This window comes from Eutrigla gurnardus (genome assembly GCF_963514095.1).
Source record: "Eutrigla gurnardus genome assembly, chromosome: 1".
NCBI classification, from domain to species: Eukaryota; Metazoa; Chordata; class Actinopteri; order Perciformes; family Triglidae; genus Eutrigla; species Eutrigla gurnardus.
Genome location: NC_139915.1, coordinates 13,689,034 through 13,749,981, shown reverse-complemented (window position 1 = coordinate 13,749,981; position 60,948 = coordinate 13,689,034). Strand labels below are relative to the sequence as shown.

At 43.7% G+C, this 60,948-nt stretch overlaps 2 protein-coding genes across 2 annotated transcripts; one reads left to right on the top strand and one right to left on the bottom strand.

The window, feature by feature from the left end:
* The first annotated feature begins 528 nt into the window (after positions 1-528).
* On the top strand, positions 529-9,391 carry rasl12 (RAS-like, family 12). The gene is made up of 5 exons (XM_084019338.1): positions 529-778; positions 1,329-1,385; positions 3,495-3,568; positions 6,180-6,374; positions 8,126-9,391. The coding sequence occupies exons 1-5, from the start codon at positions 676-678 to the stop codon at positions 8,453-8,455; spliced, it is 759 nt and encodes a 252-aa protein (XP_083875464.1). The 5' UTR covers positions 529-675; the 3' UTR covers positions 8,456-9,391.
* Positions 9,392-17,291: 7,900 nt separating this feature from the next.
* Positions 17,292-23,290, bottom strand: LOC311013825 (uncharacterized protein). Its single transcript, XM_084010058.1, has 6 exons — positions 23,248-23,290; positions 22,490-22,531; positions 22,027-22,410; positions 19,487-19,600; positions 18,577-18,667; positions 17,292-18,478 (listed from the first exon to the last, which is right to left on the bottom strand). Exons 2-6 carry the CDS (start codon positions 22,527-22,529, stop codon positions 18,049-18,051), a joined length of 1,059 nt encoding a protein of 352 aa, XP_083866184.1. The 5' UTR covers positions 22,530-22,531; positions 23,248-23,290; the 3' UTR covers positions 17,292-18,048.
* Positions 23,291-60,948: the final 37,658 nt, after the last annotated feature.

Genomic DNA, 60,948 nt, shown 5'->3' with positions numbered 1-60,948 from the left:
ATTTTGGAAGAATTGTTGTCGGTAGTTTATGGAATAAAGTAAAAAATATTAATTTTACTTGAACACATACCTATAAATACTAAAACCAGATAAAGTGATACTTTTGCAGTGGTCTCTTAATTCTTTCCAGAGCTGTATGTCACATCGGGCCTTCAACCTCATATATGTCACAATAAGAACATTTTACCATGAATCTGATCGAGAAGCCAGTAAAATAGTAGAATCACAGTTGTATGCCCAACCCGACTAGTTGCATTTTACACCCATGTCCGTCCAAAAAAACCCACTTAATTTGATCACATTTGACATTTTTGTGAAATTGTCATAATGAGCATATGAATTCTTGCCTTTGAACTTTGTCTGAAGCAGCCATCCTAGTTGGAGCTTCAGTAATATTTTACAAGCTGGCTTTCCAGTCTTTTCCTAAAATGGAGAGGTCAGTGCACCAGTTGCACCCGCTGGGTTTTCCTCTCACGGGAGAAAAAGACTCTCTCACTGAGCACAGCACAGTATGTCAGTCCAGCCAGATCCGCAGAGGACATTTTCTTTCCCTGATGCCCTTTTTCAAGAAGAATCCCAGCCTGCCTGGACAGGAATGTGTTTTCATCCTTTTCAGCATTTTCAAGTGTGACCAGAGCTTTGTGGAAAGACGTGTGTGAAGCAGTTTGCTGGAAAATGTTTGGGAAAGTAAAGACGTGCAACTCGACAGCAGCTCCTGACAGAAGTCCGGCCGAGTGTAACCTGGTGCTTCTCGGCGTGATGGGCTCCGGGAAATCAGGTCCCACTTTACATTCATGTTCAAATAATATCTTCTAAATGTAGGCTGATTGGAACCACTTGTATGATATTGTGGTGTCAGTCCCGTTTCCAAAACAGCTAAACTGTAAAACAGCTAAATAATACACGTCTGCTTATGTAACACAAAGTCATAATTCTCCATAAGCAACTGCATTAACAAATAACAGGAACATGATGACACAGTGAATGACTTATTCTTGTTTTATTTCACTCATTTGATCTGAAAAATGTTTCATTAATTTTCAGCTCAGTTTCATAAGAATAATGTGTCTTGGTTTAACGTCATGCTGCTTCTTGATTCATTTATTTGACTTTATTTTGAAGCAGTAAAGCTGATAACAAGTGAATGTTCTGTTTAAGTGTTCCACCGGACCTTCTGTGTGCGTTTTACTTTGAAATGAACACCATCCAGATAAATTTGCACTTCATGTGAATGTTTATGTAGTCGTGGTTTTCCCAGGGCCCTCAGTGACCCTGGTCCCCCGAGGCCCTCCACTCAGACTGTTATCATGTCTCTCTTTGTTTTACAGCACTGACTGTCAAATTCCTCACAAAGCGCTTCATCAGTGAATATGACCCCCATTTAGGTGAGATCTGTCTGCTTTCAATTGAATGAGAATAACACGTAGACAATAAGTGGTGGAAAGTACATTTACTCAAGTGTTGTACTGAAATACAATGTTGAGGTACTTTACTTGCAGCCTGGTCTCCTAAAAGTAAGTTCCCACACAACAAAACTTTGTGAATTATGTTTTGAATGAAACACATTTTGTCATGGACTGTCTCGAAGCATTAATAGTTCGTTCCAAACGTAGGGAGGTGGTTTGGCTGGTGGACGGGGTGAAAAAATAGGACATCTACCAGGAGACTGATGTTAGTGTCATGCAAGCACCAAGTTGTTTTGTTGCCTAAACCTAACTATGTAGTTCTGTGTTTCTTTCCTTTATCATGGTGGACACATGAATTAAACGTAACCATGTGACTATGCCACTTCCAGAGCAGCCGGTAACCACCAGTTCTGAAAAGTGAAGCCAAATCTCAAGTGCCTTAAACTGTCATTCTCTCTGCTGGCCATCAGGGGGCGACTCCTCTGGTTGAAGTCTATGAGAACATTACCCTACATCTCTCTTGATTTATTATCTCAGTTTCAACATTGTAAACATGAGTTCATGGTCTCAATCTCTAGTGTCAAGTATTCTTCAATCCAGCATGATGTACATTTCATACATTATGGTCCATTTACAGTCAAACAGACCAGAAAGCAGGGGTTGCTTTAGGGCGGGGCTGCATGGTGAGTGACAGGTCGCTACCACGCTACCAATGCAGTTAGCTACTAAGATGACTTTAAAGGTGCTATTGACAACATTGATAACATCCAGCCACTAGATGTCACACTCATACTCCCCCCTTCCATTGCATTCATGTCATAACACAGCTGTTGCTCGAAGCGTGTGCGCCCTCAATGGTTTGCCAGTTCAGACATTGTCGGTGTAACTGTTGGGAATCTAACGGTAAATACACTGTGATAAGATATTAAAAAGACAAATAAATCTGATAAGCCCCTGACTAACCCCATGAGAGATACCACGTGATACCAACGTCGTTATTCCTTGCTAGAAGTCGCAGAGGTAAACAAAACATTAATTTTGGACCTGTCAGATTTTTTAAGGAGATTCATTCACAATAAAAATTATACTTTGATTCTGCACCTTTCTAAAAGCTCTGTGGATGTATTTTTTTATTTTTTATTATTTGTTTAAATCAAGTGGGCTGCACGGTGGTGTAGTGGGTAGCACTCTCGCCTCACAGCAAGAGGGTCTCGGGTTCGATCCCCGGGTCGGCCCCGGGTTCCTTCTGTGTGGAGTTTGCATGTTCTCCCCGTGTGAGTGTGGGTTCTCTCCGGGTTCTCCGGCTTCCTCCCACAGTCCAAAGACATGCAGGATGGGGATAGGTTAATTGATGACTCTAAATTGCCCGTAGGTGTGAATGTGAGAGTGAATGGTTGTTTGTCTCTACATGTTGGCCCTGTGATAGACTGGCGACCTGTCCAGGTGAACCCTGCCTTCGCCCAATGACAGCTGGGATCGACTCCAGCCCCCCCGCGACCCTGAATACAGGATAAGCGGTAGAAAATGGATGGATGGATGGATGGATGTTTAAATAAAAATGTTATCAATATGACCTTTAACACTTTGCTATAAAGCTAACTTTGTTACCAGCTTGGGTCCAACAACATATTCAGCCGCAAGAGCCTGCTTGTCCCACAGCGTTGCTGTGAATAGGTTTGGCTGACTTTACCTACTTATACTACACTTTCCATTGAAATACATTAGTTTGAAAGTCGCTGTTGCTGGGCAACAAGAAAAACATGTAAAATTCATATTTATTTATGTGTATTTATTGTTATGACAAATCAGTCAATCAATATGTCATGAGATGCCCTGAGACTGTGTTGGTAGAACACATTTGCCCATAAAGTTGAAATATGTTGTTTTCACAATCCTCTGTTTATTCCTATTTAAATGCATCAGTTATCACTTTTGACCAGGTATGATACATTATGTGTCCCAATTACCCAGATGAAATGAATTCAGTCATAACATTTGTTTAGCGCTATAAAAGACAAGACATTTGCAAATTATTCCAACTTTATGGGTGACCCTATATGTAAAACTGTCTCCTGTGTTATTGGCTAGAGGACATCTACACTTCAGAAGAGACGGTTGACCAGCAGCCAGTCACAGTGAGAGTGATGGACACCTGCGACCAGGTATGAACAAGTCTGACTGCTACTTCACCTGAGTGGCCCATTCTCGCTATATTGTTATTCTTTATTGTTTCCATGAAAAACAGACAAAATGCCTCTTGTCAAAACAAGAACTGTATTTATCATCTTTTAGCTAACACACAGTAGGCCTATATTCAAACTCCTACACACTAGACAAGGTATAACATAACGGAATATATCAGAATTGAATAAATCCATACAACTAAATAAAGACTATGGCATGCCTCAGAACTTCTTTATTTAGGCTACTTGTCATGTCTAAGTGGCCCTAAGATTTGGTCTGAAAACTTAACACTGCCAACATTTTTAAACTAATAATAAAATGTATTTTTTTTTCAGAGAAAATGTAATTTGATACAGTTTACCATTAAAGACAGTGTATTTAATATACTTAATAATCCCACAACCCCAATAATAATCATTAAAATGCCCCACTGATATTATTAAAAGAATATTTCAATCATTAAATGACCATTTGTAGATACATTTTTCATCGTGCTGAATTGTCAATGCTCCATGTGAAAATCAAAAGATTGAAAGAGAAGCAGAGAAACGTCTTGATTAATTGATGAATTAATAAAGTAAACAGGTGTTGTGTTTAACAACAGCAAGACAATATAAAAACATTGTTTACAAACTCACTTCTTTTTAGTTAAAAATCCAACGGAATGTAATCAGATTATTTGCACTTTTTCTAGATGTTCAAATATATTCAATATAATATCATCAAGAAAAAGAAAAGTATGTGATTCTGCAGTGAAGAGTCACAACAACCAGCTGGTCTCATGCTAATGCAACTATAATATACAGTACAACAATAAAACAGCAGCCTATCCTTTTTTAAAAGTAATGCTAAATTGTTTGGATTTATGCAGGGTATTTGTTTTGTACATCACAGTACAAAGAAATATAATAAAATCTTCAGGACAAACCAAACCTGATCCTGTCCCATTTGTGAGCGAGGCCTGACCCCTGCTGGTGGAACACACTGTTACAATCCATTCAGCTGAGACAACACGTCAATGCAACACAAGCAAATAAAAACATCCAAATAACTGAAAAAAGACACACCTGTCATATACCTTTAAATGGTGAAAGCAACAAAAACAAACCAGAGGCCTAGCAACATAAAGCTCCATGTTAAGATGTTATTACCTTATTATATAACTCAGAGGCATGCTGGACTGTGTACAGTATCAGCATTGTATGTGCACTATGCCACTTGGAAAGTAAGATAATTCAATTTCACAAGGTTATTTTCACAAAAAAAAACATGTTCAAATATATTCATATTGAATTATCGCTAAAACAATGGCAATAGTGTAATGTGATATGTGGTATGAACAGTGGTTAACCTTTATGAGTTTGACTGAATGGGCGTTGTCATGGGGATACCCCCCCCCCCCCCCCCCCAACCCCAGCCAGAACAGAATGGAACTGAACAAACATGATCGCGATTGTTGTTGTTTGTTGCAGTTTACAATGGACAGATAACGATTGCATTGAAAATAGGAATATTGACTATACAATGTGGTTTATCTAACTTACATTTACATGTATTATTTAATTTATAGGTTAATTATTTTAGGAATTATTCATGACTGATATTTTTTAATTAACATTTAAAACAAATAGCACCCCTGTGGGGTCGGGGACCCCCATTGGTTTCGGCAAACTTGGTTATGTTTAGGAAAAGATCATGGTTTGGGATAAAATAATAATAACGTACGTAGCCTACTTGGCGATAGTGAAATACGTAAGTTAAGCAAACAAAAGCGCGGTGAAATAAGTCAACGTTAACTTGAACAGCGTCCTCCTGGGTGAAAGTCGTGTTTGTTTGACCTGTTTCTCAACGATGATGATGGAAATAGGTGAGTGTGTGTCAAACAGTTTGGCAACACAAGATCAGCAGAGTGCAACAGCTTGTCAAGCTCTGGAAGAACATTAACCACCAAAGATGGTGAACGCAACCGAAAAGAAAATGGCCACTATAAACAGTCCATTAGTAGTCATGCGTTTAGATGCAGCTGGTGTTTGGGTTTAACCCGTGACCATGTTGAAAACACCAACAGAACATGAATACACAATGCTCTGTGTTTGTTAGGCTATCCACGCTAACTATTTCATGAAGTTACTATGAGCGGAAAGTCACCAGTTAACACGGTCACTCTATAAACTCAAACACCTGTTGGAATATGGATTCTGATAATTGAACATGTAACAAGCAGACATTTAGATGCTGCCGACAGTTTTCATTCAGCGTTTGTAATGCGTCTAGCGCCACTTCTGTTGCCAACATGCATGTGATGTCCCTGTAAAAGGTTCTACACCACATCACGTGACTTCTTCCTCTGCATCATAATTATAGCCACTAGAGGGCAGAGTTGTCGCCTTGTATTGGTATCGGTAATTAACCATGTGCATAAATGAAGTCTCAACATATAGTAGGTGTAGCGGGTCCCAGATAACTGAGGCTAATAACCACTGATGATGCCCAGCCATTCGTCTGTGTGCCCTGATGACACAGTGGATTTGTCATATTGATGTGAGAGCAGCCCATTGCGTGTGTGTGTGTGTGTGTGTGTGTGTGAAGGACGGTCCGGTGAACAGTGAGCGGTATCTGTGGTGGGCCAGCGCCTTCCTCGTCGTCTACAGCATCGATGACACGGAGAGCTTTAAAGGCTGCCAGCTGTACCTGCAGACCCTCGCCCTGCACAACCAAACCCTCAAACCGCAGACCCCTATCCTCCTCCTGGGGAACAAGCTGGACATGGACAGATACAGGCTGGTATCTCTGTGTGTGTTTGTGCCCTATACAAGTAATGTATCATCACTAAAGCACCCAGAGATGTTCTAAAATAAATCAACAATAAAACGAAGAAATATACAATTAAAGGCATTAAAAAGTACTTATAGTGGTCGAAAGACTTTATCTAAACCATCACGTTAGGTCCCCAACATTGTACAGAAATCCCTCCCAGACATGCGGCCCAAATAGCCATAGGTCTCTAGTATAATAAACAAACACAACCCAAAGTAAAAAATAAACAAATTAATATAAATAAATTCATCCATCCATCCATCGTCTACCGCTTATCCTGTATTCAGGGTCGCGGGGGGGCTGGAGCCGATCCCAGCTGTCATTGGGCGAAGGCAGGGTTCACCTGGACAGAACACCAGTCTATCACAGGGCCAACATATAGAGACAGACAACCATTCACACTCACATTCACACCTACGGGCAATTTAGAGTCACCAATTAACCTATCCCCATCCTGCATGTCTTTGGACTGTGGGAGGAAGCCGGAGAACCCGGAGAGAACCGTACAGCTAAATAAATTCATAAGTATGAAATGATGTTCGAAATAATAATTAGCAACTGTAATCATAATCAGACTAAACGGAACAAATTACCATTATTATTACTACATGTTCTCGGCGGCTGCTCTTCCTGTGGTTTGTGTTGCCATTCACCAGCGGAAGCTATTGCACCACTGCTGGTGAACGGCACAATCAAATGTCAAACACTGTTCTGTCTCTTTCCAAATACATGAAAACAAGTGGAAAACTAGAATGTCAGAAGTTACATAAGAATAAGATGAGAGGAGAGGAAAAAAGAGAAAGGGAGAATAGATGACTGGAAAGCAGGGGAGAGGAAAATATAACAATAAATACTAGTAATAGATAATGTATAATAATCAACAATATTCAAGAAAAATAATATACTTTACACATAAATAATAGATGGCTGTGATGAGTTAATGAACAAAAGAATCAATACATAAACCATGTTCACCATATTAGTTTAGCATCTTAGCATGCTAACATTTGCCAATTAGAACTAAGCACAACGTGCAGGGGAATGTTATTAGTCATAAGCCAATTTTTTAGACACATTATAATGTTGAGCTGATGAGGGCTCGAGGTGAAGTCATTGGATCACCAAAGTTATTACAATTTATCCTGAGTGGAACAAGAATGACGAACCACATTTCATCACAATCCATCCAATAGTTGTTCAGATATTTCAGTCTGAACTTGAATACTTTTCATGTAGATGGTTGTGCCACTTAGTGTAGTCCAGTATACTAAAGAAATACTGTGTTTAAATAATCAGAAAATAAAGTAGGCTATCAACATATTTTTGTCCAAATACCTCAATGTCTATATTGAAGTGCTGACATCGGGGCTTTCACAAAATCAGTACAGTAATATTTTTGATAAATAGGCTAATCATCAGTAATGTATAATAAGATAATAACAGCAGCAGCTTGAACAGTCTGGTAAGTTCTGAAAATGACATCACTTTAGTGTAATGCAGCCTTTAAAAGTATATTTAGTATCATATCGCGATATGGATATAATATTGATATAATGCCCAGCCTTTTTCACTGTATTTTTTAGGCCGACACAAAAGTAGTGAAGAAGTAAATGCAGCCACTTATATTTAATTGACAGGAATCGCTTCCAACATATTGAAGTATGGATCCGCCAGTTGTGACAGAAGTAATGAGTGACTACCTGCTGTCTCTCAGGCAGGTGAGTCGGCGTGATGGCGAGCTGCTGGCGTCTCGTTTTGGCGGTTTGTTCTTCGAGGTGTCGGCCTGTCTGGACTTCCTCTCAGTGCGGAGCGTCTTCTACGAAGCGGTGAGGAGGGCGAGGCGCGGAGGGGAGCGTCGTCGACTCGTGCCGGCCGTCTACATTGGCGAGGACAAAGCGCTCCTCGGCCTCCCCTCCTTCACCACCCCCTGCTACAAGGAGCTTCCGGCCCCCGCCACCGCCAAGCTGGTCACCGTGAAGACATCCAGAGCACAGAGCAAACGGAGAGCCACCACTCTCACGCTGCTCAAAGGCTTCAAGATCTTCTGAAAGCCCTGGACACAATAACACCAACAGCTACACACTGACACTCACCTGGAACCTGAAGGAATTAGCAGAGAAACAAAACAAAATATTTGTTAGACCAGTGGTTCTCAACAGGGGGGCCGCGGCCCCAGTACTCCCAGCCAAGGTACTCGCTGCCCCGGTCACACCGCTGACCCACATACTCCACTGTCCCATCTACCATTTATCCCCTAAACAGTGGCGACTGAACCATTTGTCTTTAAGGATTGTGTCCACTGAGGAGCGTTTCATCCACAACGCACTCCATGCAGTTTTCTACGACAATAACATCTTGACAACAATAACCACCGTTCTATGACAGACGTTGTTCCTTTGGGGTTTATTATATATTTTGTTGACAGAGAACTGGAGGATGCTGCTTAATACTTTGTATGATGAGCTCGATTTGGAAGCCAGCCAGAGCAATGAGGACGACCCTTTGGAGACAAAGCGTAGATAAAAGTAACAGTTCAGAGATTTTCAACTTGATGCGATCAGAGTGATCTTTTCCTGTGGTCTTCTTGTTTTTATGATTTTTTCTTTTCTTTGTTGCATCTTGATTCATGTTATTATATAAATGCCACTAAAAAGGCGTTGCACATCTCATATCAAGTTTGAGAATACCATCGCACACCAACGTAGGGCAAAATCATTCACGTTGGAACAATATCTCTTTAACCCAACCTCTGGAGATGGACTAACCCTAGGTATGCATGACATCACTCCAACATGGCTGCTTGCTAGCTAGATAGTAGCGTGGGAATCGCAGAGTAACTTACAATAATATCCAATATTTTGCCCTCAATAACGATGATATCACGATACTGCGATTCTGCGACACAAGATATATTGCAAGATAATCATCTACGATATGCATCACGATTTCTGTGTATCTGAAGGAGAAAAAATACAAGTAAAAAGGCAAAATTTAATAGAAACCTTTTTTAAAAAACGATTTTAATTGATTTTCTTTAATTTTTTTAATATCTATACTTGGCTCCAGTGCTCGATATCATATCACATCAGGGACATCACAATATATTGATATTTTGATATATCCCACCACTACTAGTTAGGTATAGAGAAATTTAAATAAATTCATATCTGTGGTTTTGACAACTACTTTAATTAGATGTATTTTTTCTAATATACTACCAGTCATGCTAAAAGATGCACGACACATCCCCTCTTTAGGGATAAATGCTTTTTACTGTACATCTGCAGACAAGCCTGATACAGATCTGAACATAAGAGTTCACATTCAGAAGGCCGACAACAACAATAACAACAACATTATCAACTTTCAAGCTTCTCCTACTCTCCTTCTGATGGAATGAGGTGTCTGATTGGCCAATCATCTGACACATAAGCTCTCTGATTGGTATTATGTGTCTTTACCTTAGTCACACACACAGACATGCAGGCACACACACACACACACACAGAAACCATGAGCTTCTATTATTGAAGATGATGAATATACTTTTCATGATCCCACTGTATTGTCTTTGATTCAAATCAATACAAAAATAGGTTTTCAAATTATTTTGTAAATAACACAATTTCCTTCAACCCTCTGGAAGGTGGAGGTCACAAAATGAAAATGCATTCAATGTAAACAAGAGTAATGAGAGTTGCTGTGAGAGAACTCGAGGGAGCTGGCAGAGGGAAACGCCACAGAAGAAGACTGGAAGTGACTGAGGGGCTTTCAGCCCGACAAACAAACGCAGAGCAATTAATCAGTATTTTTTGCACATGAGGGTCTTTTCACATATAGTCCTCTATAAATAAATTCAGTCCCCTTAGAGTGGACCAACAGAAAAGGGACTTCTATTTGTGTTGGTTAATTTGAAAGAGGACTCAGTGATTCTGGTCTCTATCTCCCTCAAACAACTGGGTTTATCTTCAAATTTCATTTTACAAGATTACATTTTAACAAATCATTATAACGTTAAAGATATCGCCCAATGCTATTTGTTTCTGAATAGAGCCTGAATCTGAACCTGAATAACCGAATCTCACATTATATTAATCATTTAAAAAACTGATAATCCCCCTAAAACGCATTAAAACCAATGGAAAGCCTGTTTTAGGGGTAAAAGAAAAGTACAGATAATTGTTTTAAAATGTAGGGAGTAAAAGTAAAAAGGGTGAATTGTATATTTTTTGTTATTGTATATTTGGTAGTGATGTCCAAATGAAGCTTCGTGAAGCATTTTCTTTATTTTCTGAGCCCAATAGATGGCGCTCTCTGTTCAACAAAGGGTTGAAAGCAATGGAAATATATCGGCCTTCAACCCTTTGTAGAACAGAGAGCGCCATCTATTGGGCTCAGAAAATAAAGAAAATGCTTCACGAAGCTTCATTTGGACATCACTAATATTTGGGCGACACATTTCTATCTTATTTTATATTATCTATCTAAGTTGGATCAGTTATAAGTAGGCTACATTTTTGTACTGATCGTCGCACAAAACTTGACGTTTGTTTCTTTATAACCCACTTCCACTCCCCACTAACTGGTTTGTACCCACTAAGTGGGTATATGCGGAGGGTGGAGGAGCTAGTTTGTCAAACAAACACAGAACACAAGAAGCAGGGAACTTCAAAATAAAACAGGAAGTTAACTAAACAAAACCCAAGACCATGACAGAATGGAAAACATGCTTCTACAGTATGTAACCATTGATAATCAATTTATTGATAAAATTCTGTATTTTTATGTTGGTACACCAACCAGTATTGATGGTAAATGTGTCACACCGCGGTGAGGGATGTCTTGTCTTGGTTTTTTTCTGTCTTGTGAATTTCATGTTTTATTTTGAAAAGTAACGCTCCTCTCGTTTCAGGTCACCTGCCCTTCCTCTTGTGTCACCGGTCTGGCGTCTTCCCTGATCCCTGATTGTTTCCACCTGTGCTCCCTCCCTCATGTGTATATAGTCTGTGTCTTCCCCTGTCTTCGCTGCCAGAGTATTTCGTTCGTCTCGTCGATTACGTCCAGCCAATTCCACAGTCTTGACCTTGCCTTGCATATTTCGATTTAGATAAGTATTGCCAAGTTTTATTTTTGCATATAGTTTTCCTCTGTGGTAGAGTGATTTTGATTTGGATACCTTTTGGTTAGGAATTTCTGTTTCATTGTTAGATAAGATTCATAGCGTTTGCTTTTCCTCCTGTTGGAGAGATTTCTGTTCGTTAAATGTTTTCAGCTGTATAAGAGTAGATTTATTTTCATAGCCTGTGTGCCTTCCTCCTCCGGGAGCGATTTTCAGTTTGAGTAACTTTCATAAACTCCTAGATTCTTAAGACCAGTGTAGTCTTCTCCTTTTTTCTCCTACGGGGGCTTCCTTTGTTCTTGTTGTTTTGTTAGTGTGGTCCGTTGGACCTATAGTGTTTTACAGCCTGTTCTGTTGTCGCCGTCTACAGGGAAACTGTATTTAAAAATAAAGCCTGTCTGTACTACTGCCCTGCATCTGAGTCCTCCGTTTCTGCCAAGCCTGACAGAATACTCTGGCCAGAAATGGACCCAGCAGAGGCAGAACAGCTGTCGGGAGTCCTGCGTGACCAAGAAGCCCGCATCTCACGCCAGGAGGAGTTCCAGAGTGCCATGGCGGCGCAGATGGGTCAGATCTCGGCTCAACTACAGGGACTGCTCGCGCAGCCCCCTCGACCCATCGCACCGGCTCCCGTACCACCGGCTCCCGTACCACCGACTCCACCTACTCCGCCCACCCCTTACTTTGGGGCGGGTAGCAGATTGGCTCCACCAGCTCAATACTCCGGGGAACCAGGACTATGTAAGACATTCATTATAGACTGTTCCATTCACTTTGAATTAACCCCCCACGCATTCCCCTCTGACCGAGTAAAGATCGCCTTCATGATCTCGCACCTAACCGGGAGAGCCAAAGCCTGGGCGTCCGCTGAATGGAGCAGGAAGTCAGCCATCTGTAACACTCTTGGAGACTTCGAGACGGCGCTAAAGAAAACATTCGATCCGGTGGCAGACGACCGGGAAAAGGCTCAAGAGCTAAGTGGATTAAGACAAGGCAAGGACCCCGTGTGTGATTATGCTATTCGTTTTCGCACACTATCAGCTGAGAGTGGGTGGAACTCCACAGCGTTGTATGATGTGTTTTTTAAGGGGCTGGCAGCCCCGATCCAGGATCTGCTTGTTCCCCTCGATTTGCCCGCAGGATTGGACGACCTCGTCGCACTCGCCATTCGGACGGATAATCGACTTCGTCAGCTCAGACGACACCGGGAAGGTAGTACGGACACGGTAGGAGGAGCACCGTTCACTACCATCCCAAGCCACCCGTTCACTCACCACACCTCGCCAACCCCACGTCATCAGTCCGCGACTGAGGGAGAGAGCGAACCCATGCAGCTGGGCAGAGCGCGGCTGTCGGAGGAGGAGAGGCGGAGACGGCTGTCGGAGGGAAGGTGTTTTTACTGTGGGGAAACGGGGCACCTTGTAACCACCTGTCCAACTAAACGAACCCCGACGGTGAATGTATCCGCGACTGCAAGCTCTGTTTCACGCGCCTTGACCAAAGTAAAGGTAATGCACCACACAGACACGAACCTTAAGGCACTTATTGACTCTGGGGCAGATGAGAGTTTGATGGACTGGGGTTTAGCGGAGAGATTGGGGATTAAATCCGAACCCCTGGTTAATCCAGTCAGGGCCCGATCTCTCAACGGTAAAGAACTCTTTACTATCACTCACATCAGCGAACCCGTCCACCTGCACATTAAGGATCATGAAGAGGAAATTCGTTTTTTCTTATTTAAGTCCACCTCTCATACACTCATTCTGGGCCAACCTTGGCTGTTTCGCCACAACCCCCAGGTAGATTGGAGGTCCGGAGACATCATCAGATGGGGGGAGGACTGTTTAAGACATTGTATGGGCAAAGAAGCTGAGATTAACCTGTTCTCTGTCAACCCTAATACAGAACCAGAATCCCCGGACCTGAACCTGGTACCCCCCTGCTACCATCAGCTTCGGGAAGTTTTTAGTAAATCCAAAGCTCTGTCTCTCCCCCCACACCGCCCATACGACTGCGCCATCGACCTGATTCCTGGATCCACCATACCTAAGGGCCGCCTGTACTCTGTTTCTGGACCAGAAAAAGAGGCCATGAGAGAGTACCTCACCACGTCACTAAAAGCTGGTCTCATCCGCCCTTCATCATCGCCAGCTGGGGCGGGCTTCTTCTTTGTGGATAAGAAAGATGGGTCCCTGAGACCTTGCATAGACTATAGCCCACTTAATGACATTACAATAAAAAATCGCTATCCACTCCCTCTCATGTCATCGGTCTTTGACCAAATCCAACAGGCCAAAGTGTTCACAAAACTCGACCTACGCAACGCCTACCACTTGGTCCGAATAAGAGAGGGCGATGAGTGGAAGACCGGGTTCAACACTTCGAGTGGCCATTACGAGTATCTGGTCATGCCATTCGGTCTCACCAATGCCCCCGCCGTGTTTCAGGCCATGATTAATGATGTGTTGAGGGACTTCTTGGATCATTTTGTCTATGTATATTTAGACGATATTTTGATTTACTCACCTGACATTGACACTCACCAAGACCATGTGACCAAAGTTCTTAAAAGACTCCTAGACAATCACTTGTATGTGAAGGCCGAGAAGAGTGTATTTCATGCCGACACCGTCTCCTTTCTGGGCTTCATCGTAGCCCCTGGAAGAGTTCAGATGGACCCGGCTAAAGTTAGCGCTGTAGCCGAATGGCCCACACCTGATAGCCGCAAGAAGGTTCAGCAATTTTTGGGGTTTGCTAACTTTTACAGGCGGTTTATCAGAGGCTTTAGCGCAATAGCGGCTCCTCTTCATGCTCTTACCTCCACTCAGGTGCAGTTCCACTGGTCGCCTGCAGCAGAGAAAGCATTCCAGGATCTCAAGCTCCGCTTCACGTCAGCCCCCATCCTCACCATGCCGGACCCTCAGCGGCAGTTTGTGGTCGAAGTAGACGCATCGAACGAAGGGGTGGGCGCCATCCTCTCCCAACGATCGGAAAAGGATGGCAAGATACACCCATGCGCCTTCCTGTCGCGGCGGCTGTCCAGAGCTGAAAGGAACTATGATGTGGGCAACCGAGAACTACTGGCGGTCAAACTTGCCCTCGAAGAGTGGAGGCATTGGCTAGAGGGGGCCGAACAACCGTTCATAGTCTGGACTGATCACCGAAATCTTGAGTACATCAGAAAAGCTAAGAGGCTAAACTCTCGCCAGGCCAGGTGGGCGCTCTTTTTTAACCGCTTCTCTTTCTCTCTTTCCTACAGGCCGGGGTCCCGGAACGTCAAGCCAGACGCGCTATCCCGGCTATTCGACCCCGAGCCTGTTGCCAAGGAACCTGAAACCATCCTTCCACTAACCTGTGTGGTAGGAGCGGTCTCCTGGCAGATAGAAGAAGAGGTGAAGCAGGCTAATGGTGGGGTTCCATCACCTCGTGGGTGCCCAGATAATCGGTTGTTTGTGCCGGCCGGGCTGCGCCCACAGGTGATTCATTGGGCCCATACCTCACTGCTTTCATGCCACCCGGGAGTTCAGAGAACAATGTTCGTCATCTCCCGACGGTTCTGGTGGCCGTCCATGGAGCCGGAGGTTCGGGAGTACGTGGAGGCATGCTCGGTCTGCGCCCGCAACAAGACATCCTCCCGGCCTCGAATGGGTCTCCTGCAACCACTCCCCATCCCCTCCAGACCGTGGTCGGACATCTCCATGGACTTCGTCACGGGGCTCCCGGTATCCCAAGGTAACACCACTGTCCTCACCGTGGTAGACCGTTTCTCTAAAATGGTCAAATTTATTGCCTTGCCCAAGCTACCCTCCGCCAAAGAGTTGGCGGAGGTCATGATGAATCAGGTTTTCAGGGTCCATGGATTCCCCAAAGACATTGTTTCCGACCGGGGGCCCCAGTTCGTGTCACGGTTCTGGAGGGAGTTCTGTAGGCTCATCGGCGCCAAGGCCAGCCTGACCTCAGGATACCACCCGGAGGCCAACGGCCAGACCGAGCGCCTCAACCAACAATTGGAAACCGGCCTCCGGTGCCTACTCTCCCAGAATCCCTCGACATGGAGCAAGAACCTGGTCTGGGTTGAGTATGCCCATAATTCTTTACCCACATCTGCTACAGGATTCTCACCATTCAAATGTGCTTACGGTTATCAACCCCCAGTTTTTCCAGAGAACGAACGGGAGGTTTCGGTCCCCTCTGCCCACGCCATGATTCGACGCTGCCACCGTGTCTGGGCAGCCGCCCGCCAGGTGCTAATTCGCCAGGGGGATCGGGTGAAGAAGGCGGCAGACCGCAAGAGGCGTCCTGCTCCAGCTTACCAGGTGGGCCAGAAAGTGTGGCTCTCGGCCAAGGACCTCCACCTTAAGGTTCCCTCCAGGAAGCTAGCTCCTCGGTTCGTGGGACCATTCCCGGTCGCCCAGATCATCGGACCTGCAGCTGTGCGTCTTCGTCTGCCCCGGCCCCTTCGTGTGCATCCCACATTCCATGTCAGCCAGATCAAACCTGTCAAGGAAAGTCAAATGGTCCCGACCACCACGGCCCCTCCACCACCCGAAGTAATTGAAGGGGGTCCGGTGTACAAGGTAAAGCAGCTGTTGGCAGTACGCAACCGGGGCCGGGGCAGACAGTATCTAGTGGACTGGGAGGGATACGGACCTGAGGAGAGACAGTGGATCCCTTCCCACCACATCGTGGACCCCACCCTCATCGATGACTTTCATAAAAATAACCCTGGGCAGCCTGGGCCGTCAGGTGTCGGCCGTAGAGGGGGGGGTACTGTCACACCGCGGTGAGGGATGTCTTGTCTTGGTTTTTTTCTGTCTTGTGAATTTCATGTTTTATTTTGAAAAGTAACGCTCCTCTCGTTTCAGGTCACCTGCCCTTCCTCTTGTGTCACCGGTCTGGCGTCTTCCCTGATCCCTGATTGTTTCCACCTGTGCTCCCTCCCTCATGTGTATATAGTCTGTGTCTTCCCCTGTCTTCGCTGCCAGAGTATTTCGTTCGTCTCGTCGATTACGTCCAGCCAATTCCACAGTCTTGACCTTGCCTTGCATATTTCGATTTAGATAAGTATTGCCAAGTTTTATTTTTGCATATAGTTTTCCTCTGTGGTAGAGTGATTTTGATTTGGATACCTTTTGGTTAGGAATTTCTGTTTCATTGTTAGATAAGATTCATAGCGTTTGCTTTTCCTCCTGTTGGAGAGATTTCTGTTCGTTAAATGTTTTCAGCTGTATAAGAGTAGATTTATTTTCATAGCCTGTGTGCCTTCCTCCTCCGGGAGCGATTTTCAGTTTGAGTAACTTTCATAAACTCCTAGATTCTTAAGACCAGTGTAGTCTTCTCCTTTTTTCTCCTACGGGGGCTTCCTTTGTTCTTGTTGTTTTGTTAGTGTGGTCCGTTGGACCTATAGTGTTTTACAGCCTGTTCTGTTGTCGCCGTCTACAGGGAAACTGTATTTAAAAATAAAGCCTGTCTGTACTACTGCCCTGCATCTGAGTCCTCCGTTTCTGCCAAGCCTGACAAAATGTAGTCGGTGAATTCAATATTGACCCAGAAAGCTGCAGCTTCTTCTTCCTGCATCCGTGGCATCATGTGACAGGACAGTGACGTAGTTGGATGCAAGGACGGACTACAAGGCTGCTGTTCAGCTGGGATTCCTCTGCTTCCAGGGCAACTTCCTTGTTCTCCATGCATGTGCAAACTGTGGAAATGGCATCCCAGAATGTGAGTGCAGAAGATATTAGGTAGACATTTCACAGGGTTTTGGCTGACTTGTATATATTCAGCACTATTTATTGTGGCCATGGAGTTTATGGCAGAAGAAATGTAGGAGAGAGAAGCCGAGGCTGCATTAGCCCCTGATCAAACCAAGAAGGGTCACCAATACAATGGTTTTGCAGGCGATGCATCTTTCTGTGATTGGTCGCTTAGTGGTGGGAGAAGACATAGTGGGCGGGGCCCTCCTGGCAACAGACGCTCACATGCAATGCATCCCTGTACATAGTCACAGCCAGCACTCAGCTTTCTCTGTCAATATAGCACACACCGGGGAGCTTCATCGACTACAATTACCATCATCACTGATTGGACCTCCTAAAACCTAAAAGATGGCAAATTGTCCCTTTAACAGAAACATACACACATAAACTAAACAAATAAACCATCCAATCCACTGCACACATTACAAGAATTCTATTAAGTTTCATTAAAATTCACAGTTTATTGTGTCGGGTATTACATTTTACCCAAAGGAATAAACAACCTGTTACAACAGCCTGCGACTCTTTCTACTGTCTGTCAACTGATGGACCATGTTGGATCTACAGACCTTTGCAGTGAATGTGGACACATTCAGGAGTTGATTAATCTGTTGGACTGACAGACAGAAGGTTTTACAGATGTACTGCTATTTGGTAATATTAGGAGTCTATCAAAGTTGTTGTTTTTTTCTGTTAGCATCCTGCGGGTGGAGCAGTGGGTGGTGGAGGGTTAAACCAATTGTGATGGAAGCTGCTAACTGCTGCTTCACTCCATCGTCTTTATTGCCTCGTCAGCCTCCAGCTCAGCAGCTGACTCCAGTTTCTCCTCCTGTTTCTCCTCCCATTTCTCCTCCTGATCATCCTCCTGTTTCTCCACCTGAGCCTCCTCCTGTTTCTCCACCTGAGCCTCCTCCCGTTTCTCCTCCTGAGCCTCCTCCTGTTTCTCCTCATCTGCTGCAGTATCCGAGTACAAGCAGGAGGTGTTGCCGTCTTTCCACGTGACCATGATGTGTCCTGCTTTGAGCTCGCTCACTTCCCCGTTGGGTGGCGAGGGTTTTTCTGCCTGCATCAGACTCACGTCTGACGTTGGCGTCATCTCCTCATCCTCATCTCTGAGTGTTGAAATTATCTGCAGCTCCTCACTTTTCTGAGCCCCGGCAGCTGCTGCCTTGTACTTTGCAATCTTCTTTCTGTTCCTGAGGGAAGAAAGACAGGGAACTGCGTCACTCAACAGCCTTTGAAATATTAATATTATACAATTGCTGACATGAAAATGTAATTGTATAACTAATACTTGTTGGCCATGGCTCCCATTCCCAGCAGCAAAAAGCCAATAAGAAGGCAGAAGAAGGCCAGGCCCAGCAGCACAAATGTCCACATGGTTGCTGCAACAGGAATAAAAGTGCTAAACATGCAGCTCATATGATGATATTAATATAGCACGTTACAATAAATAATATAAATTATGTTGGGGATGTCCAATACCAGATTGTTTAAGTACTTTACGATACCAATACTTTTTGTTCTAGTTTTACTGATACTGGTTACCTGTCTGTCTCTACATGTCAGCCCGTTGATAGACTGGCAACCTGCCCAGGGTGTTCCTCACACCTGATCATTATCACTTATCAGTGAACCAGCATATTGACCCTCAGCACCCTGGCTTTCCCAACTTTTTTAGCTTTGGAGTTGATGTTGTTTGAAGAATTTAAGAATTGTGTTCCAGAACACCATGGTCTATCTCTGAATGAAGAAAATGATGAAGATTTGTCGACTGATCCATGTTTGCGATTGATCAAATGCTGCAAACACCGCCTCTTTTATGTGCACACGCTCAAAAATGTTCTGGCCAGATTTTCATGAAACTCAGTGGAAGGTGGTAGCATGAGCAGGGCAAAAACCTGTTACACAGATCGGCATCACAGGGTGAATTCATTGTTTTCAATTATAGAAATGGCTTTTTTGGAGGTAGTTGTTTTGCTTGTTGCTCCAGGACTTTAAAGCAAGGAGGCACTCCTGACTTACAATGTTATTAGTGTGTGAAGACTATGATCAGTGGTGTCTCTGAGGCTGAGTGGTCAGTGAAACTTAAAATCTGATAGGAGTATTTTGTATAGCACCACCAGCTAAGCTCTACAGGAGCTGCAGCATTCACAACGATCTGGAGTGGGGAGACTACATTTTCATTTGGATGAAGCACTTACACTTCTCAGTGCGATAGTACCAGCGAAGGTTTTCTCTCTGATCCTCCGTCATAGCCTCTGTTTGCTTCTCTGCAGTCTCAAAGTCTTCTGGATCATCAGATCCCCTCCTGGACCCTGGAGGAAAACAAACACAGTTACACAGCATATACACTAAACTTACCTTTCATTTTCATCCATCTCACAACCTGTTGTTGAAATATTATTTCTTTTTGCCACACAAACAGTGTTGGGACCTCAGGGTTTGTATCTATGAAACAATTCATGGATGCAGATTGAATTGTTTCTGAACATTCAGATTGGAGCGTACTCTGTGTGGAAACGCAACCATGCACCTCCACAGGGGGAACAACCAACCATTCTTCAAGGACTGGTAACAATCTGGGCATAGCTTGGGACAGAAACTGATTGTGATGACATTAATGTTTCCACGTGATTTTCTATTTGATGTATTGTTGAGTTAAGTGGGTAACCTAGTTCAGTTGTTAGTGATCTAGAACTCACTTATCCAACTTTCCTTACGGCACTTCATATATTACACTAATTATACATAGAACAAAGTACACCCCCACTCCACATGGCTGACTGGTGGACACCCACAGCTGCCATCTTGGAACACACACACCCCCTGCACGTAACACGCATGTGCTTTGGATTGCATAGAGGCCTCCACCTACGGCTCTACGTAATCAGGCACTTCGAAGTAGGCTATGTAAGATCCTCCCACAGTCCAAAGACATGCAGGGTGGGGATAGGTTAATTGATGACTCTAAATTGCCCGTAGGTGAATGTGAGTGTGAATCTCTGTATGTTAGCCTTGTGATAGACTGGCGACCTGTCCAGGGTGTACCCTGCCTTCGCCCAATGATAGCTGGGATCGGCTCGGATTTGTTACATGCTATAAGATGAGACTGTTGTTCACTCATGACGGACAAATATGGACACGTGTGCAGACACACACGTAATCTGTATGCACTGGACTTCAGCTCTCTATACCACCTACTGCTGTAACATGTTATGTCAAATGTCACAAGTAAAAGAAAATGTTATGTCAAATGAAAAATGCAAAAGATAAGAAAATATTATGATGAAGATTTTATCCTGTGGGTAATGGGGGCGGACTAGATAAGCCTTGGCTTCTCCCACTTTTTGCCCCGTTTTTATTAATTCTATTAATAATCCTATTAATATAAATAATTCTATTGATAGAGACAGATTAGACTGGTGGCGTGACCAGATTCACTCGCTGCCCAAAGCGATTGAATCTGAGAGAGAACAGTTGACATTGTGTGTGTTAAACTTCAAACAAAGACTTCTAATGAATCACTATTTTTCTCTGTAATGTGGATCTGTGAATAAGCAACCGCTTGCTAACAAAGTCAATATGTCAACTATACTGGCTACATTCACATGCACACTTTCCTAATTTGATATATGTCATGTAAACATCATGTTCTGTTTGGATATTCTGAATTAGTTTTTATTCTGAATGGATTTAGATATGTGTGATATGTTGATATTATTCAGGTTTTAGCAGCGTTCTTTGGCCATGTTTACAGCACATTCACTATACGAGTCTCAGTTTATGTGCAGCTCTGTGTTGGACACAAACAAACTAAACAGTTAGTAAAGCTGGAGTAGAGATACATGGCCAAACGAAGAGAAGGAGAAACACTACTATTAATCATCATGAAGGATTTGGATATCAACAAATATCGCAACACCAACCTCTTCAAGAAGGAGGTTGAAGGCATGAAAGAGGGAAGCTGAGTTCACATGGTCCAACAAGCCACTGCTGGACAACTTTGAAATAAACATATTTTGAACCAAAGTAAAGCAATCAGGTATTGATTTTAATTATTAAAATGTCCAATTAAATAGTAAATTAATTATTAAAGGCATTTGTTTTTCTAAATTCTGCATGTTCGTGAGGGATTCTAATTGCTTGGAGTGATTGCATTATACAGTATGTACATCAGCCAAGAAACCAGGTAGGCTCATGCAGAACAGTGTTTTAAATAGGTTCTTTAGTCCTTTTATGAAATAATATTACTTTTTTATAGATTCCAGTCACTGGCAACAAGCCAGGATTTTTAGAGGAGGGCCATCCGTTAATTTCTTTGTGGGGTTTTCTGCCATGTTGAGGGGGGGAGTAAGTAAAATAGAGTAGCCATCTTGAATGTGTGTTTTTGTAGAGTGGTTTAGCCCCATTAGCTTGCTTGGAATAGGTAAATTTGAGTGTTTTTTAGAACCAGTTTAATTTGGTTCATGTGTAGTGGTGCTTTATTTGATACTTTAGCCTATGTTTGGTGACAACTTCCCTGATTAGGCATGACTCTACACTAACTGCACTAAATGCAGTTTAGCCCACATTGGTTACTTTTCGTTTGGTTTATTTTCTTGATTTGTTTTCATTTTTTTCTATGCAGGATAAATAAAATCTATATTTTTGTCTATGCGGTCTCTGGTTCCAGTTTATTCTGGGTTTTGTATTGAATAGCACAAATATGGGATGTAGAAATCAGTTGTAAACTCTGACTTACTGAGCTTTTCCTGGCAGATGTCTCCCTCATCCAGAGACCTCCACTTTGAGTGTTTGCTGACATGGGCGAGGGTTAGACTCCGGCCGTCTACTGACAGCAGCATGGAGGTGTCCCTGCTTATCAGTCTGCTCCTGTCACAGTCCCACATCAACCCCGTCACATCCACCTCCGACTCCCAGCAGGACCGAGTCTGGACAGGGTCCCCCTGCAGGGCTGACAGACATCTGGACGATGCAACACACATCAGCATGCCCTGGTCAATCCAGATCCACTGCTGGGACTCTGAGTCCAGGTTGCAGTTCTTCAGCAGGACTTCACCTGTAGCTGCTGATTCGTCCAGACACAGGCTGCTCCTGGTGTTGTGGATCAAGAACGCATTCGCCCCTTCAGGTGTGGAGATGGCGGCAGGTTTAGATTAATTCTTTTTAATAGATAGATCGGTTCTAAATGTGTCTGGACTTACCTGACAGGAGAAGGAACAATAAGATCCAGGCAGCAAACATGTCTAAAGAGGACAGAGAGTTGTTATTAGATACCGGTAGATAGATAGATAGATAGATAGATAGATAGATAGATAGATAGATAGATAGATAGATAGATAGATAGATAGATAGATAGATAGATAGATAGATAGATAGATTATCATTTATCCTTCAAATATTCCACATCTTTCATAAATTCTTGGTATAACCCAACTTTTCAATGGCAATCATACACATTAAAGCTATTCCCACTATTTCTACTACGTCACTTTCTAACCACAATTTCAGCATTCACACAATGTTCGACACTGGAAGGAAGCAAGGCCCTAGAACTGAAACAGCGGGTAAGTGCAAAGGTGGAGACAGCATTTTACAAATGTATGATCAGTAGAATAAGTGGGGCCCCCACGCAACGGTTCTGGGACTACATGAAAATGGGGTCTAAATAGATTTCAGTCTCCTCTGCAACAATGCAACCATTTATTAAGATTCACAATGTTTTATAAAATAATAGATAATAGTAAGGATGTTACTGGATTCGTGTGCTGGAGTCTGTCCACACAATATGAAAAAAATATGTATATATCTTTCAAAAACCGATAAAAATGAAAGTTTAGATCTGCTGCATAATCACATGACTCCAAACAGGTGGTGAGCACATGGTTAACAAACAGTGACAAATCTCCTGTAAGAGTGCAGCTTTACAAAAAGTAGGCTACTAAACAGAGCAAGTACTCACTTCTTTGATGTTCTGTCTGTGGCTAAGATGAGAAGGAGGAAACGTCTGAAATGAAATGACCAAAAGCTTTCCAAAGTTCAGGGGGAGGAGCCTGCAATGCTGAACGCATAGATTACTGGACTGAAGTTGTGTGTTTTTTATTGAGGAAAGAGCTTCATCATTTCTGTCCTGTGAGAGCTGATAAGATTTTTTCTTTTTTCATGCATTTGTACTATTTACATGCAATATTAAAGACTCACTTTCACAAAGTATCCATGGGGCATTTAAAACCAAGTTATGACTGACTGTTCAGGTCTTTGACCTGGTTGCTTGGTTACTGTTTATACAGCCTTGCGGTAACCTTGTCTGTTCTGTTTGTGAGGGTAAGTGACTCATCGGTCAAACACACTCGCAGCACTGGAACATTTGGTTGTTAAAGACTCTAGCATTTATAGCAGAGGTGTGGAGAGGTCAATAACCTCTGTGTCACTGAAGGAACATTTCCATTTGAAGTATTTGTACTTTACTTGAGTATTTCTTCTCATGCCACTTTCTTCTTAGACTGCAATACATTTATCTGTCAACTTTGGCTACTTTATAAATTAAGATCTTGAAACAAAACATACAAAGCTTATAAAATATGATATTTTGTATAAACTATTACAGTCTAATTACAGCTGGAATAATTAGGATATCCGGCACCACAAGCACAAATTTGATGTTTTTCAGTGTAAAATTTGGGTTAAGATACAAATCTCCCAAGCTGCATCTCATGAGACGGAGGCACAGAGAGAGCAGACCAATTGCTAAATTACATTTTTCAAAAGTTTTTTTTCAAGTAGTTAGCTTGTTGTCTTGCAGACAGACCTAACAAAACATGACATCAGACTTTTTACTGATCACCATCATTATGGAGTTATTTCAGCATCCTTTTTATTTGTTTATTGCTATTAAATCTCAGCTAAATGGTTTATTCTGAGTTCCTCCAGCTGTGGTAAACCAGCCCACGTGGGTCTTGCTAGATCCAGAGAATCCAGCTTGGTGAAATCCACCGAGCATCTCTGGATGATGTCATGAACCCAGACAGGACAGTGTTTGGTTTCCTGGTGGATCTGGGACTTCAACATGTACAAAGCAGCAATAGTGGTGATTTCAGCCCTGGTTGAGGAAAATGGTTTCATCAGAGGATGACTGAACAGTGATCAATCATGACAGTCAGTTTTAACTGTGGTGAAAGCCAAATTCCTGGCACACCATCGCTGAAGATCTGAACATCAGGCTGTGTAAGAACCCACACACTCCACCTTGACAGAGGCCAAGCCTCTCTAAGCACTCCCCTTCCACTACATCCACTACTTATATACAGGCTCTGTTTGCAAATATGCAACTGAGTAGAGCTTGTCAAGTGTGAGGGTATTGGATACCTCCCTTGGTAACTCCATGTTTGAAAGTGTAGGAAGATAAGGTTAATACCTAATGGTACCTACGTAAACTTTGTATGTAAGGAAACTACGATATTAAAATATGTATATCAATGTATATTAATCTACAATTTTAATACCTGCTCTCGTAAAAGGGGCACCATCTGTTGGTCAGACAGAACTTTATAGAATTCACGTTAATGACTCTAATGACCACTTATTAATTAATTAACAATCAATCAATATCATTTAATAAATCAGTCTCATTTCCTTAGATCATAAGTTCTTGAAATAGGAATCATTGTATCTGCAGCAAAGTCATATAAACGGACAACTGTAACATTTAACGGCGAAAGACTAGTCTATTTCCCCCCTCCTTTTCTTTTCTCCTCTTCTTGTCCTGACCGCTACACGTGAATATCACGTGATCATAAAGTCGCGTGTAAACACGCCGGCTTCCCAGCTGTGTGAGCACTGTCAAAAGGTGCCGATTGTTGTATTGTTGAATGCTAAACGTATAGCGTCGCCGTACGCTCTGAAATAACGCCTTCTACACGTTACGTTCTCCACGATTTTCCGGGCTCGTAATCGTGTCCTGTTTTGAGTAGATTTTGCTGCGAGTTTCCAGGACTTCTAATTCAAATCAGAGACTTCCAAGCTTCTAGACCAGACTAGCTCACTGGTCGGAAACAACTGTGTATCACACAGTGGAAGTAAAAACGTTGCCAAAGACGACATGCTCTCACGCGAAGCGCCTCTATACGTTCTTCACAGAGAAAACCTATTTTACACATTAAATTCTCCGCGATGTTCCGGGTCTTTTATCGTGTTCTGCTTTGATTATGTGCTGCTGCGAGTTTCCAGAGCATTTTAAATTAAACCAGAGAACCCAGGTTCCCTCTGAAACCGAACGCTAACAGAGACCGCTACTCAGCGCGCTTCCCCATAACATCACTGCACGTTTATTTGTAACAAGGCCATTTGGCACACTAAAGTTATCGCGACGTTCCGATAACTTTACTGTGTCCTGTCTTAACTAAATTCCGCTGCGAGTCTCCAGGGTCTTTAAGTTAATTCAGAAAACCTCCTGTCCCATGAGCAGCCTAGCTAAGCTGACAGAGACAGCCGTCCTCATGGCGGAAGTGAAACAAACCGGTCGCCGAGGCAACGACCTCAAATAGCGTCCCGTCAGCTGTTGATACCTTTAAAGAGAACCCGCTCAAACGTTAGAAGTAAACCAAACTTTATGACGATAAAGCGTGTAACTGTGCTTCTGAGTACTTCTGTCGTTAGCCGCCGAGCTAACTTTAGAGCCGCCGTGCTAATCTGCTGTGTGTTGGTGCTAATCTGTAACGTGAAACGGCCCAGGGCCACAAAATACGTCACTTCCTGCCCCAACTCTTCTTCGACTGTGGTCAAAGGAGAAAACAGCTCCCCTGCCGGTTGCCCTCGCAACTGCAGTCAAAATAAATTAGCTCCCTCTGCTGGTTGCTTAAGCAACTAAACTAGAACACAAGAGTGCCCTAAAGGCTTTTCTTGTAACTACATTCGAATAAAAGTAGAGCTCCCTCTACTGGCTGTTTTGGTGATTGAGTTTGGTTTGCAAGATTGAAATCGGGTGTGCGGTAGATCAAAAGGAGTTTAGTGGATTGTAAGAGGAGTAATCCACATTGATCCTGATTTAATTAAAAAGATTATTCAATCTTAATTCGAATTCAAGATTTATTCAACCCACAATCAAACAGATAGATCGAGACTTTGTGCTTTGATCCAAATTGTAATTCATAATAAAACTTTTTTTTTTTTCTTCTCAAATTTGTTCTCACTCCCTGTTTACCACCCTCTCATTCAGGTACAACAGCGCATCCTTAGGTGATCAACACCTGACAGTCATTGTTGGATAACTAGAACATAATTAGTAATTTGACAATCATTAACATTGAAGATAATTTCTCCGCTCAAAAAAACAAAAAAGTCGAGAAACCGAACGATGAACTATACAAGACAGAACATCACCTCAAGAGAGCTAACGAAGAAATATTTGAGCTGAAAACTCAAATCAAAGACTACGTTAAGTGGGAACTAGCGGATCAGAAAGAGATCCGAGATCTGCAACAACAACTGATTGTTGCCAAAGATGCAGTTGATGAGTTATATCGTCAACAGAAAGTCAATGAGGAAGAACTTGCGGATGCTAAGAAAGAGCTACAGGACTCTGACAAGCAGAATTGTAGGCTCAAACTCCTCCTTGATGATTCCTGTCATGAAGTGGAAAGAGATGCTTCACTTCCGAGACTAACTCGAGGAAACTTTTCCTTGGATCCCTCTCCATTGTTCCCACATGAACATGGCTCCCACTATCGGGACATCCAGACCCCCCCTGAAAAGGTGAGCGGGGTCCCTATTCAGCAGTTCCAACCGAATTCAGGCGCCTTTCCCATGCAGGGTCCCTCAGTCTGAGGGACCTGGATAAGATGGCACGCCACATAAACCGCTTTGAACCCACTCTTAGTGGCGATCCTCACACCCGCCAATATCTTAAAGATATTGATTTCCATCTGCGGAAGTTTCCAAATGCCACAGTCGACGATAAGATTTACCTGATCACGGTAACTTCTAATCGAGAAGTCAGCAGCTTCCTTAGTCGTCAGCCTGACCACACCAAAGCAGATTATAAGCTGCTATGCCAAGCCATGGTGGAGGAATTCTCTGACTACGAGTGACAGACTGGTTTGATTGCCGCCATGACAGTCCGCCAGGGAAGAAAAGAATCTCCCCAGCAGTATAACCACCGTCTTCGGCTGGCCTACTTTGGTTCTACGAATGAACCCGGGATGGAAGAAGAGCACACTTTCAAGTCGCTCTTCGTCCAGAACCTCCATCCCACTACTAGCTATCATCTTGGTGTCGTGGCATACCCAGACACCTCAACAAGTCGACAACTTAGAGGACTCGCTCTAAAGGGTTTTGTAAAACAAAAACAGACCACAAACAAATTTGTGGAACCTAACACGGTCTTTAGCCTCGATGCCAAGACCTCAGAATTAGGAGGAGTTTCAAAAACCCAGTCCCACAAAACTCCCCTTCGAAAAAAGCAACAACCCGCCCAAACGAGAAACCAACTGTTACCTCAACCACCACCAGGGTCTGGTAGAGGACAAAAGAACCCTGAGTTCAAACCGAGAGTCCGTGTTCCATACTCACTCTCAGGTAGGTTTTTAACAAACCGCCAGGAGAACCCTCAGCCTTGGAACAACAGAGGAAGTGGTCGATGTAACCTTCGAGACACTCACCCTCGTAAGAAACAATCCCTTAAGCAGGATTCATCCAACGATGAACCAAAGGGAGATAATACCAAACAAGCTAACCAAGTGAACAACCACAGCTCTAAAGGTAAGAATAAACCACCAGGTCTCCACCCAAAAGACCTCAAATACATCAGGCGTATGGTCCAATGTCTGTTTAAAGAAAAATAAACTGTAATCAGAGCAGTTACCTCAGTGGAGACTAGGACCGCCTCTCGGTCCCACCTACCTGAACACTCACGCCAAAACAAGGGTGAGCCACATCTCCAACTTTTGTGCAACCTGACCAAAAAGGGTAGCATGCGGAAAGTTTACTTATCCGCAACCCTTGAAAACGAACTGGTGCACGAAGCCCTCCTTGACACAGCTGCAGATATCACCCTGATGTCTCCAATGCTGTTCAACATGCTACGGTCCATAGCGCACCGTTCAAACAGAGACTTGAAGTCACAGAAGTGCTCCATTGAGATCCAACTGTACGGTCTGGACAATATAATGGTGAAAAACAGGGCTCTGATCCAACTAACTATTGGACAGATGACTTTCCTCCACCCTGTCTACATATCGCCCCTCAACGCCATTCCTCTCCTGATTGGCAAAGATCTGATCAATCGATTCGAACCACTGATTGATCTCAAAAACCTAAATATCTGGACACAGGTCCGCCAACCTCTACCCATCGATGTTCTGCAACAAAATGCCGCTCAATGCTACGCTCTTGAGACAGAAGTCAAACCACCCAGTGTCCAAGTTGACCTGCTAAGAATCACTAAAGAGAGGGAATCAGTGGCACAACAAGACACAAGTGGGGGTTCCTCAGAAGTAGTGTCCAATCAAACAACTGGACCTACACAAAATGTTGCATCAAAAGTGGAGCAAGCCACAGCCTTGCCTCCGGTGGCTACGACCACATACGCGCTTCTCGCGACCGCCCCGCCTTATCTGACTCAGACTTGGTCTCACTCCAAGCTCACGACCTAGCAATCAGTAAGATGATGCTGCTCTTGTCAGATGCCAATGCTCCTCCCATCTCCTGCGAGGACATTAATTCCATCCCTGGCGCGCAACACTTGTACAAACGCTCGTACATCACTGCAGGTCGTCAAGGGCCTTTCGGTGCATGTCTCTGCAGCACTCACTTCCCCGACGATCGTGGTACCGCATAGCCACAAGGGGGGTGATGCCAATGCATGCCCATGACTCCCTGTGTACCATACAGAAAAAAAATGTAACGACATGTCTGGCTCCAAGGCCACACAAACAAAAACATTTAGCAGAAAACCAGGTACGAAAAATTTTGCTTGGAAATTTCTTCCACTCTGGGGGAAAATCCAAACATGAGGACAGAAAAGCTCTCGCCAGTCGTTTAACAAAACCAAAAAAAAAAGGTCAAAAAGAGCCAGTGGTCAAATCGGTTCATCAAAACCAGACGAAGCAGCAAACAAAGAAGCAAACAAAAATCCTATAGGATTTAACAGGGACCTAAACGTCTCCACAGATAGACAAAATCTAGACACTTGTGGCAGCAGTTACAAGTGGGGGAAACAAAATTCCAATTGCTAAACAACCAACAAATTGTCTTTACCGAGTAACATCCGTAGTAGCAAAATACTATGTGCCTAATGCTCCGGTCTATCACCAATTGTTTTACCCTCTAGTTGTCATCTCTCTATACTTGCCACTCAAGATAATCATCCACCTACAAGTGGGGGTGATACTGAATCTCAAAATACAATCTACTTGTTGCGGCAACTGCAGAGGTTCTCTAACACACAAGCAGAATGACGTGGAAGTAACAGAGCAACAGTAACAACAAACTCAAACCATAGGACCTATAACAAGAAACGTCCTCGTGGTAAAAAGCCCATGGCATGACTCTACATAAGACCCTGCGTGCGGTAAAGTCTCACCTTTCTATCGCGTTCGTTGACTATGCTCACACACAACGTTAACCTCAGTTACGTTTGACATGCTGCAAGAAGTTGGATCATAGACAGCATAGCCGTAGGTAAAAAACCCATGGCCCAGACTAGCCTAAGATGTGCATGCTACGTTAGCTTAAAGAAGCCTGATATAGATGCGCCCATAGGATAGTTATATGTTAAGTTTTACCCTGATAGAAATATCAACTCTGGTCATTAAACTGTTGTATGCCACCTGGACAACTAATCCCTCTGATTCATCCCTCGAATCTACCTGGACGATCCGAGGTTCCCTACGACAAGGCAACATCGGATCGAGTGGAGGATATGTAGGGGCCACAGCCCCACGATTCTCGGATGTGACTTCTCAACGAACGAAAGATGAACTATTCACCTTGAAAAGATATACAGACAAAGGTCCCCTCGCAGCAGATGAGTAAACATTCTCCTTCAGGTCACTGGACCGACCTGGAGGAAATGGAGGCCGCTTTATGGCTCGGTTAGAGTATTTACGAACCCTTAAATCAGAGCATCTACAAGTTCTCCACGCACCCCCGAACAAGGAGGACAAGACCTTCAGAGTCACCAGACTTTGAGGCACCTAAACACATCTGGAAACTGATTAACACCTTTGATTGACAGAGAGCCTCGTTTGAAGTATGAAGGATAACACCATGGGCCCTAGTTTCGTGGCGCAGCGCAGGGCGGCGCAGGGTGGCGGAGCCGGCGCAATGCAAGTTTCGACCCGCGCAGCCTTGCGCACCGTCAGTTTGGCAGTTTGGTGGATCGCCTGCGCCAATATGGGTGTGGCGGCGCAGCAGGGGGAGGCGTCACAGATTCAGCTTGGCGTAGCGGAAGTTTCGTGGCAAAAAGCCTCGCCGAGACTGCGCTGAAAGCTCGCCAGCTCCAACGTGGTCTACTTTCGGCGCAAGGCGCAAGGCGTAAATAAAGTCCATTCATTCAATCCGAATCACAGCTGGCGGAGTGGAAGTTTGGCTGACGGCGCGCAGTGCGTACACGTCACCGAGACCTCACAGGCAGGTTTCCACAGTTCCAGGCACATTTAAATGCAATAAATAATCACAACAAACACTATTTAATGCAACTAACTGAATCAACACGTGAATTTATATCTATATAGATTGTCCCGTCACATCTGACGTCAGATCAAAGGCGGATGGCACGCGTAACGGAAACTCAGCCTCTCGGACCAAAACATCTCCCTCTCTCTCTCCTGTTTTTTATAATATGGGCATTGTTAGTATTATGATACGCGCGCACAGCGCGTGATGAGCGTGGTGGGAGCAGCGGCGCTGCTTCTGTCATCGGGTTGTCAAGTGACGGAACTTGCACTGAACCTCCCCTAACGCATTAAAGGTGAGGAGAGGAGCTCATTTGATTGGTGAAGATCTGAATCGGCTATATTAATCCCAGTCCACGCCTCGTCTCCTCCTCGTCTCCCACTCACGCCTTCTTCTCCTCCCTCTTTCCCACTTGCGCCGGTGGGCGAGACGGGAGGTGTGCCTGCGCGAGCCTGCGCGGTGCACGAAACTTGCAAAGTCCAGGCGGACACACCCCGTCGGCGCGGCGCAGGTGCGCTGAAAGCTGACTGCGCCTGGTCTACGAAACTAGGGCCCCTTATCTCTTCCTCACCATTTGCTCCCAAGGCATGGTGAAGACCCCTTCCTCCCCTCTTGGGAGTCATAAACTAATGACCTGGTCTGCTGGCATGCAGAGAGAGGTCACATGAACTCTGCAGGAAATCATGTTCACATTTTGACCAATTCAAGAAAAGGGTGAGATATATGTTCAACATTAGTTTAAAACCATCCATAATAATCATTGAAGAATTATAAGCATACTGGCGAACTTCCCGTCGTTCTACGACGAAGAAAAGAGGAGTTACCAAAAATGCTAAAAATGAACATTGTCATTGTAATGGACTTAACTACTGCACTCATGCAGTCAGACGAAATTATGTTTGCTCATTAATCTGCCCGCATCACCAAGGACAAAATGCTTACTAAGTTACCAAACTTGTTTGGGCTAGCTTGATAGGTTTGCATTGTATGTGTTGGATCAAAGTTCCTTTCAACTCTACCAAAAATGATTTTTACAGAGAAATGTTTACAGTTCATGTTTCATTTGTTTAGACCTATCATTCTATGTGCCAACTTTGACCATAACGGCGAGATGGTGTTCAAACGTTCTAGTCATAGGATTGCATTTCGTTTTGTTTAACAGTTTAAATCACAAAGATTTCGGACTGTAACTTGAACGGGTCCCTCCTGGACACGCCCCCTCGGTCAGCATAAAAGCTGCGTGTTACAGACACCCGTGGAGCTTCTTGCGTCCATGCGCGTTCTTGCCTCCCGGGCTCCCCTCCCGGCTCTGGCCTCCCCTGGCCTCCCGGCTCTGGCCGGCCTCCCGGCTGGGCTGGGCTCTTGCATCCGGGCGCTCTTGCCTCCCGCTCGTGCCACTAGGCGCTGGCCATCCGGCCTTCGCCTTTGCTTTTACCCTCTTCAAGTTTCGTACTTTTCTTAGTTCCCAATTTTTACTCCTTTTATTAGAATAGTTTGTTCGATGTTAGATTCTCCATTTTTGCCTTTTTAGCTTTTTCTTTTTCCGCAAGCCTTTTGATCAATGCTAATTCAACCAGCGGCCGCAAGATTTGGCATATTGACTAACGCTTATACCTAAGCCACCCAAGGCCGAACTCAAGGAGAAGACAGCTGTTTAACTAAGACGGATTACGGCAAAGACGGACGCCCGCTACAAAACTACCGCAGATCGGCGCTAACGGTTCCCTCGGTCCACGGCAAGGAAGATCCCTTCAGGTCTACGTCACCGACGGAAGAGCGACCGCTTGGAGTTTCAGTAAGCCGAGAAGAAGCGTCCCAAAGTAAGACCGAATCCGCATTCAACAGTAATGACCGAGTTGCAGGGTGAAACTAAGTATAGCGTCTGTTAATATCTAATATCTGTGAGGTCATTTATCCCATTATTCACTTTTTCCTCTTACTAAGGAGTCCAAATTCTTAGGAAGAACACCCTCGCCTTTATCGCCAAACGTGCTAGATGAGCTGTTAATCACATTTCAGTTATATTTCTGGCGTTGTATTGGTGTTTTGTTTATCACATCTGTTATTGTTTTATTCACTTTTGTTTAATCCCTAGTTAATCAATAAATTCCCCTAATGCATAAAGTCGTTGTCTGTGGATATTTCTTCTGTGCAGAATACAAAGATCCCTATTTCAAGAACTTATGATCTAAGGAAATGAGACTGATTTATTAAATGATATTGATTAATTGTTAATTAATGAATAAGTGGTCATTAGAGTCATTAACGTGAATTCTATAAAGTTCTGTCTGACCAACAGATGGTGCCCCTTTTACGAGAGCAGGTATTGAAATTGTAGATTAATATACGTTGATATACATATTTTAATATCGTAGTTTCCTTACATACACAGTTTACGTAGGTACCATTAGGCATTAACCTTGTTGTTATCCTACAAAAGAAATGCTCCCAACATGCCCACTTGGATGCCTGTCTGGTAGTCTGGTGCTTCCTGGGGTCATCTTCTAGTGGAGAAAACTTGATGGGTGCCTTCTGGGTTGCTCTTCTAGTGGAGAAAACTTGATGGGTGCCTTCTGGGTTGCTCTTCTAGTGGAGAAAACTTGATGGGTGTGTAACCCACATTAAAATATGATACAATATAAATATGTTTTTTTGTTTAAAAGCATAAAAACGTTAATGTGTCCAGTTAATGTGGATTTGGCAGTAATTAATGCAATTGATTAAAAATATGCCTTTAAGAAATGCGGTGACGCTTCCCCTTTAAGAAATTTGTTGGCCCGTGTTTACGCATGCTCTGGTCAGAGCTGAGCAGAGCGGAGAGCGGAGGAGAAGCGGAGAAAAGCAGCGATATTAACGAGTAAAAAAGTTACCAAAAGAGTTGGTTTAAAGCCTGGAATAAAATACCTACCTACTTGGTGTTTCATGAGGACCATGCTTAAATGAGCCACAGCGGTTTTGGTCAGGTTTTTTTGCTTGCTCCTAAATGAAGTATGATCGATGAGAGAAACTCTTCCTCGGCGCGGGAGACCACACATACGCACGCGGCTGTGGGATACAAGATGGCGAGCTAGACCCACAGACTTCGTTCCCGGAAGACATCCCCATCTTCATCTTCATCACTTCAATGAGGATTTGTCGGTGGATTATTGGTAAACTCGCTGCCAGAGCGGTAGGAGTGCTGGAGATATTTCCTTTGAACTGAACTGAGATCAAAAAATAACTGAACTGAACTGAAACTTTATTGAGCTTGAACTGAAGTGTTCCATGTTGACATTCTGTTTTATTGTCAATATTGTGATTTAAGGTGTAATATTGTTTCACTTTATTTGGATTTAGTTGTGTGAAATGGTGAAATGGTTTTTCTACTTATGGAAATAAGGGAAAAAGAGTTAACCCAAGAGGACCAAAATAGGTGCAACCTATTAACATAAATTGAGATTCAGTCAGGACCACTTTGTCAAAAATAATCTTTATTTCTTGCACAGTTTTTATTTGGCGGTATGGTACTGTTCTGGGACTCCCTGCTCTTCCACGCGCTTGCGTGGAAAGCCTGAGGCAGGAAGAGCACCTTCCTGCCCTTCATGAGCCATCATGAACGGCATAAGCAGGGAGCGCAGCAGCAAAGAAAACCCCCCAAAACAACATTGTTCCGGGATCTCCCCGCTCTTCCACGCGCTTGCGTGGAAAGCCTGAGGCAGGAAGAGCACCTTCCTGCCCTTCATGAGCCATCATGAACGGCATAAGCGGGGAGCGCATGTAGCAAAGAAGGCCCCCCAAAACAACATTGTTCCGGGATCTCCCCGCTCTTCCACGCGCTTGCGTGGAAAGCCTGAGGCAGGAAGAGCACCTTCCCGCCCATCATGAGCCATCATGAACGGCATAAGCAGGGGGCGCACAGCGAAAATAAATAAATAAATAAATAAAAATCCCCAAAACGACCATACCGCCAATCCTGGAACCTGCTACAGGAGATGCCAGGAAGCTATCTAGGATGGAGATATTTTCCCTATACATTTTAATAGGGAATAAACCACACACTACCTCTTAACAATCACTATAATATAATCAAATATATAATAATAATATAGATGTAACCAATAATGCCTATGAATATTTATTACATCAATATTTACAGTGAGAGGCTCATGGCTATTTGAGCATCTAGAATAGCTCTGTTGCCGGGGCGCACGTAACGTTCGAAAGCAGAAGAAGACCATCTGCCCATAGCTTTAAGGGTGGACACAGGAGCGACCAATGCTGCTGTTGTTGCTGCTCCTATGCGGAACGAATGGGGCGTGTAGCGTTCCGGAGGGAGACCGCAAAGTTGGCAAAGGCGAGAGGTGAACCAGGCTCGTGACAGGGGTTCCCCTCTCTCCGTGATGAACAGCGGCTCCTGTGGGCTGGCTTGGGCGCGGCCTCTCATACCCCTTTTCCACCAACGCGAACCTAGTTCAAGAGCCGGGCCGGTGCCGTGCTGGTTCGCAATTGGTTCAACTAGCGAACCGTTCGAGAACCTGTTTGCGTTTCCACCGGCTAGAGAGCCCAGAGAGCCACGTCTTTACGTCACTGAATACGTCTGAGGTTTCCCCGCAGCGCTAATTTCAAGCATAGCAGACATGTCTCTTCAGAAAAAGTGTTTATTTTGGCAAATAATACAATAACAATAAAATACACAAAATACTAAAATCACAACATTTTTTAAAGTGTAGAACAGTGTGTGATCAATAGATCAGAGTGTTTGATGTTTAGTCATCTGCAGGTTGGACCTCCGTTCAATATCGCCGATGTCCGACAGCTCTACAAACACAAACCAGAGAACAGTGGTTTAATCACAAACGTGTCCACGACGCTGTAAACACAGATGTTAAGTCACGTTGGTAGTTGGTAACGTTTAGTGAGCCAACGGCAGTCAGAAAGTGGCATGCTAACGTTGTTGTTAGCAATATCACGCTAGCTGGCTAGCTAGCCGGTCAGCTTACATTACCCGAGGAAGCAAAGCCACTAGTTGCTGCTGTTACGAACGTAATCACTAGCTTGGTCAACTAAACAGAATGTGTCGTTGGTTAGCAACGAGGTGAAACATTTTAAAAGTGAAACTTACCAGGAACAGTAACGTTAGTAAAACTCCGCACTCCGCAGCGGCGTATTTTCCCCCGTTGCCTCGAGCGTTAACCCCGCCCCCAGCCCCTAACGTAAGCCGGGCCCAGTTCCAGCCCAGCAAAGAGTTGGGGCCGCTCGGGAACCAGTTTTCCAGGCCGAGAGCCGGCTCTTTGTCTGTGGAAACAGGAAGAACTGGTTCGCGATTGGGCACCGGCTCCGAACCGGCCCTCAAAATGCCTCGGTGGAAAAGGGGTATCAGATAGTGGACCATGGAAGACAAAGGACAAAACTCGGAGTTAGTTTGAGATATGATGACTGATGTTCCCCTTCTCTCTCTATCAGTTTTGGAATGTTTTAAGAGGACACAAAAGTAATGAGTGTGGACTGATACATCGCCTATGGTGAGGTCTTGAGAAGGATCGAAAGATCGTGAGCGTGTAGTGAATTCTCCGCACCTTAAGAACCCATAAAAGGCTATGAGGAAGACAGTTTCTAATAGTGAGTCTGTATATGAATCAAAGCACCCGTTCCTTAAGTGAGAGATTAATTTATGCAGAAGTGGAGGAGTGAAAGGAAGACGAATGTCATTGCCTTGAGGTTTCTCTCTTTTAAAGCCGTTTAGCAGAAGCTTAATGGATGGATTCTCTAGTAAGCTGTTGGTGGATGGGTCCAGGCAACGCAGGTGAAACTGGACACCTGCGAGGAAGCCTTTGATGGAGGACGGCTGCATTTTTCGGGACTCGAAACAGTGAACCAGAAAAGCACATACAATGGGAATACTTATAGGAAGAATTGCAACAGAGAAGGAGAAACAAAATGTGGTGAAATAGGACCAGGCAGAGTCATACAATTTTAATGTAGACTTCGCTAAACCAGAACGCATATAGTGAGCAGCTGACAGCATGTATTTTTCCAAGGTGGTGTCTAATCTAGCACCGTATGGTGGAAAGGGGGGCAAGGCAGGCTGGATGGCGCCGCTTCCGGACACAGACTGTGGAATTTCTGAAATTCGAATCGAGACAGAGCATCAGCAATCTTATTATCCCCTATGGGGTTGATGCGTGATACGGGGAAAGGGGATTTATCCAGAGGTCCAATCATGAAACCTTTCCTGACTTCTTTTTCCAACAGCGTGTCAACAATTTCTGGCTCTTTCAAAGCAGACTGCAGATTACTACATGAATGGGACATTTTAGGCAACCACGATAAACCGGCCATAAATCCTTGAACCAGTCCAGTTAACAGATAATTCACAAAGCAGCGGTTTGGATGCTTCTTTAAAGCCTTCCCCAGCTCAGCCACGTTGATTGGGGTTGAAGGTTTTATTTTTACTTTCCCTTCCTCACAAGGCGGGTTCGTCTGGGGCACACAGACTTTGGATGACCGTCCCCGCAAAAGCTGCAAGCATGAACATATTTACAATTTACAAATCTGCACACGTTCTCATTGAAATTATGGCACATGGGAGTCCAAAAGGGTGTCACCTTAGACTCATCGTTTTTTTGACCTGCCGGCGGATGGACTACAGCCACAGATTTGGGACACATATTGGAAGAGTGTGAGAAAGAGCCGCAAATGGAGCAGGAAAGAGCTTGGCGGCCAGTGCAATGCCTGCTGATTAAAGCTAAGTCGACTACAGCCCAGTCCAGTCTTTGGTTAAACCTCTGAATGAACATGGCAGCCTTGGCAGAGAATGACTTATGATATTCATAAAACAGAGTTCCACCGTATGTCATGGCGAGATCTGCGATGATGGCCAGATAGGTGTCCAATTCTGCTCGACGAGATGGATAGACTTCACAGATTACATCTCGGAACACACCAAAAGCAACGGTAAATTCTGCTAGAGTCAGAGTTTTTGAAAGTCTAGGGTCACTGTCCTTCAATATCACAGACACATCACCGCAATCTACCACACGCTTATCACTAACATCCGAGCACAGCAGGATTTTCGCTAAATTGACATTGTTACCTGCGAGGATCTGGCTTCTCAAATTGTAGGAGATAGCAGCAGCAGGAGGATAGAAAGGCACACCGGTGGAGATTGGGACTGCACTACCCAGAATCCTGCGCGGGATAGAGATGCCGTCGGCGGGCGCCGGAGTGACGTCACTGGCCAGCATCGAGGAAGAGGCAGCAGGTTCCCGGGATGTAAACACGGCGGTCTGGAACGCAGAGCTGGAGGATGGAACGCCGGCGGCTTCTAGGGTCTGGATCCTTGAATTCATGCTGGGAAGGGACGACTGAATGGACGACAGCACTGCCAAGATAGCGTCGTTTGCTGGAGCTGAGGAGGCGACTGCTGAGGTCGGGGCTCTGGCTCTTTTGGCCGACGGTGCAGCGGCTGGAGTCGGAGCGACTGCTGATTTCTGGGAGCAGTTTTTTCGTTTTGCCGGCGCTTTCCGAGGAGCGGAGACAGGAGGAGCGGAGACAGGAGCAGCAGAGACGGGAGCAGCAGAGACGGGAGGAACGGAGACAGGACGCCGATTGACTGGTGGAAACCCAGCAAGATTCAGGAACAGCGCAAACAGTTCCCGGTGGGACGCTCCGACCGGAGCGGTAACGTCGTTGCTGAACAGGAACTCCAACAGTTTAGGAATTGGCCAGTCTTCAATTGATGGTGCGTTTTGGCCGTTACCTTTTCGTGCTATTCGAGAGCTTCGACGGAGGGAAGAAAGAGCCCTCTCATCTTCGATGGCTTCCTCTGATTCAGAGATCTGATGCGGCTCCAACGTGAAACCGTCGGTTTGCCACGGATCTTCATCATCGTGGACAAGGGGCGACGACATCAGGAGCCACAGGGTAAGTACGAACACGAGCAAATCTTTCTTCATACGGGAGCTTTGCGAAGTGCCATCAGAGGAAGCAGGACGGAGGGTCGGGCAGGAGCAGTTTAAATACCCTGCTCTGAATGCAATTTACCAATAGGGAGCGGACACGCAGAGTCAGCTGAGCCATCAGCTGATCTGTACTGACAGCTAAGCTGTTAGAGCTTGACGTCGTGGCCTGCCGGAACTAACGCTACGCTTGATTTTAGTCACAGACCGGTCTGACAAAACAAAGTCTCTAATTTAGATCATTCAACCTCAACTAATTATTCAGGAAAAATATTCCTTATAGAGGAAAATAAACCTAAAAAAGGTGGAAAGTGAATCCGATCTTTTTATTTTTCACACCTGCAGGATACTTTACACACTGTTTGAATACTGTTATGTTTATTGTTCTTACTCACTTCAAGTAAAGTACCGATTTTTAAAGAACCTGGTCTCTGGTCTAATTTTAACCTGTCACCCCACTCCATCAGAACCTAGAACTAGTCCAGTGGCTTTGATAGTGTGTCTGGCGGACACACATGCTACAACTTGGCGAGCTAGCCAGGAGTGGCCTTAACAGGAATAAACTAATTAAGCTAGTAACCAGAGACCAGATAACATTGATTCATGATGGAAGTAATTCAGACATCAGGTGTCAAAATCCCAAACTCACTCCTAGTCAGTGGTTTAACAGACACAGAAACTGATGAGGAACTTTATGACTTTCTTAAACAGTATGGCTCTATTGAAAGAACAATACTGGTAGACCTGCCTAAATTTGATTTAGGTACACAGCGTATCATAGAGTACACATTTGGCACAGCTTTACAGTCACTCTCAACTCTACTGCCATATAAGCTCATTAGCAAGGCACAGACAAATGTTACTTTCCATATCGAGTCCTTAGCAAGTGTATACACACCTAAAGTCAGCAAATCAGCTACACATGCATATCTGACAGAGTTAAAGGACATAGCAAAACAGACTGGCAAAGACTTTACAGACGTGCTGAGAGATGAGCTCTCTCGCATGAGTGAAACAGTTGACCATGAAGATCCAGGGGACCAAGAGGAAGGTGCAAAAACAAACTTGGATGAAGCTCAAAATCATATCCTTGATACAGCAGCACAGATGAGCCCTCAGCCCAGTGCTCTTTCCCCACAACATGTTCACATCCTTGAACCTGATCCAGCACCCTCTCAACAACCCCCCAAAGAAAAGACACAACCCCCTCTGAACTTTATGGATCTCTATCCATCAGAAATGCAGAAAGTCGTCGTCGAGCATATAGTAAAGCACGAAGAATCTGCATCGCAAGCGCATGCTTCACTAAGACTCTGACCCTTTTCTGGACGTAGTCCACGTCCAAACAATGAAGTGGATTATGAAACATGGCGCTCTAATGCAGACTTCTTGCTCAGAGATGCACAACAATCAGATCTACACAAGTCACGGAGAATACTTGAGAGCCTTTTGTCACCTGCAGTTGACATAGTAAAACACTTGACGCCTCAGTCATCCCCATCAATGTATTTGCACATTCTAGATTCTGCTTATGGCACGGTCGAGGATGGAGACGACCTCTATGCTAAGTTTCTCAATACACTGCAAAACTACGTCGAAAAGTCTTCAGCTTATCTTCAACGGCTACAAGTGATGCTGAAGAGGCGGTGTAAATGCAGCTGATATGGACAGACAGCTTCTGAAGCAATTTTGCAGAGGCTGCTGGGACAACGCCTTGATATCTGACCTAAAACTAGAACAAAAGAAGCACAGTCCACCTACCTTTGCAGAACTCCTTTTGCTACTTCGCACTGCAGAGGATGAACGCAACTCCAAAGAATGTTGCATGAGGCAGTATTTTGGTACCTCAAAACAGAAGGTGTCCTCACACTTCCAAGGTGTCTCTGCTCAGTGTGTTGAAGAATGCGACACATCACCACAAAGACACGATGAGTCCAAATCTGAAATAAAAGACCTGAAAAGACAGATAGCTGCATTGCAGTCCCAGCTTACACAAAAAGACAACAGAGCCCATTCAAAGAAAGCACATCCCAAAGCTGCCATGATCAAGTCCTCAGCTGACAGTGCTAGACTGCAAAAAGCACCGCCTGGAAACCAAGGTGAAAACAGTGACCACAGCAACAGACCAAACCCCTGGTACTGTTTCAGATGTGGTGAAGATGGACACATAAGGACTCATTGTGAATCTGAACCCAACCCCTCTCTCGTAGCTTCAAAAAGGAAACTTCTTAGAGAGAAGCAATTGGAATGGGAGATGAAAGGTGGCTCCTCACCGTCCCATCAGTTAAACTAAAATCAGCCACTATTGAGGGGCAAATAGGGGCTGGAACACAGACAAAGTGTCCCAAGAAGAAACAGCGTGTCTCATTAGCATACTCACGCTCTAAACAACGAGCAGTAACTCTACTAAAGGGGCTCATTGGAGCTAAAACGACCTCGCAAGTCACCATAGCAGACAAAGACTGTAATTGCTTGCTAGACACAGGTTCACAAGTAACAACAATCCCAAATTCATTTTACAAACAGAATCTATTACACCTACCTATTCAACCTTTGAACAACCTAGTCGAAGTGGAGGCTGCTAATGGCCAAGATGTCCCCTACTTGGGGTATATTGAAGTAAAAATCAAGTTTCCCAAGAGTTCCTTTGGCTTGGACATCGAAGTGCCCACCTTAGCCTTGGTTGTGCCTGACATGCGCTCAACCTTATCATCAGTCTTAATAGGCACAAACACTCTAGACGTCCTATATGAGCTATACTCTAATGCTACACCTCAGTGCTTCCAATCATTGCCCTATGGATACAGAGTTGTCCTCAAAACCCTCGAAATGAGACAGATGCAGAAAACTAACTCCAGTCTTGGGGTTGTAAAGCTGTTCAGCAAAGACCCTGAGATTATTGGCCCTGGTCAAACCAAAGTCGTCGAAGGAACGGTCAACTGCAGAACACCAGACGATGGAAAGTGGGTAGTAGTCGAACAGCCAAGTATCTCTCCCTTACCAGGTGGCATAATGGTTACAAATGGCTTAGCAGGCCTTCCATCTAAATTACCTCGCTGCATACCAGTGGTCCTCAAGAACGAATCAGACCATGATATCACCATCTCTCCAAAGAGTGTGATAGCCGAAGTGAACACTGTTCAAAGTATTCATCACATCCCCATTGACAACCCAGACAACCCAACTAAACCTGACCAAAAACCAAAGAAAGTTTAGACTTAGAAAGACTTAGATTTTGGAAACTCTCCAATACCCAATGAATGGAAACTGAAAAACTGACATCGTTACCTGCGAGGAAACTGAAAAACTGAACTCCATGCCAGATGTATTCGCACAGCATGACCTCGACTTTGGGTGCACTGACAAAATAAAACATCAGAACCTAGAACTAGTCCAGTGGCTTTGATAGTGTGTCTGGCGGACACACATGCTACAGGTGCCTTCTGGGTTGCTCTTCTAGTGGAGAAAACTTGATGGGTGCCTTCTGGGTTGCTCTTCTAGTGGAGAAAACTTGATGGGTGCCTTCTATAATAATAATAATAATAATAATTCTTTATTTATATAGCACTTTTCACAGCACAGAGTCACAAAGTGCTTCACAAAACATGATAAAACCACACAGCAAAGTGCTTCACAAAACATGATAAAACCACACACCAAAGTGCTTTCACAAAACATAATAAGACAACAGTATATACAAAGATGAAGAGCAGCCAAGAATAAAACAACGGCAGTAATTAACTAACTGCCCTGCAGTTCAAAGGCCTGTCGAAACAGGTAGGTTTTTAACTGCGCCCTGAAAGCTTCAGACGACGCAGAGGCTCTCAAGTCTGCGGGAAGAGCGTTCCAGAGTCTGGGGGCCACCGAACGAAAGGCTCGGTCCCCTTTAGTTTTGAGGTTGGTTCGGGGAAGAGCGAGGAGCCCCTGGTCGGAGGACCTTAGGGACCGGCTAGTGGAGTAGGGCTGGAGGAGGTCGGAGATGTAGGCCGGGGCAGACCCATGCAGGGCATTGAAGGTGGTTACCAGAATTTTAAATTGGAATCTGAAAGCTATGGGGAGCCAATGTAGGGCGCGGAGGATAGGAGTGATATGACAGGACTTCTGTGAGCGAGTTAGCAGCCTAGCGGCAGCGTTTTGTATTAGTTGTAGACGGTCCAGAGATGATTTATTGAGGCAGGTAAACAGTGAGTTACAATAATCAAGTCTGGATGAGATGAAAGCGTGGACGGCCAGTTCGAGTTCTGAGTGGGATACCATGGTTCTGAGTTTAGCAATATTTCTGAGATGGAAGAAGCAGGTGCGGGATAGGGTTTTGATGTGTTTATCTAGGAGCATGTTTTGATCAAATAAAACGCAGAGGTTTCTCAGGCTGGAGCGGATGTTACAGGTTAAGGCCCCCATGTGGGCAGTCACCTTGGCTACGATGGGATCAGCAGCAACAATGAGAACCTCAGTTTTTTCTGGGTTTAGCTGGAGGGAGTTGCCTGCCATCCAGTTCTTAATGGTGGCTATGCATTCGAGGAGAACATTTATTTTTTCTAAGTTATCTTGTTTAAAAGATAGATATAGCTGGATATCATCCGCATAGCAATGGTAGGAAATGCATTTAAAGCTATTGATTAGGGGGCCTAAGGGGAGCAGGTAGAGAGCCCAAAGGATTGGAGCCAATGTAAGGCTGCGGGCACAGATGTGTGAGGGCCGGCAGCCACAGTAAAGCTTCTCTCAGATAGGTATGAGGTAAACCATTTCAGGGCGTTCCCAGAGACACCTACCCAGTCTTTAAGCCTGTCTAGCATAGTATGGTGGTCCACAGTGTCAAAAGCTGAGCTCAGATCCAGCAGTACCAGAATGGAGCATTCCCCAGCATCAGATGCCATCATGATGTCGTTAGAGACTCTGAGGAGGGCTGTCTCAGTGGAGTGCTTCTGACGGAAACCGGATTGAAATTTATCTAGGATGTCATGATTGACCAGGAAGGAGGATAGTTGGTTGGTAACAACTTTTTCAAGAATTTTGGAGATGAATGGCAATTTGGAAATGGGCCTATAGTTTTTAGGCAGTGATGGGTCTAGATTGGTGCTCTTCCAGTGGAGAAAACTGGATGGGTGCCTTCTGGGTTGCTCTTCTAGTGGAGAAAACTTGATGGGTGCCTTCTATGGTGCTCTTCCAGTGGCGAAAACAAGATGGGTGCCTTCTTGGATGCCTATCCAATGAAGAAAATGTGATGCAGGTATAAGCTGCCCTACATGCTAGAAAACTTTCTGCACGCTGATACCCTTTTTATGTATTTTTCACCCCTGACCCTCAGACAGCCTGAGTCCACCATTGGAATCAATAAACAGATTCTGATCACCATCTTATACAGCGCTTTGCCATCTCATATGAGACACATTTAAGGGGTCAGAACATCTTCAATGATAATGAACCTCGATCAGCTTCCAGTTGGTCGGAGGACGGAGTACCAAGAAAGGGAGGAAGCAGAATGCACTGAATTTAAAATTGAATGTTTAACTTAGCCACATTAACATATATATGTTAACTTTCATATTCCTAACATACTATAAACTGTGCTGCAGCTGAGAAATAAGGTGGCGACTAACTACATTGTGCATATGACTAATGCATTTGACTGCATAGCAAATATTTACATTGAATGCATTGGATGATGCATCTTCATCTCCTTTGTTTAAAAGCATTCCGGTGAACAGGAGGTCCCTGTAACAAATGCTGGGCTCACACTCCAGGAGAGCTGTGCCGATTTAAGCCTGATTCAACCTCCCGACAGTCGGAGGAGGATTCTGGTCTGACCTCGGTCAGCACCAATGTTCAGATTATCTGGTAATGTGACGCTTTTTCAGATCCCTCCTGAACCTTCTGAGACCTATCGGGGCCTCTCTGATCATTTTCTCACCCACAATTGTTTTCTCACAGTAACCTCGTCCTATGGATACAGCAACTTGTTGCATTTTGTCAGTCATTTTGTCTACTTGAGCTTAATGGGAGATCTCGTCACGTGAGGGATTCACTGTTCCCTATGGCACGATAATCTTAATACCATCATGTAGTATGTGATGCCCTGTTGTGTGTGGGCCTGTCTGCAATTAGAGACAAGAACATTGGGGTAGATTCTCCGTATGTGTGTGATGCAACCCGATTTCAACATCTGTTAGGATTTTAAAATCCTGTAATGTGAGCACAGCATAACATCCCTTTTAATTTCTTATTCCACATTTATGTTCACTTTGAGCCTCACTCTGCCAAAATGCAGGAGAAGGTTTCTCAGTTCTATAACCACAAGCTATATTTGTTCTGCCAATTTCAAAACAAGTGGGAGTAATTAATTTGCGTTTGGGTTCATGGAACTTTTTCTCTGCTCTCCAGCCGTCTCTGAGCGTCTCCTGAGATCTAAGTGTAAAGCAGCAAAGAGGGCTGTTGAGCTGATTATGAACACACACACACACACACACACACACACACACACACACACACACACACACACACACACACACACACACTCCCACAACACAGTCTCATGGCACTGATTTGTGTACATGGACAAACTCATGTCTTTCAGTTGGAAGTATCTTTCACAAAGTTTTTTGATGAGATTACGCTACTCAACAAAAGTTAGTTTTTGGCAACAAACCCACTTCGACAGATTTAGGAAAACATCCTAGTTGTACTTAAAATAAGTACAATTAGGTTTAGGCAACAAAACAAACGTTAGATTTAGGAAACATATCCTAAGTGTCTCACTTTGGGACATGCAGTGTGCAACACTGGTCTTGTAGTTGAAAGTCCTGTGCTGGAACTGCTGTGACAAATTGGATGAAAGATTCTCCAAGGTCAAGGACTTGTATCTGGCACAATGACTTGAACATATAGTTTGTATTTAGGAGCCGCCGGTGGCAGATGACAAATATCATCCCTGAAAATATGGCTTTAGGGCAACAAGCAAACAGGCTGAAGGTGTAAACAACCTTTTATCATGTGCAATTAAAGAACCGCTATAATAAATCACAGCTACTCTGTGTGTCACGTATATTAATGACTCTCGCCCTTATTGGAGAAATTAATTATTTACAGTGCACAGGCAGAGAATCAAATGTGTTTTTGTGTCACAGAGCTGCAGAGAGTCCGATGGAACTGTGTGTGTGTGTGTGTGTGTGTGTGTGTGTGTGTGTGTGTGTGTGTGTGTGTGCGTGCCAATGTATTCAAATGTGCAGTGCACTGCATTAATACCTTTTTAATTTCAAGTATTCATAAAACACCATCAACAGTGCGTTACAACGCTATGAACTGTCTGGGTTTGAAGTGAAGAATCCCCTCTCTGGGTTATGAATGTGTTGTGCAACCTTATAGAATAATGGTCCTCTGACAAATTACATTTTAAATATGTCATTTGTCATGGTGCAGGTTATAATGTGGATCATGTGTATGTCTCATGGGAAGTTTCAGTAATATTAGCACATACAAACAATACTGTCACTTTAAAGCTGCAAGTATTCATATTTTAATATTTGCAATAGATCATATGAGACTCATATAAGTTCCCCTCAGCTACACAGTTACTGTAAACTCTTTCAGCTCGTTGTTTTATGCAGATCTCTGCCAGGTGTGTCTGCAGCAACCAATGCTGTATTGTTTGATTGAATGGGTACAACCCACAAGGGCTGGGCTGGGCACATAATTCAGGACTGGAATTAGTTTCCTGGGTATTTTAGATGCATGTAAATGTTGCAATTGAATTCAATTCAATTACATCTAATTTATAGTGTCATATCACAGTAATCTCCAGACCCTTTACACATTGAGCAGGACCAGGCTGTCTCCTGAACATTCATTCATTGGGTGAGTAGCCAGTAGCGCTGTGTAGGCATAAATAATTGGTCTCTCCAGTGTTTGTCTTTCTCCTTCAGGATTCCAAGCATACTCAAGAGTGTGTGATTGTGTTACAGGGTTCCCTTGAGGGTGATATGCTTGCTTGATCAGCAATGTTATTATAATGCCAAGTCACCAGAAACAGGAAATAAACTGGGCTGTAGCTGATACATTAACTTGGACCAGATCCCTGTTTACACTGTGGAGAAACCTGCATCCAACAACTTATTCACCAACTGAATCCAAGGTTTCACACACACTCAGATGAGTCGCCTGCACATCAGGATCTAACTCATTCATGCACATTCACACGCTGATGGTTCAGCCTTCGGAGGCAAATTGGGGTTCAGTATCTTGCCCATGGACATTTCAGAATGCTGAGGAGGACCATCTGGGATTCGAACCACCAATCTACCTCTCAACCACAGCCACCCAAGTTAGCTGCTATGCGGCCATCCTGGCCACATTTCAAGTAGAACCATGATTTTGCATAGGTGAAAGCCTTAAGGTCTGGTTGGGGTTTACAATGAAACAATGAATGCTTTTGTTTCTCATGGAGCTGCTGCTGGTGCTAGTTTCTTTCTGTCAGTGATGCTACTTGTTTTCTTAGCTCAGCAACCTCTTTCTCTAGCTTTTGTGTGTTGTGTTGTCTTGGTTTTCTTTTTCAGGGTTCTTATTTCAGTGGACGTGTGAAGCAGCTTTCACATTCCCTAAGTGTTCTCTCATTCTTTCAAGTTTTTCAGAGCATCAATCTTCCTGTGTCCCCAGAATTCTGATTGGAGCTTAAAAAGGTTGCAAACAGCTCATCGCGGTTGAGTAGGTGATTCTATTCAGAAACACTTTCCGTTACATTACTTGAAATCCTCGTGACATACCGATAGCAATGAATTAATTAAATGCTCGGACAAAAAAAAAGTAAAAATTCTGTGGCCGTGGCAGGACTGTAAAAACTTGCTTCCAATCTTAAATGTCGGGCCGGAGAAAATAATTGGACGGCCTGCCTGTCTGTCAATGCTTACTTCCAGATTGGGTGCACTCTGCCTCTCGAGCAATCTGGGGCATTCTGGGGGAGTGGCTTTGAACAGAGGTCTGAAATAAGGGGGCGGGGCTTTTTCGGTTTGGCGTTGCATTCATACTAATAAATCTCTGTGTTTTTTCCAAATTACCTACTCAACCTTTAGCAATGTCAGCTGCAGGGCTAAATAAACTCTTCAATATCCTGTTGACCTTTTGATTTTCAGATAGTGAGTATTCACAAAGAAGTTCAACTTGTATGCCAGATATCCTAATCGACTTCGCCATTTGAGAATGTTGGAATTCTGCTCCGACTGTAGTGGCGATAGCTCACTGCACTAAACCATTGGCCCCCAACATTTTTTACACCACCGGTACAATGTCAGGCAACATTTTCATGGACCAGTGTGAGGGAAACATAACACGAAAATCATAAATTATATTAAAAAACATCATAAAGAAAACAGGACTAATATGTTGAAATTAAGCAAAGATATTGTTTTATTCTTACCCGATCTGCCACATGGTCTGCAGACCGGTGGTTGGGGACCACTTCTGTAAATGAAGGAACAGCCAGGCAGGTTTAATAGCGTATGCTTCAGATAGAATAATCCCAAGACTAGACCTGCAACAGTGGATATTGTGACATGGCATATGAGGACCATTCGAGAAATATGTCTGCAAGCTTTACATGGACAGAACAAAGCAAGTTTTCTCAATTTGTTTCAGAGCGAGCTTCAAACCCTCCACTCTGACGTACATTCTCCCCAGAGAAGTGAGGCTCACTCACTCTCTAGACAGACTAGCCTCCTTATACTGAAAACCAAACTAATTACAGTCAATATAGAACTATGGGATCTGCACATAACCCCACATACATGACTGATGAACAAGTCCAACACAACAGCCATCATGAGTTTCCAGGGGCAAGACCAGCTCATACCTCCCCTAATGCTCCTCCCTCTGGCATATCCAGCATGTCACCAAGCATTAATGAGAGCATGTTTAACCCTCCACACATCCAAAAAGTGATGGTTTAGCGCAGTGGTCCCCAACCACTGGTACCAGTCCCCAACCACTGGTACCGGTCCGCACACCATGTGGCACTGGGCCGCGGAGAAAAAGTAAATATCTTGCATTATTCATTCTTTATTAATTATCGGTGCCTGAAAGCTGTTTCATTTTGAAAATGACCGGATTCATGTCATGTCATCTGCTCACGCTTATTTGCTCACCAGCTCTCTTGCCTTGGTCACATGACCAAGATTTTCTGCAGTGACAGCAACTAAAACAAATCACGAAACAGACTGGAAATTAGGAACACACTTCGGGTGTCATTGTCTCCAATTCTACCGAGATGGGAACGTAAACATAATGTGCACACATAACAGGAATAAAATAAATTCAGCACAACAGAAGATCAAGCTCAAATCATGGTTCTTCAGCAGCATTTACATCTGTGTTGCTTTTAGATGAAGTACTAGGCTGTTCCAGAGAACAGAGGCTTGGTCAACAGTTCTAGTGTCCAGTTGTGGACGTCCAGGAGCATAACGTGGGAGAGTTCTGGTAGAGAAGGTGGTGCCAGTCCATTTAAAACCTTAAAAACAAGCATACAGTAAATTAAAATCAGTCCTTCAATGGACAGGAACCATTGTAATAACTGCAGGCGATGAGGAGACGTCTCTCTTACACCCACATACAAAGAAGTACAGTAGTGTCTAACCGAGAGGTTATAAAGGAATGATTAACTATGTCAAGGTCCTTGGGAGAGAGAGAGAGAGAGAGAGAGAGAGAGAGAGAGAGAGAGAGAGAGGTATATGAACTAGAAAAAGCTCATTTGTTTATCAAATTTGAAGGTGTCAAAAATTAAGATTCCTACGGTCGATCGTGAGACGCTTAAGGACCGAGAAGACGGAGGTGAGCTCGTTCAAACATCATCATCTCAATCTGATAATCTTTATGATTGAGTTAAGCTTTGATCTTCTTTGGGCTCTGGCCATTTAAACAGTTCAGCAAAGGCTGCGATGTTAAGCTTCATGTGTGAGAGGATGGAGGCTGCCCACTCACAAACACAGCATCCTCCTCAAACATATGCAAGACTCAGATCCCAAATCCTCACAGCGCACTGCTCCACGGAGATTCTCTCCCCTTAATGGGATTTTGCCAGCTCTCGCCATCTCTGCTTTATGTCACATTTCTATTTAATGTGTTCTTCCACTGCACACAGTTTAGATTTGGAGGCATTTCTGGCAGCATCAGAAGATAGTCAGTGTCGAGGGGGGAGGAACCAGAGACATATGGAGCCAAAGTAATATCTGCAAAATGTCTATCGTTATACAACCACAGAAATTCATGATGGATGGAGCCATATGCATTTTATACGGGGGAAACTGCTCAACATCGGGACGGCCATGTTATGATATTCATGGCACGTTTGCCAATCAATTATCCTGGCTCAAATAATTCCTGATATCATCCTGAGAATCATCAAAATGTGCTTAAAACTCACACTAATTGGCACTTAAACACACACAAATAACTTTACATTTGTTAAGAAACAAATGTTTTTTTTTATTGCATCACATAAATGACAAATATTTATTTTAGTGCACATCCTATTTGGTGAAAAATAATCAAATAATCTGGAATTGGATGATCATAAATCATAATGTCTCCCTGCATAAATAAAGAATAAATGACTAAAAAGATTGTACGCAGATTCAAAATCGGTTTCCATTTGTCACTTTTTGATTAACTCGATTCAACAGCTTTTTCATGTCACTCATGACGATATTTATGACTCCAAGTTGCCTATAATGATGGGTGGTGTATACTGCTTAAAAAACTAAAGTGGATCAGTGCAAGGGAACTATTCTGTATGGTAGGAGTCAACACAATTCATGCACTGCAATTTATTGCAGACTGAATGGTTCATGTAATTTTATCATTATGTTGTTGTCAAATCCTAGACTGTGCGATACCAGTCAATCATTCTGGAAACACTGGTACAATTGCCTTTTGCCAATTGTCTTCTATTGCTGTATGTATTTGTATGTGTCTCTTAATGGACCATGAGTCTGGCAATTAAAGTTGATTGATTGTTGATCAAATGATAAATAGAAATTATCCACAATTAACTGATTGTGAGTGTTTTTTATCGTGATCTGTGATAACATCCTATATCGTCCCATCTGGAGTTATCTGACTGGAGTGATGACATAATGATGAATGGAAAGCTGTGATACCATTCAGCAATATGTATTGTCAGGCCTGGAAAAATATAATTGAAGAAAAACAATACTTACAATATCACAACAGTTCAAACAAATAAAGTAGTCAGCCCTGTAGTTGCAGCTGTCACTGTGACTCCAGCTCCTCCTTTGTATCAGCTGGGTCCTACGAAGAGACATTGATAAGTTTCTAATAATGTACACCAGGCGTGTCATTTATGAAACCTCACTAAATGTCAATTCCTCTTATAAACTTGGAAATGTGGACTTCCGGTCGGAACACCGCCATGATGGCCGCATAGCGAGGGAGCTCCCGGTTGAACCAGAGCAATTAGAGAAATACCCCCATGTAAACCAAACAAATCATTTCGCAAAAATCATAGAGAAAGGGGTTAAAAATCGATATCACCACTTTGAGCAATAAACGTCGTCTGAAGACAAGGGGGAGAGAAAGAGGGAACGCAGCTAACAGGTTTGAGCTAGCAAACAACGCGGTGCAGTGCGGAGAAATGGCCGACTTGGAACTGATTCTGCAAGAATTAAGAGGGTTTCGCCAAGAAAACAAAGAACAATTAGAGACAATAAGAGAGGAAATTATAAAGGCGAATACCAGACTGGACGAGGCGGAAGGACGAATTGAGAAAGCAGAAGAGAGGATCCAAAACACAGAAGACGTCATCACGGCCATGCTAAAGCTACACACCAAGCTGGAAGACAAGCTGCTGGATCTGGAAAGCCGCTCCAGGCGTGAAAATATAAGGATCTATGGCGTGCCGGAGGGGTCCAAGAAGGAATCAACCACGATGATCTCATTTGTGGAAAATTTACTCCGCAAAGGTCTCGAGCTAACGCATGACATGCCCGACCTGCAGATTGAAAGGGCTCACCGGTCACTGGGACCGCAGCCGCCGGGGGACGCGCCGCCACGCTCCATCGTAATCAAGTGTTTAAGTTTTAAAACAAAAGAGACAATACTCCGCAAGGCATGGCAGAAGAAGGGGTTCACCTGGCAAGAAAACCGCATAAACCTGGATCACGACTATCCACCTCCAATACTCAAGAAAAGAAGAGAATACACAGAGATCCGCAAAATACTGAAGGAAAACAGAGTTCAGTTCCAGACCCTCTTCCCTGCCAGGCTGCGCGTGAGACACGAAGACGGAACCAGAACCTACGAGACGGTAGAGGAGGCATCAGAGGACCTGCTGAGAAGAGGCTACGCTGTGACAACCGCCACCGCACCTCCGGAGACACTCATGGAGCAGGTGCAGCGGCTCTCCTGGACGAGAGTGGGCAGACGAGCAAAGAAGGGCCCAGCCGGACGGGACCAGAGCTACAAGGAGAAGCTCCGAACCTTCAGGAGAACATCACCGACCCCCTCCGGGACGGGAGGGACTTAACCCACGCTAGAGGACGACGGACTAAATTTTTTGATAATGTACTGATTATAATTAGTGGTTAAGATCCACTACTGGTTCGCTCGGGGCCAACTTTTTCATTTTTTCCGACATGCGGCTGTTACAGGTAAGGGCCTCTTCCTCCGGACTGAGGAGGGATTACTGCTTCGAGCCACCTCGGGAGGCTCAACAGGGTCGGACTATCAGACCCCTACATAGGGAGTCACACGGACAGATTGTGTTCAGTTTGATGATGTTTGGCGTGTTAGTTGTTTATTCCCTGCTGGTTCTCGCAGGGAGGGGGAAGCGCACCCGGTTTTTGAGTGGGAGGAAGGGGGAAATCACATAGATGCAAAACAACTCTTTAAAAATAGCATCATTTAATATGAATGGAGTACTCAATCCAGTTAAAAGGTGGAAAATGTTATCAAAATTAAAGAAAGATAAAATCCAAATAGCTCTCTTACAGGAGACACACCTCGACGACTCCGAACATGCTAAATTGAATAAATCAGGATTTAAACATGTTTATTTTTCTTCACATGTATCGGGGAGACGGAGAGGAGTGGCGATTTTGATATCCAGTGCGGTAAATTATGAACACATATCAGAACATAAGGATAAGGAAGGCAGATTTTTATGGTCACAGGGAAGATAGAAGGTATTGTGATAAGTCTCCTTAACGTGTATGTGCCGCCGGGCAGTGACTGGTCCTTCTATAAACATATGGTTGATTTAATGACAACAAAGAGTCAAGGGATTTTAATATGTGGCGGAGATTTTAACATCCGATTAAATCCCAGAATTGACTCATCAAACGGGAAATCTGACGCAAGAAACATCAGCAATAGATTAAATACTTGGATGCGTGAAGTGGGGATAGTGGACGAGATAAATCCGACGAGCCGTGATTACTCACATTACTCACACGCGCACAATGTCTACTCACGCATCGACTACTTTTTTATGCTTAAAGGAGATCTTTTCAGGGTGGGCAACTGCGAAATAGGACCTAGTACTATTTCAGATCACAGTCCCATCTACATGTCAATCCATCTGAATAATAATAAGAAATCCACTCTCTGGAGACTGAACTCAAACATTCTGAATAACCCAGTTATTAAAGATAAATTGAAAAGCGAAATTAAATTGTATTTGGAAAACAACGATAATGACGAAGTGACCCCACCCATTCTCTGGGATGCATTAAAAGCAGTGTTGAGGGGCAAAATAATAGCCATCTCCTCATATGAGAAGAAACTTAAGGAGCAAAAACTCCAAAAATTAGAAGAGGACTTGAAGAGACTACAGAAAGAACATGCAAAGTCTCACAAAGATGACGACAAACGTAAGATCAAAGAATTAAAAAAAGAAATAGATGACGCTGAGAAAGCATTTGACTCAGTGAGATGGTCATTCTTATATAAAGTACTTTCGAAATTTGGCTTCCATACAACTATAATTGACACGTTTGCAGCATTATATAACAAACCAACAGCAAGAATTAAAATCAATGGAAACTTAACCAATTCATTCACTTTAGAAAGAGGAACGAGGTAGGGATGTTGTGCGTCGCCGCTCCTCTTCGTCTTGTTTATAGAACCCATGAGTCAACTAATTAGGCAGAGGAATGACATAAAGGGGGTAACAATGACATCTGGGGAACAAAAACTGGCCCTTTTTGCAGACGATTTATTGATAAGTATAACACAACCTACTCAGACACTCCCAAAACTTATGAAATTGTTAGAGGAATTTGGTTTAGTTTGTGGTTACAAAATTAATATTAATAAAACCCAAGCATTAACATTTAATTATGAACCTCCACGTTCAATTAGGACCATGTACAATTGGAAATGGGACGCTGAGTCCATTAAATATTTGGGTATCTCGTTAGCTAGGGACTTCACGAGACTGTATAACATAAATTATGGCCCACTAAATTCAAAGATTAAAACTGATATACAAAGGTGGAACGTTATTCCCTTTTTAAGCTTAAACTCCCGGATAGAGTCAATCAGGATGAATATTCTTCCACGGATTTTGTACCTTTTTCAATGTTTACCAATTGAAATACCATCTAAACAGTGGGACAGAGTGATAGCGAGGTATCTGTGGCAAGGAAAAAGGGCCAGAATCAAATTTAAAACATTGCAATTAAGAAAAGAAAGAGGGGGAATGGGCCTTCCCTGCTTACAGGATTACTACCATGCAGCTCAGTTAAGGCCTCTAGTCTGCCTGTGCTCGCCTACATACGCTGCAGCATGGAAGGAAATTGAAGGAACGATGATGAAGGGAGTTCCAATAACAGCTTTATTAAGTGACAATAAATTACAAGAGGAACAGGAGATCCCAGAGGACTCTACAACAAGCAGCTTCCTGAAGTCCTGGCAGGAAATAGTCAAAATTTGCAGATTAAAAGACACATCTAAGATTATGAGGTGGTGTGCCTATGATTCGGACTTTACGCCGAATAAAACCGACGGCAGATTTAAGACATGGTTCACAAAAGGTTTAACTACCTATTATTCATTTGTCCACAAGGGGGCATTTCAGAGTTTTGAGGCCCTACAGAAGGATCATGGTCTAGGGAGGGACGATTTTTTTAGGTACTTGCAAGTGAGAGATTATTATAACAAAAATATTAAAGAGGCGTTAAGAAAAGACGAGTCAGGGTTCATGGAGGTATTCTTATCATTATTTAAGTCCAGGTCTTGTAACAAAATTATCTCCAAATTATATAATGCCATACAATTAGCCAAACAAGAGAATACAGAATACATAAAGAGGAAATGGGAAACGGAAATAAGGATAATTATTACACAGGAGAGTTGGGAGAAAATATGTCAATTACAATGGATCTCAACCGGGTCAAACACCTGGCGGGAGTTCTGCTGGAAAAGTATAACAAGATTTTTTATCACACCCATTCAGAAGCGTCATCAGGGTAACGGGGATGCTTGTTGGAGACTCTGTGGGTCTAATGGAGCCAACCACTTCCATATTTTTTGGGACTGTCAAGTAATAAAACCTTACTGGGAAGAGATCTGCAAACATAAAAAATATATTTAATGTGAACATTCCATTAAAATGTGAAACTATGTTCTTGGGCAACATAATGTTTGAAACATGGAACATAAAAGACAAAAAACTGCTGGCCATACTATTGGCAGCTAGTAAGAAATGTGTCACTAGGAAATGGTTAAAAGCGGAACCTCCCACCATCGACGAATGGACTGAGATTGTTTATGAGATTTATGTTATGGAGAAGATCTCTTTTTCCCTCAAAGTTGAGAAAGAAAATTTTTATAGGATCTGGACCAAATGGACTGAGTATGTAAAACCAATCAGATCTGATTTTATCTTACTATACTTGTGCTTTGTGTGAACCTACTCTCTTTTAATTTTTATTTTTTTTTGTGTATGGTGTATTGATTACACGTAGGGGTGCGCTCCCCGGTTTTGTTGTTTTTGTGTTAATGCTTCCACCTGGAACGGTTTGGGTCCATGGGAGAAAACTCCAGAAGGGCAGTTTGTACAACATCATTGTAGCTTTGACAAACTGAGTTAATGTATGTGTGAAGTGATGTATGTGATGGAGGTCTGCCTTTCTGAATAAAAAGAGAATTTAAAAAAAAAAAACTTGGAAATGTGCCTACATGTATCAACCTCATATTCCAGCATCTACACGCCCACATTCAGCCATATATGGTCAATACAAAACACCTCTTTAAGGCTGATTCATAGAAATGAGCCTGATGATTAATGGTTCTTTACGGCGTATCACAGCAGATACTGCAAGGGAGATCAGGAAGAGGATTTTCTGTCACACAGAAATTGAGATGCTTGTGGGTATTAATTCCCATCATGCGACTGTTCTCAGCAGTCACACTGATTGCTTCCTCAGTGATGGCAACAATCAGTATTATCTGCCGCCCGGGATGTCATTTAAAATGGAAGTTTGATTTGTGAATTTATTTATTCATGTTTTGTTATGGTGACCTTGGTCTGCATTATGATTCAGATTAATAATGATGATATGGAGTGTAATAATTGTATGAGAGCTGTCACACACATCTGTCCCTTTCAAATAATCCATAAACGATTATGATGAGACAACGCTGATGAAATATTGAGTAGAATTACATTTAAAATTTGAGTTGGTTATTTATCTTCTAAAATTCAAAGATGCTAAGATAAGATAAGATGCTTATGGAAAGAGTTATGGCTAACTGGTGTTCAATCCCGGTAAACCCCCGTACAGGATGTCCGGTTCTCCGTCTAAAGGGCCCAGTCCTAAGGTCTACAGTATTAACCTGATAGCTACCAACTAAGGACTGTGAAGTGCCTTCACCCGGGCATCTACCCTTAGCCCTTAGGCCAGCTGCTGATACCAACCACGCCTGTTTACAGCAGCTCTACCCTTATTGGTCTGGCCACTTGTTATGGTGGTAGTTTAGTTACTTAGTTTATGTCCCAAGGGTCTGTACTGAGTAAGCATTATGAACATTTAAGAACACACTTACACCTAATTTTTAATTAACTTTATAAATCAATGTCCACTAGGTATATTTTAACTAGTTTTTACAGTCCTACACATTTTTAGCCAAGTCCATCAAAAAACAATTACTCGACTATTGTCAGACGAAACACACTTCCAACTCCACTATACTTTGTGTCTTCCCCATGGAACCACCCTTAAATAAGCCAATGCTACCCTCCTGTATGGTTTCAGCCAGGAGGCAACCTTTGGTTCTGAATAGGGATGACGATATAAAATCAAGCTACAATAACAACATTTTAATATAACTGATTCTATCTAGGCCAAATTGGAAGTATCTTTAGGGCCTGCACCACATTTTTTTTTTTTTGTCAGATAAGACGACAGTAGGTGTTGTTAGACAATGAAACCTCTTAGTTTGGTATAGGAATAACACATCGTCTCGAACACTAGCGTGGTGGTTGAAAATCCTTTGTCTGTTAGGGTTAGGGTCATCTGAATGACTTACTGGGACATGTAATAAAACCGAGTAATCATTATTGCTATTCATTTCACCTGTGCTCTTCATACTATAAGTCAAAATGAAAAAAGGCCATTATCCTCATACAGCAATGCTTTTAAAGACCAGAAATATCCACTTTCTCACAAAGTTGTGTGTCTATTAAAGCAATTATGGTTCCTTTTGGAGAATGGTTCCACAGCACAGAGGTCACCTTGTTCCTCGATCCATTTGCGTCTTCAACACTTCCATCTCTCTGCCTCCTGGACTCTTTATTAGCAAGGGTCAGACAATTAGCCTCTCCTTGAGAAGGGAAGCGTATGCTGAGAAGCACCTCATCAGCCAGTCATTCATGTCATCTTAGCACCTGAATTAGAAAGATATCAGACCAGAATAAAAAGGCTGTGGTCAATTACCAAGCTACTTTTCGACATGTCACATGTGCTAACTGCCACCATATGAAAGGTGATGTTGAGAATGAGATACACTGTCTTGCTTATGTTCTCCTAATTTGCTCTGCTGTCACTTCACCGTATAATTACCACCGACTCAAGAAGTGCAAAAAGATCTCCTCAAGGACACTAAGGAATGTCATTAACTTTAGTTTGACTAACACAGAGTGTTATAGTTTCGGTACCTTTCAGCATTCCAATCAAGCTCAGAATGCTTAGTCAGCATTTTTTTAAGTTATTTTTTTGGCCATTTTTGCCTTTTATTGAGTATATTTGAACCCGGGCCGCTGCAGTGAGGACATTAGCCTCGCTACATGGGGCACCAACTCTAACACTGAGCTATCTGCCCACCCATCAGCATTTCTTACTCATATTTGAACACCAAAAGATCTCTCAGACCTCTTTAGAAGGCGGCTCTCATCTGCAGGTGTACCATCGAGAGTGTCCTGACTGGCAACATCACGGCCTGGTGTGCCAGCTGTGCTGCCCTGGAACGTAAAGCTCTGCAGAGAGTGGCCAGGTCAGGACCTGTACAACCATCCATGACCTCTACAGTCATCCAGGACCTGTACAGCCATCCAGCACCTCTACAGCCATCCAGGACCTCTACAGCCATCCAGGACCTGTACAGACATCCAAGACCTCTACAGCCATCCAGGATCTCTACAGCCATTCAAGACCTGTACAGCCAGCGATGCACAAGGAAGACATATCCTCCCTGTGTTGAGGAAGCTGATAAGAGCCTTATGCATTCTGTGTGGTTTTTCGTGGAAGGAGACCGCCTTGATGCAGACGGTCTTTTCTCAAAGCCAAACCTTTATGTTCTGCTCCGCTGCTATTAGTCACTTCTCCTCATTACATTTTAAAATGGCCTTCCTTCCCTCTGGTGGGCCTGAGGAGTGAGAGGAGAGGGCTCGCTCAGACCAGAATCTTGATCTCTGCCTCCCCTCCGTCTCCTGAGGTTGAGGGTATTGATGGATTGGCACAGTCTGCACAGTGCAGATGGGAGGGGTGTTCTCCTTCCTAAGTAACAGACATCTTAGCAACTGAGGACCTACTAATGTTTTAAGCTGCTTTTAGTGCAAAGCAGTCAAATACAGTGCTCAACAGTCTCAGTCTCTAATGGATTATGTGTAAGATGCACATGTCTGGTAGTGTAGGGGACAACTTATATATAATATAAGTTTACCAACAATTTTCCTTGATCTCAGGGGCAGAGTGATCTAATCGGTGATTCCTGGCTTCTCCAGTACGCTTGCCAAAGTGTCCTCGGGCAAGATACTGAACCCCAAATTGCATGAATAACGCAGATAAGATAAGATCCCGATGGGCAGGTGGCTCCTCTGCCATCAGAGTATGAATGTGTGTGAATGGGTGAATGTAGACTGAATGGAGTGTAAAGCACCTTGAGCGATCAAAAAGTCTAGAAAGCGCTCTAAAAATGCAGGTCCATTTACCAGGTTGAAAACATGATGAGGTGTAGTAAAGATGAAAAGGATACTTCATCAGGATTTAGGAAAAGACAACTGCGGCGCTCAGATAATCAGACTGCACTTTCACTAATACACGTAATTATAATGTCAGCGGATGATTGACAGCTGATGACTGACGTGGGTCTGCCATGGCAAAGCTACAATGTTCCCAAGATGGACTTCAAAAAGCGTTTCTTACACTTTGGCATGTGTTTTTTCATGCATGTTGTACAAAGAGCTTGTTCAGTGACGGCAGTCTCACAGTGGTGTTGGAGGAGTCCATCCATTGTCTACCGCTTATCCTGTATTCAGGGTCGCGGGGGGGCTGGAGCCGATCCCACCTGTGGGCAAAGGCAGGGTACATCTTGGACAGGACGCCAGTCCATCGCAGGGCCGACATGTAGAGACAGACAACCATTCACGCTCACATTCACACCTACGGGCAATTTAGAGTCATCAATTAACCTATCCCCATCCTGCATGTCTTTGGACTGTGGGAGAACGGGGGAGAACATGCAAACTGTGTTGGAGGAAAGTTCCTGTGAAATCCATGCATGTCTTCACTTTGAGAGAACTCTTTAGATATGGATTAATGTTAATGTATCTGACATCTGCTCGGCCCTTTGCTGTCACATTGATACATCAGTCACTCTGGTGACACATGGTCGACACTTTCATGGGCACAAGCATGGAAGCCATTTTGAGGGAGCCGCAGGAATTAAAAGTCAGCCTCCATTTCACTCAAAAGGACGGGGGTTACTTGAAAGCTGCCAGTAACTGTCTGTCAACAAACTGTAAATAAAATGAAAAGGACATATACAAACCGGCAGAATCAATGATTGCAATGGATGCCAATGTGGACTTTCTTCATGGTCAGTCCAGGTGTCACGATGTGATCATTGATGATATCCCGGAGACTGAGAACAAAACGTGGTCAGAATGAGAGGAGAAGGTGTTGACTTTCCTCAAGCATAAATGATAAAGTGGACCTGGATCCCCATACCAATGGAATAGAAAATGTTCTTCAGGCTGGAAAAGTGTAGTGGTCGACTGATAATGGGTTTTTCAATGGCCGATGCCAATATTTAGAGAGCAGAGTCCGATGGGCGATCTAAAATGCCGATATCATGTTTTTGTTGTTATCTTTCTCGTAATCAATCCACTGTTATTGACCGTCGGGTTATTGGCCAGTAGTTGAAAGGAATAGCGGGGGTCCTTCATGATCAGGGGGGTCCTTCATGATCAGGACTGTCCTGCCTTGGGTTAACCCAGTGGTTTTCAAACTGGGGGGCACGCTGCCTAGGGGAATTTGACAATGAAAATTTAATCAAACGTAAAACACGGAATTTCATCGATAAAATCCAGGGTTTCCCCGGACATTATACGTGTTTGTCACCACAACTAAGGTGAAAGAAAAGAAGAAGAAGAAAACATGTTGCCGAGAGTCTCTACTGTGTTTTAGTGTAATTAACAGGCACACCGCTTCATCCAGCGTCACCATCCAGCGTGTTCATTCTCCTCGCTTCTTCTTCTTCTCTAGTGTACCTCTTCAGGCAGGTAGCCAGACCTGTGAATCTTTGTTTAGCAGTCTCCAGTGCCTCTGGTATGG

Bases quoted from the DNA above. Each gene is read 5' to 3' on its own strand.
- rasl12 (XM_084019338.1), top strand. From the start codon at position 676: ATGTTTGGGAAAGTAAAGACGTGCAACTCGACAGCAGCTCCTGACAGA. The intron at 1,386-3,494 runs GTGAGATCTGTC...GTTATTGGCTAG, and splicing joins TGAATATGACCCCCATTTAG to AGGACATCTACACTTCAGAA. The intron at 6,375-8,125 runs GTATCTCTGTGT...TCTCTCAGGCAG, and splicing joins ACATGGACAGATACAGGCTG to GTGAGTCGGCGTGATGGCGA.
- LOC311013825 (XM_084010058.1), bottom strand. From the start codon at position 22,529: ATGTTTGCTGCCTGGATCTTATTGTTCCTTCTCCTGTCAG. The intron at 22,411-22,489 runs GTAAGTCCAGAC...CCACACCTGAAG, and splicing joins ATTGTTCCTTCTCCTGTCAG to GGGCGAATGCGTTCTTGATC. The intron at 18,668-19,486 runs GTAAGTGCTTCA...TTCCTGTTGCAG, and splicing joins GTACTATCGCACTGAGAAGT to CAACCATGTGGACATTTGTG.